General features: G+C 33.7%; 4 protein-coding genes across 4 annotated transcripts; 1 reads left to right on the top strand and 3 right to left on the bottom strand.

Annotated features, from left to right (window-relative positions):
• Positions 1-5,201: 5,201 nt before the first annotated feature.
• LOC100264239 (jasmonate-induced oxygenase 1) lies at positions 5,202-8,517 on the top strand. Its single transcript, XM_002264771.5, has 3 exons — positions 5,202-6,347; positions 7,671-8,001; positions 8,087-8,517. Exons 1-3 carry the CDS (start codon positions 5,842-5,844, stop codon positions 8,333-8,335), a joined length of 1,086 nt encoding a protein of 361 aa, XP_002264807.1. The 5' UTR covers positions 5,202-5,841; the 3' UTR covers positions 8,336-8,517.
• A 27,807-nt stretch (positions 8,518-36,324) lies between these two features.
• Positions 36,325-38,748, bottom strand: LOC100243697 (myb family transcription factor PHL7). The gene is made up of 6 exons (XM_002264083.4): positions 38,089-38,748; positions 37,900-37,976; positions 37,504-37,543; positions 37,271-37,328; positions 37,103-37,172; positions 36,325-37,013 (listed from the first exon to the last, which is right to left on the bottom strand). Exons 1-6 carry the CDS (start codon positions 38,225-38,227, stop codon positions 36,597-36,599), a joined length of 801 nt encoding a protein of 266 aa, XP_002264119.2. The 5' UTR covers positions 38,228-38,748; the 3' UTR covers positions 36,325-36,596.
• A 101-nt stretch (positions 38,749-38,849) lies between these two features.
• On the bottom strand, positions 38,850-47,578 carry LOC100259069 (PHD finger protein ALFIN-LIKE 1). The gene is made up of 5 exons (XM_002265057.3): positions 47,197-47,578; positions 47,072-47,104; positions 46,022-46,244; positions 40,610-40,730; positions 38,850-39,384 (listed from the first exon to the last, which is right to left on the bottom strand). Exons 1-5 carry the CDS (start codon positions 47,294-47,296, stop codon positions 39,130-39,132), a joined length of 732 nt encoding a protein of 243 aa, XP_002265093.1. The 5' UTR covers positions 47,297-47,578; the 3' UTR covers positions 38,850-39,129.
• A 4,255-nt stretch (positions 47,579-51,833) lies between these two features.
• On the bottom strand, positions 51,834-68,218 carry LOC100253930 (uncharacterized). The gene is made up of 3 exons (XM_002265289.4): positions 67,906-68,218; positions 67,388-67,800; positions 51,834-52,508 (listed from the first exon to the last, which is right to left on the bottom strand). Exons 1-3 carry the CDS (start codon positions 68,068-68,070, stop codon positions 52,070-52,072), a joined length of 1,017 nt encoding a protein of 338 aa, XP_002265325.1. The 5' UTR covers positions 68,071-68,218; the 3' UTR covers positions 51,834-52,069.
• Between the last annotated feature and the right edge of the window lie 3,871 nt (positions 68,219-72,089).

Genomic DNA, 72,089 nt, shown 5'->3' with positions numbered 1-72,089 from the left:
ATTTTAAAAATTAAATTTAAATATATATAAAAAACAATATTAGCATTTCACGTGTTTTGCATGTGGATCAAGCAGTTAAAAGAAAAGAAGATTTTTTTTTTTTTTTTTTAAAAAAAGAAAAGATATTTCATCTATTTTTTCAAATATTAAATGATACGGTTAGCTTTCTTATTCTAGTGATACCAAATAAAGAAAGGTAAAATAACTAGCTCCACAAATAAGCAAATATCCTTAATTAGTTATCTGTGGCAAATATTTAATGCACAAAGATTATGAAAATTCTTGATAAGTATGAACATGACACTACAACAAGCCAATTTATGACCTCATTGCTAATGCTATCACTCACTTAATTTTCAGCTAGCAATGAAAATGATAAAGGATAGATGGAATAAAAAAAAAAAAAAAAAAGCTAAATAAATAATCCACCACTATTTTGGGAAAGAAATTGATTGAAAAAATAAATAAATAAATAAATAATGCCCAATGAATCATAACATAAGTTTGACTTAATAATGGATTTCAATTTTTAAATAAGAATAAAAATGTTTGAATAATTCCTTAGTTTTGACCATCATTGCAATTTGGTGATTAACTTAAAGTTAGATTTTAGTACAATAATTTTGATTTAAAATTTCATGAATTTATTGTACAAGTTTGATGTTATGAAATTTTATTCAATATAAAATATTTTTTTTATTCAAATAAAAAGAAAATCCCTCAAAAAATATTATTTTTATTTTTATAAACATCCCTTTGCATGAGGAATAAGAATAATTAGCATATTTAAAATCCTAGAATGGGAATAAGAATTAAAAATTAATTTTAATTTTTCACGTACTAATAAAATTCAAATTCAAATTCAAATTCAAATTCAAATGTTGGGGAGAAAAAAATCTTGTGGAATGGTTATCACGTGGGCTATATACATAGAGGGAAGTGACGCAAAATCTAAAACCCCCAAAGTCTAGTAGTGTGATATTGACGATGGCAATAATGTCGGCCAAAGTTTATCTAGGGACCCCCTATTCCTTTTCATCAACCCTGAGATCGATAGCTGCTTGGTCGCTCCACTTCTTTTCCATTCTTTATTTCGTGTCTCCATTTTCTTGCCATTCAATCATATACAGTTACTAACCACATTTTCAACTTTTTAAATTATTCGCACATCTTACTTTCTTTATCAAAAATAGGGACCATATTCTCAACTTATAAATTATTCATTTGTATTACTTGAGTTTAGAGTTTATAAAAAAATACGACATAACAATAAATTAAGACAACTTAGTATAATAAAGTCTCAAAATTAGGATCTAATACTGTCCAATCTCAAACCTAACGTATTGAACTCGAGCCCAAGTCAACATTATTTTATTTGAAATTTAAATTCAAATTCGAGTTTGAATTTGAGTCGTTTATATGTATATAAACTTCCATTTGAATTTAAATTTCAAATAAAATAATGTTGATTTGGGCTCGAGTTGAATTCGTTAGGTTAAAGATTGGACGGTATCAAAATCTAAATGATAAATGGTATATTATTTCAAAATAATAAGAATAAATAAATCTATTCTTATTTAAAAATATATATATAATAATACATAATATAATTAAATTTTATAATTTTTGTCTTTAAAATTATTTGAAAATATGAATATTTTTATATAATAATATAAATTAATACAATTGCAAGAAAATATTAAATTGGGTAAGAGTTAGACTTGTGACCTTCACCCCTATCTAAACTCCTATTCAAACATTGGATTAGGTTTGGGTTCAATCGGATCAATTTGTCCAAAAATAGAATAGAGATAATAATTGTTGCATCTAATGGCATGAAAATCTTGACTTAATTATAGTCCATTCCAAGATTTACATGATCATGATTATAAAACTCGGGCTCAATTATAATTTATGGGGAGATGATTTGCCACTATCCATGTCACATGCTTTATGATAATTAAGGGCTTGTTTGGTCATGTTTTCTCATACTTGTTTTTAAAAATTGTTTTCAAGTTAAAGGATAAAAAATATTTTTTAAGAATTTTATAAAAATAAGGGTGTTTAGTAACTTATTTTTGAAAAAAAAAAACTTGTTGAATAAGTTGCTTTTAAAAATAATTTTTCTACTTCGATTTTGTAAAAAATTGTAATTTAATTCAAGTCTTATTAAAAATAAAATTATTTTTGTAATTAAAAATAAATTTAAATTAACTAGTTTTTAGTAAAAGATAAATAGTAAATTATAATAAAATTATAAGTCATATGTTTTTAAAAATATTATTTTTAGTATATGTTAAAAAAAATATGGAGATTAATATCTTCGTAAAAACATAATTGATTTTTTAAAATTTAAAACAAATTTTCATAATAATTTAAAAATAATAATTATTAATAATATTTTATCTAAAATGAATAAGGAATAAATTTTAACTTTTTGAACATGCAAATGACATAATTTTTCAATTACATCTACATAATTAGTACTTATTTACAAACAAAGTAGTCTGGAATGTTTTAATTTAATATACTACTAATTGGACTGATTTTTGGAATTCCAAATTATTCTTAAAAATTAAAACATTTCTTAAAAAATTTAAATTATTAATTATGTCTCACTTAATTTAAAATCTATTTACCTAGTAAGAAAATTCAAAAATATAATTATGTACATAAAAGAAATAATAAGGTTATGATTCATAATATGTTAGTTGTTTTTTATTATTTTTTGTAGTATTAGATTAATTTTTTGAGTTCCAACTTATTTAAAAAAAAAAAAAAATTCACTAATAAATTCAATAAAAAAATGTCATTTAATTCAAAGTTCAATGAAAAAATTTATAAAAATATAATTATATGTAAAAAATAATAATAATAATTTCATTATAAACCAATTTTTATATATAAATTTCAGTATTGATAATGATTATGGAAAGAGAAGAAGAACAATATCATGTTCAATTTTATTTAAAGAATGATAGCATGTTTAATATTATTTAACTTTTATGGGTTTTTTAAATTCTTTTTTTTTTCCTTTAAATTTTAAAAATTGGTGAAAAAAACTTCTAAAAATAGTTCTTTATTTATTTTATTTTTTTTAAAAAAAATGGAAACAAATAACAATGGTCAAATAGTCTTATGAATTTTTAAGAACACTTTTCTGTTTTCAAAAATAAAAAATCATTTTTTAATCATACGACTAAACAACCTCTAAGTTCAATTCCAATGATCCATAAATTTAAACTATTAGAGACAAAGGGAAATAATGTGTAAGAAAAAGGGAGAATGTATTTATTAGTTCAAGTACGTTATTAAATTGTTAATTAGTTTAGTAAATTAAACTCGATTACCATATTAAAAAAAAAATGAAGATAAAATCATTCATAAAATGAATGTAATATCCATAGTCTTCCATACAAAATAAGTGAAGGTGCTCAAATATCAAAATGAAAGACTTCTAAAGGATTGGTTGAAGGGGTCACTAGAAGAAAGTTCTTTAAGATGTTAATTAGTTTAGCAAACTATATTATTAATTATTATTATTATCGATAACAACTTTATGTTATAGTAAGTTCTTTATGTTTCCAAAATCTTCGAATTGTATTTATTTTCAAATATAAAACCTCAAAAAGATCACAAGTTAGAAAAATTGGTAGAAACTCTTCATTGTTTGAATTGAAAGACTACTTTAAAAAAAGAATCAGCACCAAATTTTTGGATCCAACTGTAAACCAACATTTGGAAAAACTAAAACCACAAATTTGCATCAACCAAACCTAATCCTTAACTAATATTCCAAAATTGTGGATTGCATTGACCATTTGCATGCGTAATTCACTATTTGAGCAATAATTGTCTAACTCAATAATTAAATTGTGATCATGCATGTGATTATTAGGCATAATGGAAGGTCATTAGAGAAAACGATTGTTGGGTGGAATATTAATTAAGTGCTCTTTTCAAGTAGTTGATGTGAGATGATAGTATTAGTTATGACCGTGATTGTTGAAAAAAAGAAAAAAACAGTAATATTATTTCTAAGGTTTCATCTTATGTAACGTATCGATAGATGAAAAAGTAATTTTTTTTTTTTTTTTTCAACTTACCGGGGCAAAGAAGAAGTAATGTAGAATTATTTAATATCTTACATTTTTTTTTTTTTTTTTTTGTAAATTGTGTTTTCTAACTTTTGACGGCACAAAATATGCACGAATATGGAACAAAAAGTTATATGAAACGACATCAACAGTGTGTTAGATAAAATTTTTAGGAGAATCATCTATAAAATATTTCTTTAAAAAACACTATAAATGATTTTTTTAACATTATAAATGATTTTTTAGATTTGTTAAAAATGTTTCTTAAAATTTGTCAAATACTTAGAGTTCGTTTGACAGTGATTGTAGGAAGTGTTTCTAACATATTTAATACTTGAAGGATGAAATTTTTTAAGTGTTATAAAGGTTAGAATACTTTCTAAAATCATTATTAAACGTATTCTTAGAATGTGTTTGATAGTTATTCTAAGAAGTGTTTATACCATTTTTAATACTTGAAAAATAAAAAAATTTAAATATTAAAAAAATTAGAAATACTTTTCAGAATGTCAAATACACTTTTACAGTGCATTTGATAGTGATTTTGAGAAGTATTTTTGGTCTTTCTAATATTTGAAAAATTTTATTTTTCAAGTTTATAAATATTAAAAACATTTATCTAAATTACTATCAAACATGCTTTTAAAATGTATTTGGTAGTAATTTTAGAAAATGATTCTAGCATTTCTAACACTTAAATTATACAATTTTTAAACTGTTAAAAATTTGAAAACACTTTCTAAAATCACTATCAAATGGGCTTTTAGAATACGTTTGATAGTGATTTTAAGAAGTGTTTTCAATCTTTCTAATACTTGAAAAAAAAATTAAATGTTAGAAAGGTCAAAAATACTTTTTAGAATTAGTAACAAACACACTTTTAAGATCCTTTTAATAGTAATTTTATAAAGCATTTTTTAACCTTTCAAACATTTAAAAATTTTTATCATTCAAGTATTAAGAAAAATAAAATATTTTCTAACATTACCATCAAATACACTCTCTATTTTTATTTTTATTTTTTTAAAAAAGAAAACACTTTTTAAGCTAAAATCCATTCGTAAAATAATTGAGAGGCACAATTATTGAGGAAGGATAATTCTAAGAATAGTTTCCCTTGACATTCATAATGTACAAAAGACCAAAGAGGTCGAAAAAGTATTCTACTTTGGCAAACGCCACCTCACAATACCTAAAGCCAGTCAAACCACCTAAAAGTGGACAAATCATTCACATCATATAAAACAACAAATATAAAAAATGTTTTAAAAAAAGAAAAAAAGCACGTGCCAAAAACTGAAAATACCTTTTCTGCCTCATCTCCAAAACTGAAGTTGGGGGAACCAACACCTTCTCGATTGGGTTCGGCGCACCCAACACTCCCCTCCAAGTTTCTGCTTAATCCTTCTCTTTTTCTCTCTCTTTTTTTTTTTTTTTAATTTCTTCTTCATCCAAAATAAATAAATAAATAAAAATATTTTTTTTTTTAAAAAGGGATAAATAAGAACAAGTTAACTCCTAAGTTCGAAGTCCCCACAAGCTAATAATAAGGCTGTGTAAAGAGGTAAGCTTAAGAAAATCAAATTGGTCACGGCGCCGTTTTGGGTTACTGACAAATCATTATAAGAAGCTGCATCTCCCACAACATACTCCACACTCCACCTCTACTCTCTTCTCTTCTCTTCTCGTCTCTTCTCTTCCACCCTCCCCATTGCTTTGACGTTAATTCCATTTGAGGTTAGGAATGAAAATGATGAACTGTTTGCAGAGCTGGCCAGAGCCAATTGTGCGGGTGCAATCCCTATCTGACAGTGGCATACATGTCCTCCCAGACAGATACATCAGGCACCCATCTGACCGCCCCTCCTTCACCCCCATCTCTACTCACGCCAACATTCCTGTTATTGATCTCCACTCTCTGTTGGCCGCCCGCGATGCACGCCTCCGCCAGGCCACCCTCGACCGCATATCGGGCGCGTGCAGAGAGTGGGGTTTTTTCCAGGTGGTAAACCACGGGGTGAGACCCGAGCTTATGAAAAGCATACGCCAATTGTGGCGTGACTTCTTCCACCTCCCGCTTGAGGCGAAGCAGGTGTACGCCAACTCCCCCGCCACATATGAAGGGTATGGGAGCCGTCTCGGGGTGGAGAAGGGTGCGAAGCTCGACTGGAGCGACTACTTCTTTCTGAACTATCTGCCGGAGTCTGCAAGGGATGAGAACAAGTGGCCTACTACTCCAGAATCCTGCAGGTAATTAAATCTACTTTTGATTGTTTTAAACATTGTATTTGGTATTTGTATTCGTGTTTGTCTGCTATACAAGCCTACAACATGTAGGCCTGGTGCTTGGTGAAGCAGATGAGTTGTGATTCGTGGTTTAAGATCCTCCTATCTCCACCTTTGGGCTCCACTTCTCATATATAGCAGCATCCTACTTGTCCACTCTTCTCCCATTCCCCACCCATTCCACCAAATGTACGGAATGACCTTTTTTGCTTTGGAATTTATACGCATATTATTAAATCTTTTTTTTTTTTTTTATCAAAAAAATGAAAAAAAAGTTTTTATGAAAAAGTCAGTTTAAACATGACCATGGTGTTTTTTTTTGAGTCTTTTAAAATATCTCTACTAAAATTACCAAATAAATTTCTAATAAATAAAAATTTAAAAAGTATTAATTTTCTAATTTAATGAAAATAAGGTGTATTTTTGTTTGATGTATTGTAAGAATGGTGTACTATTTTAAAAGATAAACATTTGATAATAGTAACCAATTTGAGGTCCTCATATTTAAGAAGGTTAACCCAATTGGGAAGACCTTTTTTAAGTTTTGGGTACTGTGTAATCTAATTTGGCCCACAAAATAGAAATAGAAAGTATTTTGAGAAGTGCCTTTTTCAGTTTTAGGTATTCTGTAATCCAATTTGGCCCACAAAATATAAATAGAAAGGGTTTTGAGACTTTTCTTTTTTTAGTTTTCTCTCTCTCTCTTTAATCACCACTTGCAACCTCTAGAGATGATAAGGGCAGAAAAAGGATCTTTCTAGGACAATAACTATTGAATTTTATGTTTGAAAAATATTTTTATTAAAACATTTTCATTACTTTTAAAAAATATGCTTAAATTTTATATAGGAAAGTGTCATACCTAACCCATCCAAATACGGTCAAAATCGACCTTTATTAAAGTTTAAAAGCCTCTCAGAATGAGAGACTAATATGTTTGGTTCCTAAAAAATATTAAGGAAAGAAAAAAATGAAAAGAAAAATAATTTTTTCATGGTTGTACTATGAAAAATATCTAAAAAATAAAATATGATTAAAACTAATTAAAAATTAATATATATTTTTAAATTATTTAATTTTTATATTAATGAGTTAAAATAAATAAAATGAGTTTGAAGTAATAAAAAAAATAATTTATCAATTTTTAATCTATTTTTTTTTATTTTACTTCTACTTCTCCTTTATATTTTCTTTCGAATTTTTTGACAACAAAAATATATAAATATTGAAAATGTAGTAAAGGCAAAAAAAAAAAAAAAAAGGGTTAATGGATGGAAATGAATGCAGGGAACTGGTGCACGAGTACAGCAAAGCTGTGGTTGAGCTATGTGGAATTTTAATGAAGATTTTATCGGTGAACCTTGGACTAGAGGGGGACCATCTCCAAAACGCATTTGGAGGGGATGACGTTGGGGCATGCCTGAGGGTGAATTACTACCCCAAGTGCCCACAACCAGACCTCACCCTCGGCATTTCACCTCACTCCGACCCCGGTGGCATGACCATTCTCCTCCCCGATGATGACGTTTCTGGCCTCCAAGTCCGTAAAGGCGAGCACTGGGTCACTGTTGAGCCTATTCCAGATGCTCTCATTGTCAACCTTGGGGATCAGATTCAGGTACACGTCTCTCTCTCTCTCCCACATCCATGTACACATTTTCCAAAATTCAGATATTAATTATTTTTTATGGTCAATTAATCAGGTGATAAGCAATGCAATTTACAAGAGCGTGGAGCATCGGGTAATCGTGAATTCCATAAAAGAGCGCGTCTCACTAGCCTACTTCTACAACCCTAAGGGCGATTTGCTCATTGAACCGGCTAAGAAGCTTGTGAGCAAGGATCGACCAGCATCATATTCAGCAATGACGTTCGATCAATACAGGCTTTTCATTAGGCAAAGTGGTCTTTGGGGTAAATCACAAGTAGAATCTCTCAAATGTTCACAATAGCCAAATATCATCCATGTAAATTATATTAATGTAATTGCTGAGCCGTGGCAGTTGAAGGGTCAAATCAAATAGCATTTAGTGAAAAAAAATTCCCTCGTAAGTGAACTGCTATTTGACATTTTTGGTTCTGTAACTACTTCCACATGGAACTAATATGATTGGGCTCAAATATTTTGCATAAACAAGACATTGACTTGAATCTTGCTCATTCTATTCATTTGAATTTATTTTTTTCTCCTTTGGGAGTTGGAAGGGAATTTAATCATATCCAACCACCCAACTCTACAATATTTAACGGGAAATAATCGGTTTAACGAAAAGTATGGTGAAGAATGTGACACATAACGGCTGTGATGGCTAAAAGAATTGGCATTGTGCATGTTTGGACAGTGATGAACAGATCATATCGGCAAAGGATGAGATTTGTGGTTGAAAATTTCATTGAAAGACTTATAAAAGTTGTATTTGGTCTGCAAATATTGTTTTTTATATTTAAGAAGCCCTTTTCTCCGCAATTTATAAATCGAAAGTTATAATTTTGTTGTTTATTCGTATAGCAAATAGCGTAAGATCGTGTTTGATTAATTAGATATAATATGTGATAAAGAAAAAAATAATATAACATATATTATCTAATATTTGATTGATCATAAGATAGAATAAGTTATCTTATTATATTTTATATTTAGTCAAACAAAGCATAAGATAAATGGTAAAAATATATTAGCGACCTATTTTTCATATTCTTTTACATGAATTAAAATTATCCTCAATTGTTATTTTGTTATGAAATAACAAGAATGGGTAATAGGAAAAAAATATAATAACACACAAATTCACATGAAAAACCCTATAAGGAAAAAATCATAGGTTGAAAAAAAAAAATCTACAAAGTCAAAAATTTGTACATGAAGGGAGAGTTGTGAGCAGTTACAACAAAAATATAATCATCAAAAACCTTAAAAAAAATATATATATCAACCCTACAGACTTAATCCATTCCTTTTCACCACAAACCCCGAATCTTATAATTTTTTTCACCATATATATCGCACCACGAACTTCTTGGGTAGGCCAAATAGAATTCGGGTCATCAAACTCTAACAGATACAAAATATATCTCATGGATCATGAATTTATTATTCTCATTTATTTCATTTTTTTTGTCAATTTTTTATATCAACCACTTTGTAAAACAATTTTTTTTTTTTTTTAAATTTTAGTTTGAAAAACAAAGAGTTCAAAAAATATATAAGGATAGAAGTGTTTCTCAAATTGAGCATGCTATGGTCAAGATAGTAATATTTAATTAATATTTAATGAGTTGTGATAGAAGTGTTTTTAGATTCTAGTATGCTAAGGTCAAGATAGTAATAGTTGATGTTTAATGAATTGTACCATACATACAGACATATGTGGTGCATAAACTAAGTTGGTAAACTCATGATTCTAGTAAAGACCATTGGGTAGATATGCATAGAGTATTTAGATTTCTTATTGGTACCATGAATCATAGTCTTCGTTTTAATGGTTAAGTATGAAAAGCATATTGTGATGCTAATTGGATTTTCGACAATAATGAATTAGACTCCACTAAAGGCTGTGCATTTATTTTAGATGGTGGGGTTGTATCATACAAATTCGAATATATATATATTAAAGCTCATTATAGAGTTCAGTTCATTGCCATGGACATGACTAGTAGTGGGGTTGATTGACTAAGAAGTTTTAGACTAGACATACTTTTATGAGTTAAACCTAGTACATCGATTGCCCTATAGTGTGGAAATTAGACGCTTATAGATATAACAAAAAAAATAAAAAATAAAATGGAGCATACACCTAAAAATAAGGAATAAAACAATTTCTCAAAGATGGTGTATTGGTTAAAGGACAACTCGGGTGACTCATACCAAGTGGACTAGCTAGAAAGCTAGTAGAAAAGACACTGACAGGAATGAGATTAAAGCTAACTAAATGAGCCATTTGTGATAGTAGCCCGACCTAAGTGAATGGAGATTTCAAAAATTTGGTTCAATGGGTATGAAAAAGTCACTTTAATGGTTGCAAAACACTATTATTTATTCCTTTTCATGATGTGATGGTGTAAGTAGTGTTTACCATGGCATGTAAAGTTGGATTTTGTTCTTAATGGATTTATGGCCCTTATTGGTTAGCGTGTAAAAGTTACATTACACATTTGATAATATCCACTTACACAAGTGCGAAGGTGGAGCTAGGGATGGCAACGGGACAGATTGCCCCCATCCCAATCCCGTCCCGTTTATTTGAAATAATTCTTATCCCCATCCCATTTAAAAAATTAAACGGGACGGGGCGGGCGGGTACCTATATCCCCGTTTAACTTTTTTTTTAAATTACTTTTAAAATTTTTAATTATATTAAAATAAATATATTTTATAAATAATTAAATTATTATATTTTTTATAACTTATTTTATTAAAAATATTTTATTATTATCTATATATTAAAAATAATAAAATAAAAAATAATTTAAATTAATTTTAAATTTTAAATTTAATTTTATATACAATCGGAGTGGGGCAGAACGAGGTGGGACAATACCCGAACCCACTCCAGGGTTTTAAAAAAATTCTCAAACTCGTCCCAAATCCGTTTATTAAAATTAAACCATGTCCTATTAGGGACGGGACAGGGCGAGTACCCGAAAAGACCCGCCCCATTGTCATCCCTAGGTGAAACCTCTTTTCTATTACAATTTTGCAATTTCAGGGCACATAACCTAAATATGTCAAACCAAGTACCCATGTCAAGGTTGAAATTGTTACATGCATGTGGTAAGATTAGTGGTTTACAACAAAAAAAAAAAAAAAAAAAAAAAAAAAAAAAAAAAAATTGGGTTCAAGAAAATGATTTCATCCAAATTCTTCTATACCCTATCTACTTTCACTATATAATGGTTCAACTCCAAAAGACATCAATGATTATACATTTCAATTTTTGTTACTCAATTCACACCAAATTTGAACCATATAGGGTATTGTTGGTTTGATTACATTAAAATATAATATTTTTTTTAAAAATAAATTGTAAACCGTTACAAATATTCAAATTCTCATAATTAATATTTTTTACTTGGCGCATTTACGAGCGTAACTCCTCTTTTTATCTCACATTTAAAAGATTTTCATAAAGGGAAAAAAACAATTGAGTGTTTTCTTAGGTTCTCTCTATTCTTCATTCCTTTTTTTTTTTTCTTCCATTAGAGTGAGTTATCTAAACAAAAGTTCAACTAGGTATTAAGAGTGCACCTAAAAGTATGTTGTTGAATTTTGAAGACCTTGTTGAATGCTACTACCTAAGGGTATCTAATCTTGTTGTTGAATTCAAGTAGGTATAAGATCACTACTACCTAAGGGTAGGTTATCTAATCTTGGAGATTGAATGCTACCACTACACCAACTTGTATACTGAAGGAGGTGAAAGTAGATATAAGGACAACGAACAACTTGTTTGTTTTTCTTATTATTTGTTAACCCGTTATTTTGAATAACAGTGCAATCCAAGTGCTTTTCCAACAGGATATACATACATGACATTTCCCTTTTCTTCTTTTTATTGAAATTTGATGTCCTTGATTCTTGAACTTAATTGGGTTCAAATTTCTTATTAGGCTGATAATTGGATTTAGAGAATTCATTAGGTTTAGACCTAACAAAATGAACCTTCGAGGTGCTTCCTTAGCCTTTTCAATCGAGTCACAGGGTGGTCTCTTGGTTTCCTCAATTTAAATAAGGGCAATCACCATGTGACACAACATTTCCTTTCTTTTACTTATGGAGGTAATTTTTTTTTTTTTTACTTAGAGCTCTAGATTAAAAGCTTTCATCCATAAAAAACTCTTCACTTGATACATCACTTATATGATGATACTCATTTTTTTGAGTAGAAATAGATTTATCATCCATTATATTAAAATCTAAAAAATTATCCACGGCCAATCTTATAGTACCAACAATTCACATCACTAAATATTTTTACCAATCAACATAACATAATATTCATTTGACTAGGTCTAGGACCTTTGGAAATCAATATGACAATGTGTAATTTTAGAACATCTATTTGCTCAATCAATCCAATTTTCAATAGTGATTTTTCTAATATGTTCTTAGACATAAAGATTCATAATCAATCTTCCATACGATGGTAAAACTAAATCCTAAATGTAAAATTAAAAAAATAATTTAATTATTCATAACTTTAAAATAACAAAATTTCCAATTGATATGAAATGGGACTTATGCCAAAATTTTCAATTGGGCTTTTTTTTTTAATATTTATACAACAACATTATTTATCTATTTATATAATATACAATTTTATTTATTTTTTTTTGGAGATGCAAACTTATTACTTAATGTTTTGTAATTAATTTTTATTAAAATATATTTTTTAATAAATAATATAGTTAATCCTTTTTATTTTTTTCCATTTTTGTAACATGGTGTTTCCTAAATAAGATTTTATTTATTCTAATTTTGAAAATTTTCTTTCTACTAAAGGAATATTAATAATAATCTACATCGTAAATAAGATTGATTTTATTAATTTTAGCTTTGAAAAACTTCTTTCCATGAAAGTAACTATTAAAAATTTATTTTTTAAATAAGATTTTATTAATTTTAGTTTTGAAAAACTTCCTTCCACAAAAGTAACTATTAATAATATTTTACAAGCTACATCTATAAAAGAATTTAATTTCTTTATATGATTTAGTATTTCAATTGGATTATTTATTCCTATTTCTAAAATGTCTCTTAAAATGGCTAATTTTGAAAATAATTTTAAACCATCAATAAATCATAGTGTTTATGCATCATTGGAGCACATATTTTGACTATAATTAGGTACTAAATAGCTTGACAATATCAATAATCGGATCATTATTAGAATAATTGTCCTTTAGCTCTCTAGTCATGTGTTTTTGTGCAAGTTGAAGGTCTTTAGAAGCTTACATCCCAATGGTCACATCTAGGGGAATGTCGTCCTCTCCACTTCATCTTCCTTAACATCCTCAAATATTTCATTTTGGAAATTAAAGTCCACATTGCTGTCCTTTTCCTTTGTACTAGATTTTTTGAATTTAGTGTCATGCATAATGTGTGCCCCATTCAAATTCTTAACCTGAAGTTGTATATACCACACAATAATAATAAATGTAAGAAAATAAACAAAAGTTAAAACATTGAAGTATTATAAAATATAAATATAGTAAACTTGTCACTAACTTCTAATAAAAGAAATTACTTACATCAGACTCTACAAAGACTTTTTCGACATTAATAGACCTTGGAGCACTTGCTCTCGAATACACGAGTAACATATTTCAATCCAATAAGTGGAATAACCTCATATGCCCAAACCTAGAAAGCATATGGAAATCCAAAAAAATTATATGCCTTCACTGTAGCTTCTTTATTTGCTTTCTTGTTATCTTGGTATTTGGATACCAGATTCTCCAAAGCCCTTTATAAACCAAAAAGTATCCTTCATAACATATCTCCCCAATGGACAATCGTTAAAAGTCTCCAAATTATCAATAATAGCAATTCATTGCACATCTATTAAAATTTTCCATTCTTTTTAGAAAGAAACATGTTCTACAAAGTATAAAAGCACCAACTTTACCACATTTTCGTTTTTGAATTCATTCATATTTTTCTTCTTTTTCTTCTTTTTTTAGCTTTCATAAAAAAAGGAAAACTTTCTCCAACTCATCATTGCGCACCTTGTTTTCTCCCTTAAAATATGCATCCTTTATTCATGATGATTTTTGGTCACATTTTAGAAGAGGACCAAAACTCAATCCTGTAATCAATACAAACTCATCTTTACTAATCTTAAGCCCTTAAAATTTGCATTAAAAATCTAAGTTCAAGAATGAGTAAAAAGTAATCAAAACATGACTTTCTAAGCATCTCCAACTATAGCTTGGTCAATTTTTTCTTACTATTTTCAATGGCTATCAAGTGAGATAAGCATGCAATTTTTCCAAGAATTACTCCTTTTTAGGTATTTTAGTTATAAAAGATGGTAGAGGATGAATGTCAATTTGCAAGGTAATAAAAATTTGTAGAAATATCAATATAAATTGTGTAACAATATCTTAACAAACTTATCCATTGTAATATTCCCTAAAATAAATTTTCTTTTTATATTTTTTAATGGGAAAAATGTGTTTCCATACACCCATATGAAAAAAAAAACCATAAAATAGAAACTCAAATTTATAAAATACAAATTTCAAGCAACCATTTAAAAATAATTAGCATTTCATGTACCTTTTGGTCAAGGTACTACCTTTGACCATCCATGTACTACCTTTTCTTGATATAGGGACTACTTTTGACTAGTAAGTGTATGAAACTTAAATTATTTTTGGAGAGTTCTTATTTTGTGATTATTTTTATATGAGTGTATAGAAACAACTGATGTAATTGAAGTTATTAACTTTGACTAAGTTGCAACTAGATATAAAAGTTTAGAGAATATTATAATGACCCTTGAAAAAAAACCAAAACAACTTAAACCTAAACTTGTTGATAATGAACTTGATAGTAGTTAAGTTTAGTTTTTTCTTATCATTAAGATATTGTTTTGAACCTTGGACTATGACTTTATAGAGAAAAATTGCAACTGCAATTTCATTTTTTAAGTTTTATTGACTAAATTTCAAGAAATATCATGAAAATCTAAGAAAATAAATATATTTATAAAACATCAAGTATTTAACATGTCTAAATCAAAAGTCTAAAAATTTAGAAAAAATAATTCCATAAAAATTCTATTCAATTACATTATCACTTCATAACCAATAAGTTCATTAAAAAAATTTGAAACAAAACCAAAGAACCTTAAACCTAAACTTGTTGATAGTGAACTTAATGGTAGTTAAGTTATTGATAGTAGTTAATTTCAGTTTTTCCTTATCATTGAGATATTGCTTTAAACCTTGGATTATGACCTTACAAAGAAAAATTACAACTTCAATTCCATAATAAATAAAAAAATCTATTCAATTAAATTATTAATTCATGACAAATAAATTCATAAAAAAATTTAAATCCAAAATTTCAAGTAAAAAAATAATACTTATTGATTCAATTGATTCATTCTCATTTTTTATTGATGATGAAGGATTTTTAAAGCATCATTTTCTCTCACTAGCTTCTTTCGCAAGGATTTTATACCTCTTCGCTTTGGTATTCTTCATCAATGAATCTTTTTTTTCCACCATTTTTATAAACTAAATCAACTCACAATATTAGTAAGATGAAAAGTAGGGTTTAATTTTAAAAAATAAAGAGAACTAAAACATGGCACTAACCGTGATTCTCTATTGTCCAAAAGACTAAGTTTATATATATATATATATCGCAATTCTAACCAAGAAAAACGAGAAAAAAAGTCAGTACGACTTTTATAGTACTCCGAGTATCATCTTCAAGGATTGACCTATGGAAGTTGTCAAACTAGGTTTAAATAATTGTTTTTTTTTGCCTAATTTCTTGAATTGAGAATGTATAAAATTGATTTGAATAAAATTAAATTTACTAAAATAAATCTTTTGCAAAAGAATTATTGATTTCTAGTTCAAATGATTCAAGATTAAAGGTTCTACAATTGAACTTTGGGTTTAAGGCCTCACGCAAAACAAATGTATCAATTTTAGTTAGTCTTAGGGTATTCAAAATGTGGGGTTCAACGAGATCAACCTGAGTTTCATAACTTAGGGTAACATTTATATCCTAATTTTTAATATTTTATTCCATTACTGAAATACCAAATAGATAAATGGGTATGAAAATTGGGTTTAGGTTTAGGATTTAGGTATTTACCACTATTGTTAGGGTCGAGCCAATTGGATTCAGCTCCATCCAGCTTTTTTGGAGTCAGGCGGACTTCTTCCTTGCATAGAAAGATGTTCAGACGGGTGGTTCGGGCACGCCCCTCCGAAGCTTAAGTCAAATGAGGATAGCTCTAACTATATTTGTGAGAGAGAATGAGCGTGTGTACCTTGTTCGTGCTTTTTGAAGGGTTTGATATAGAATTGATGGCACCATCATTATCTTTCTTGTAATGATGATTGCCCGGCGAAAATCGAGCTTTGATAGGACAGTCAACGTCGTCACTACTGTGTGGACTAGGCAATCATATCAAGTAAGGGCGGCTTACTAGTGCCATTTGCTGACTATCATGCCAAAATATCGGACCGTGTAGCTGATTGTCCATTTAGCTTGTCAATGTCTAGGATTACGTGTAACAATTGATTAACATTGACTTTTGAGTGTGAATGACATCTAGTCCACTGCTCAAACGTCAGGCGTTTAAGTCGTCGCTCAGACATCAAGCATCTAGTTCGGAGCTCAAACATCAAGCGTGGTTGACCACACATGTTAGAAATACTGAGAACTTGGCTGGATTGATTTGTCCGTCTGATAGGTCCAATCGGCTTGGTCTATCCATTTCATCTGGCATTGTGAGCCCGCCTAAAAGGTCAGCTAGCTTGGTTTGTCCATTTTATCTGGCATTGTGAAATAATGAAAACTTCTCACTTATGGTGCTAGATGGAGTTTATCTTGGTCCAGACGAGTGATCCCAGACGAGTTATATGTTTGCCCTAATCGACCAAAAGGTTTTGAGTATGGGAATGACACGTGGAGGCCCCCCACAATGCCCCATAATCCATCTGTCTTTATCCGATAAGGTAGTTGTTAGGTGAGGTATGATGGATTATCCATTTTCAAGTTTTTGGGCGCCAATGGGCGCGTGAAACTTCAGCACAGCTTTTGTACAATACTTTGGATATTACTATTGCCCGCATTTTCCATATACAGGACTACACAACTTTTGAGACAATAGAAGTGGTAGGTCATCTTCCCATTTTCTGCTTATTTTACCTTAGTCTCTCATTTTATAACGATTTCTTTGTTGCCCCTTAGGTGGTAGTTGGAGTCTGAAACCTTATGCGGCAACGCACTCACCTTTTCCACCGGCTAGAAGCAATTGAGACCATGAGGGCGTACGTTGCCCATAATGTGGACGAGAATGAGGATCTCCTTGCCAACTTGGAGATTGTGAAGAGCGAGACTGTTGCTGCCCAGGAGTTGGCTAAAGAAGGTGTTGGTCTACTGAGGAAGGCCGAGAAGGAGAAGAATGTGTCTCAGGTTAAAGCTTGCCAATTGGTTGAAGAAAAGACAATCATGGCGGCCGAGAAAGAGAAGGTTGAAGAAGAAGTTGTCCGACTGAGGCATGAACTGCAAGATCCCCGGGCAGGGTTTGATTCTTTGTTTTTCTTTACTTTGTCCAGTTGAAGCCCAGTCTTCCATACTTGTGAATACAACGAATGCTTTTTCTTTTTTGAGATGAATGCACCCATTATTTTAAGTATGTTTGCTTTAGTCGTTTATCTCTGCTATATTATATAAGCAATTTTACTAATAATATAGCTTTAGGGTGGTCATATTTCATGGGCAAAGATGGGTACTCCATCTATAGTCTAAAGGTGGTATGCCCTCGAGTCTCCTGCCTTAGTTACAACATATGGTTGTTCCCAATTAGATTGCAACTTTTCAGTTCCTACTTCAATTGTATTCTCTCTTCCAAGGACTAAGTATCATGACTGAAAAAATCGTGGTCGTGTCTTTTTGTTGTACTAAGCAATTGTCCTTTGATGGCATGAAGCTATTTGAATAGTCGTATCTCTTTACAATCCATCTGCCCAATCCCGATGTTTTATGAGTTCTTCATCATTGTCCATTTGGTCTTGCACGGTTGTTTTGACAGTAGGCATGTCAATCTCAGTTGGAATAATGGCCTCCATTCTATAAGCAAGGGCGAAAGGAGTGGCCCCCGTTGGCCATCTGGATGTTATCTAATAAGCCCGTAAGACTCCAGGTAGCTCGTCTACCCACTTTCCTTTTACCTCTTCCAACATTTTCTTCAATGCATTCAATAGGGTTTTGTTTGTCGCCTCCGCTTATCTGTTGCTTTGTGGATAGCAAGGTGTAGAGTAAAACTTCTTGATGTTTAACTCCAAGTAGAATGTTCGAAAAATAATACTATCAAACTGTGGTCCATTATCTGTCACAATTTCTCATGGAACTTCGAATCGACATACGATGTTTTTTCAGATGAAATTGAAGACATCTTTATCTTTGATGTTGGCATAGGCTTCTACCTTTATCCATTTGTTGAAATAGTCGGTTGCAACAAGTAAAAACTTCTTCTATGTTGCTGCAATGGGCAAGGGCCTAACTATGTCCATCCCCCACTATGCAAACGATTAAGGACTTATGATCGAGTTGAGAGCTTTAGAAGGCACACGGGGAATGGGAGCATGTCTTTGACACCGATCACACCTCTTAACATAACTTTTAGCATCCTGTTTCATGGTGGGCTAGTAGTACCCTTGCGTATAAGCGCGATGTGCCAAAGTTTGTCTGTCTAGGTGATTGCCACATACACTTTCATAGAGTTCGGCCATAACATATTTGGCCTATTTCTCGTTCAAACACTTTAGGTATGGACCTCCAAATGACTGTCTATACAATTGGTCATTAATTAGAGTGAAGTGTGCTGCTTGTATGTGGAGTTTGTGCACTTACTTCTTGTCTCCTAGTACCTCCCCTGTCTAAAGGTATTTCACGATGTTAAGCAACCAACTTGAGTCTATTTGATTGATGTTGCACACTAGCTCGGGTGTGATTGAGGGGGTAGCTTTAAGGTAAACAGGTAGCATCACTGTTTTTTTTAATGGGAAAAGTGGCAGCTATTCTGACTAGTGCACTACCTTCCTATTCTCCTCACGTGGCACCCGTCTAATGACCCACTCATCCAACTTTTCTAGGCGAATTTCCACCATGCTGAGGTAGCAAGCCATGTGTTCATCCTTTGCTTCATACTCTCGTTGAATCTGTCCGACAATTAGTTGAGAGTCACTCTTGATTTCCAACTTGGTTGCTGCTAATACTTAGGCAAGATCTAGCCCGACTAGGACAACTTCATATTCTACTTCATTATTGAAGATAGAAAAGTTGAGACAGATAGCTTACTCCATCAGGTCCCCAATTAGTAATTGTAGGATCAAGCCTACTTTGAATCCAGACACTTTGGACGCTCTGTTATATAAAGGATCCACCACTACTTTCTAGGGCGATCAACCAGATATGCTTGTTTTTTTAGGGAGTTCAGCTATAAAGTCGACCATAACTTGTCTTTTCAATGATAACCTTAGCTAATACTTGATTCCGTACTCGCTCAACTCGATGACCCACTTCAACATTCGTCCGAATAGATTTGGCTTGTACAGGGTAACTCATAGTGACTAGTTTGTGAGTATGGTCACTTAATGAGCCTGGAAATATGGGCGAAGCTTTCAAGTGACATCCTTTAATGCTAGAGCCGTCTGTTCTACCTGGGAATATCGAGTCTTAGCACCTACCATTGCCTTGCTCACGTAGTAGACATGTCTTTACTCTTTGTCTCGTATCTAACGAAACATGATGACCTTGACAATATAGTCAAATACAACTAAGTACATATAGAGTTCTTTTCCAGACTTAGGGTTGCTTAGGATGGGCGGTTCAGTGAGGTAGTGTTTGACTGCTCCAAATGCCTACTCACATTCGTTTGTCCAGCTGAACGTGCTTGTCCCCCTAAGTGTGAGGAAGAAATGTCTCAACTTGTTTATGAAACGAGCTATGAAACATCCTAAAGCTACGAGATGACCTGTGAGGCGTTGTAACTCTTTCTTGTTGTTTGGAACGAGTGTTTCAAGGACAGATTTTACTTAAGCCGGATTAACTTCAATTCCTCTTTGGATTACCATAAACCTTAGAAACTACCCCGCACTGACACCAAAGGTACACTTAGCTGGATTGAGCTTCATGTTGTATGCTCGCATAAAACAAAATGTTTCTTCCATGTGTTGGGCTTGTTCAGCTAGGGTTTCGCTCTTTACAACAATGTTGTCAATGTAGACTTCCATAGTTCAGTTAATCAGGGACTTGAAAATTTTCGTCATTAGCCTCTAGTAGGTAGCACCAACGTTCTTGAGTCTGAACGACATGGCTTTGGAACAATACAACCCTTGCGGTGTAACAAAGGTTATTTTCTCCTCATTCGGCTAGAACATGGGGATTCAATGGTATCCGGAGAAGGCATCTAGAAAGGAAAGATCTCATGCCCGACGGTGGAATCAACTATCTGATTTATTTGGGGTAAGGAAAATCTATCCTTTGGGCAGACGTCATTTAAGTTGGTGTAATCAAGACAAACTCGTCATTTTCCATCATTCTTTGGAACGACTACCACGTTTGCCAACCAGTTCAAATATTTGACTTTTCTGATAAATCCAGCTGCCAACAGTTTGTCAATTTAGGTCTAGATGATTTTCTGTCTATCCGGATGAAAACGTCGGACCTTTTGTCAAACAGGACGTGAGGAGGGCGTGATGTTAAGTTTGTAGGAGGCCATAGATGGATGAATTCCTAGCATATCTGAGTGAGTCCAGGCAAAGATGTCCTTTTTTCATTGAAGCGCACTTTCTAACAGTTCTAGTTCATCCTGTGTAAGCAGAAAGTTATTATAGGTGATTTGATCTATGTCATGTGAGAAGCATAGTGGCTAGAGTGAATTAGTTGCAGATGGATCTTTCTCTGTCGGGATCAATAATTGCTATTGTTTCCTTATATTTGATGATTCTGGATGTGTCTTCTCGCCGATTGGATGTCCGGAATCTAACGCCACTTGATAGCATTGGCACGTAACTAGCAGGCTGCCAAAGAGATCGACTTGTGCTTCCTCTATGAGGTAGCTCACCATTTGATGGTATGTAGAGAGAATGGCTTTCATTCTATGAAGCCATGCATGTCCCATAATGGCATTGTATGGGGACAAATTGTCGACTACTGAGAATTATACATTCAGGGTGACTAGGCCAGCTTGAACGGGCAACACGTCGCCCAGAGAAGTTGTAACTCCATTGAATTCGAATAACAAATGCCCTAGGTTCTTTAAGGCGGATGGTGAGTAACTCATCTGTTTGTGGGCTGACATTTGCAAGAGGTCAGTTGAGCTACTCGAATCAACCAAAACTCTTCTCACGTCGAATCCGCCTACCCCTAGTGTCAGGACTAGGGCATCTTCATGCGGTTGCAATACTCAGTTAGCATCTACTGGAGGAAAGATAACTATGCCATCAATGGGGTGCACACTCCCTTCCGAAAAGTTGCGTTGAATGGAGTTAACCCGCTCTTTTTCAAAGCCTGCATAAAGCAACATTCGCCTTTGCCGCTTAGAACTGTGTCTTTCGTTTACAAGGCCTACATGTTTGTAGTTGATGACAACTTCTAGAGCTGCCAGAGATGCAGGAGTTTGGACGACTGCCTCTTGCGTCGTATCTCTTTGCCCGCCAGTTGTGTTAACATACTATTTTAGGTGCCTGACTTTGATCAATTTCTTCACCAAGTAATGGAGACTCTTATATTGCTCGGTGGTATGGCCATGATCCTTATGATAAGAGCACTCTTTGTTCCGATCCCACCTAGCTTGATTTGTCTTGATCGACTCTAGCTATCTGAAGTCTGACATATCGCGGATCATTGGGAGGAGTCTCTAGTATGAGATACTGAAAAGGGTCAGTCTCACCTGATGCTGGTCGGCCCACCTCTTGCTAGCTTGCCTCGATTGGTTCAAGGACTTAGAACTTTTTGCTTCGTCATCCTTGGTCGGACGATTGGTGACCAAGACATGTTGTGTAGCTGGCTGGACATCGTCTTCAAACATGGAGTATTTGTCTGCTCGCCTGAACAAGTCCTCAATTGTTGTAGGTGGCTTCTTTACGAAATACTAAAAAAATGGCATGCCTAGGCTAATGCTTCGCTTGAAGATCTGTAGGATGACGTTCATACTACAGGACTCCACTTAGAGCACGGCTTGCCCAAATCGCTTCATGAAGTTTTTGAGTGACTCATTCTCCTACAACTTGATGTTCTACAGGATGCTTATGTTATGCTTATGGCAAGTGGAACACAAGTAGTGGCCCATAAAAGCTTCTGATATATCCCGAAAAGTGTTCACGGAATTTTGCAAAAGACAATGAAACCAAGAAAAAGCTTGGTTGTGTAGGCTGGTCGGAAAGACCTTGCACAACAGTGCATCATTCCCTATATCGAGGGTCAGGAGCTGCTTGAAGTGCATGATGTGATCGAACGAATCGTTTGTTCCGTCATACGCTGTGAATTTTGGCACTATGAGCCCCCTAAACGACTCATAGTTAATAATATGAGGATTAAACGACGTGGAGAGCATGTCATCTAACCGCCGGGTAATAGAGCCGAATGGAGCTTAAATTGCTAGGACCTCAGCTTACTACTGTCTTAGCGGTTGAGAGGGTCATCCCGACATAACTACTGCGGCTGGGAGACCTAGACGAGTCTTCAAGGTTTTTAGTATGCATGGTTGCTCCTCCACGCTTGGTGCCTGAGATCCTAATCGAGCTCGCAACGTATCTGACAAATTCGACCTTTTGTCCTGCCTTTTTTTCATTGATGTCTGGGTAAAGTCAATGCCTTCGTCTAGCTGCGTTTGGTGAGCTAGCGAAAGCTCCTCCTCAGACCGTGTCATGTAGCTACTAGAGGAGAACTCTGTGTTCCTAGAGAAAGATGTCTCATCAGTCTGTCTTAAGGCTGTTTGTTGGCTTTGAGGGTGCCAACTTTGAGAGAGGCCCAATGCTAACATTTGTGCCCGCAACTCTTCATTCTCTTGTTTGAGTCGCTTCGTTTGACGGAGCAGAGATTGGATATGTCGATCATTCTCTTGTTGGCATCTCTCCATCATTTCACACCAAGAAAAGTAGTCTTCACCACCCATAGCTGATGATCAACTTCTAGAGAGTGTTGACATCCTTAGTCGTTCCCACAGATGGTGTCAATGTTAAGGTCGAGCCAACTAGATTCAGGTTTGTCCAACTTCTTTAGAGTCAAGCAAACTTCTTCCCTACCCAAAAGAATGTCCAGATGGATGGTCCGGGCACACCTCTCCGAAGCTTAAGTTAGATAAGGATAGCTCTAACTATTTTTGTGGGAGATAATGAGCGTGTGTACCTTATTCGTGCTTTTTAAGGGATTTATATAAAGTTGATTACACCGTCATTATCTTTCTTGTAATGATGATTGCTTGGCAAAAATCGAGCCTTGATAGGACAATCAACGTCGTCACTACTGTGTGGGTTATGCAATCATATCAAGTAAAGGCGGCTGACTGGTGCCATTTGCTGACTGTCGTGCCAAAATTTCAAACTGTGTAGTTGACTGTCCATTTAGCTTGCCAATCTTTGAAATTGTATGTAACAATTGATTGACATTGACTTTTGAGTGTAAATGGCGTATAGTTCGCCACTCAGACGTCAGGTGACTAGGCTGTTGCTCAGACATCAAGCGTTTAGTCCGATGCTCAGACATCGGGCATGTGTGGACCCTCACCCGATCCACCGAACCGACGCGACTCGTTTTTAAAAGAAAAGAAAGAAATGAAAAAGTTGATGTTTTCCAGTTTTGAAAAACCCGCCCTCAGTGAGGAACGGTGTTGTATGGAGTCGCCACTTATTTTTTATTTTTATTTTTAAAATAGGGAAAATTAAGTAAGAACAAAAACCCCTAATGACCCCAGTATGGAAAAAACGGTCTACGAAAACTAGATTCTGGGTCCGGGGATCAGGTTACCCATTGGGTACGTACCTCATGCGAGGTAGCACCCCTCTAGGCCCGGAACTCGGTCTCTACTAATGAATTGGGTATGTGAGAGCATATGGGTCAAAGATCAAATGAAACCTTAAGCCAAATAGATGTCACAAATCACACAATCCTAGTTGGTATTTGGCATGCATATGAATTCAACCAACCAAAATAAAGAGTGCATACCTATGGTCCTTAGCCAAGCGCTTCATAAAAGGTCGATAAACACCTAACAAACATTCAAGATTAAGCACCATGCATACATATGATTCAACAATCAAAACCAACGATGCGTACCTGTAGTCCCTAGCCATGTGCTACAGCGGAGGGTGAGTCAGCCACGCAACATGTATTCAGAATCAAGCATCAAAGTTTGTGCTAAAAAGGAAGAAAGCTGGTTGAAATGAGGTAAGGGACTCCCCAATTGTCATACAAATCAAACTAGACTCATCTAGACCGCACCATCCATAACTTCAAAATTGGCCCATACTAACTGAAATTAAACCTAGACTTAAACCTTCAAGATGGCTCACAAGTGCCCCATTGCAAATGGATACGGGCTCGAAAAATGCCAAATCGAGGGTTACCCAAAGTCCTTTTGCAGAACAGGTTGAACCAATTCTCAACTAGTACAACCTATTGAGAAAAATTCCCAAATTTTTTTAGAAGACTCCTAAATGAGTAAGGAATCAAACAAAAGCAACGTCACTCAATTCTGAGCCCGGCCGAGTGAGAACCAAACAAAGAAAGATCAGGTATTCCTCATGATTGACAGAGTCAGCCAGCCATAGTGCTGAACCGGTTGAACCGGTTCCCAACTGGTTCATTCGGTTGATAAAAAATCCCAAATTTGGCCTGAAAGTTCCTAAATGATTAAGGAAGCAAACAAAAGAAACGGTTCTCAATTCCGAGCCCGGATGAGTGAGAACCAGACAAAGAAAGGCAGGTGTTCCTCATGGCTGACAGAGGCAGCCAGTTATGGTGCTGAACCGGTTGAACTGGTTCCCAACCAGTTCAGCTGGTTGATAAAAAATCCCAAATTTGGTCAGAAAGTTCCTAAGTGATTAAGGAAGCAAACAAAAGAAACGGTTCTCAATTCCGAGCCCGAATGAGTGAGAACCAGACAAAGAAAGGCAGGTGTTCTTCATGGTTGACAGAGGCAACCAGCTATGGCGCTAAACCGGTTAAACCGGTTTCCAACCGGTTCAGTCGGTTAATAAAAAATCTCAAATTCGGTCATAAAGTTCCTAAATGATTAAGGAAGCAAAAAAAAGAAACAGTTCTCAATTCCGAGCTCGGATGAGTGAGAACCGGACAAAGAAAGGCAGGTGTTCCTCATGGCTGACAGAGGCAGCCAGCTATGGCGCTGAACCGGTTGAACCGGTTTCCAACCGGTTCAGTCGGTTGATAAAAAATCCCAAATTCGGTCAAAAAGTTCCTAAGTGATTAAGGAAGCAAACAAAAGAAATGGTTCTCAATTCCGAACTCGGATGAGTGAGAACTGGACAAAGAAAGGCAGGTGTTCCTCATGGCTGATAGAGGCAGCCAGCTATGGTCCTGAACCGGTTGAATCGGTTCCCAACCGGTTCAGCTGGTTGATAAAAATTCTCAAATTCGGTCAGAAAGTTCCTAAACCATTCATAACCAATCAACAACAATCATGTGTGGCCTTTATTATCCACACCCAAGCAATACAATCTTCATATCAAAGGAAAGAAAAGATGATGAGGAAGGAGAAAAAGCATATGAAGACGAGGAAGATAAACTGTAGGTAAAAAAAAAAAATTCAACATGCTTACCTCAGAATCTCTACCAAATATGATCCGTGTATGCCGATGATGACTTCCAAAACTGAGATGTTGTCACTCTTCTCTTAAAAAAAAAACCACAGTGCTGAAGCTTTCCCCCACGCTCTCCACTCAGAAGATGCTACTGACCTTTTGTTTTTCTCACCAGCAAAATTTCCCCTCTCCAAAATGTCTCCTCCCGTCCTTTGCTCTTCTATCCTCTCACCTTTTATACTCATACCCCTCTTAGCATTTGAGCCTCCTGGGTTCTTTCCCCTTCAGCACCGAAATCCCCTTCATCAGCATGGGAACCACATTCCTCATTACTTCTCTTAAACTTACGAGGCCAGCTCACTCCCTTTAATTTTCAGTTTGCTTCACCACCAATAATCCATATGGATTCGTGGTGGGCTGCAAGGAACCAAAACCAAGGCCCAAAATGGACCCACAACATTTCCCAAAATCGATCTAGAGCTTACGGGCCTGAGCCATGTAGGATTTGGGCCCCAAAATTACTAGAATTAGTGTTTTACTGCAATTGATTCAATGAACCGGCTGAACCGGCCGAACCGGATGCCAACTGGTCGAACCGATGGAAATTTTTTTTGAAAATTTGACAGAATGTTCCTAGAAGAGTAAGGAATCCATGAAAAAAACGTTACGTGATTCCGAGTTTGGAAGAGGGAGATATGATCAAAACAATTACCAAAAATCAGTGTTCTACACCGGCTGACTCGATGAACCGGTTGAACTGGCTTCCAACCAGCCGACTGGTTGTAAAAAATTTTGAAAATTTTATAGAATGTTCCTGGAAGAATAAGGAATCTATAAAAAGAAACGGTTCTTGATTCTGAGTTTGGATGAGGAAGATACGATCAAAACAAGCCCAAGTGCTCCAAACCTCAACATGCCCCTATAAACTCCAACTAAGCTAAAACATCGGGATGACCCCACTTCCTTCCTATAGCGTGATGTGAACGACTAGGAAAATGGCCATGGTGACCCTCCAAAATGAACCACATATGCACCATAATGGACCATAGACAAACCCACACGAGGCTCGGACACTGACTAAGCCCAAAAGGGGCCCCAGTGGTGCCATATGTGAACGATGGGTGGATGTGACACCCGAAGGATAAATGCCAGTGTTGAGGGACAAAATTGAGGGTCTACAGCATGGTTGACCACGTATGTCAGAAATCCTAAGGACTTGACTGGATTGATTTGTTCATTTGATAGGTCCAACTAGTTTGGTCTGTCCATTTCGTCCGGCATTGTGGAAGAAATAAAACTTCTCACTTCTGGTGTTAGACGAAGCTTATCTTGGTCCAGACGGAGTAATCCGAAACGGGTTATATGTTTGCCCTAGTCAACCAAAGTGTCTTGAGTCTGGGAATGACGTGGAGGGAATCCCCCCACGACTATGTGTAGATTTGTCTTAGGATAGATAACAATAGCAAAACCTCATATAACTAGGGTTTACCAAGAATCTCTAGTATCAAAGAATTGGTTATTGTACCATTCCCTAATTCAAACTAACATTAAAAGATGTCTTTGATTTCATTTATTATGCATCAACCCTTCATTCATTCCATTTTTAGTGCTATTTTATCTATTGTTTTCTCTTAGTTTTTTAGTCTCTCATGGTGGTGATTTCATTCACACGATCCATAAAAGAAAAATAAAGACTCATTCTTGAATAAAATAAATTAGAAATAATTAATTAAAATAGAGAAAACAAACCAAGAATCTTCAATATCGTTTTTTCTCCCCGAGAAAATCCAAGATCTCCTTAGAGTTTCCAAGAACCCCTAAAAAGGAACTTTAATGCCCTATTTATAAGTTAAAAGTTAAGTTGACACATGACAAGATTCCAGAGATAATGTAAAATATTTTTTTCAAATTAAGGGCTCTCAATCAAAATTGTAAAATTTGAGTCACAGTAGTCTTTAATGAAAATATGTTAATTTCACATGAGGATGCTCCATAGAAGTGGATTGGTAGCATTCCAACATCATTCTAGTGCATTGGGCATGGTCGTACGAAAATTCGCATGTTAATGCCAAAGTGATTCCCATATGTTTATAAGTTGCTACATAATTTTAGCTCTTTGGTTCATTTCGCATGATCATGTGAAACATGTTCATATGAAATTAACACTCCTTTGATTTCTCTTTGCACAATTCTCTTCATTTATCCATATCTTCCTCATTTTAGCTCCAATTTGTGCACCATTTAAAGCATTAGATTCTTAACTTCTCAAGATTTGAAAGGATATATAGCATGCTTAAAAATGAACTTGATAAGTACTCAAAATTTTACCTTAAATTCATAGTACATGTTGCTAGATTTTGAGTTCCAATTTAGAATGTTTGAACTTCAAGTTATATCTTTCAACCTTCTTTCCTGTGTTTGCTTACTCTCCAACTCTTTCCATAACCTTCATTTCTCATTCTCATGCTATGAATTGCTCCATTTTCATTTGTCGAAACTTCCCTTATACTTCACACTCTTGGAGCTCGTTTTAAGCATATTTAGTCTCTTTTCTATCATGACTGAAAAATGATTTCTTCAATTTACATCATTTTCATCCTTTAAACCTAAGATTTAGCTCAAAATATTTATTAGATTCATAGTTAGGGTCTTAGCAATAATTCGAGTTAAGTTGGGTGAGTTGAACCTTTACAATTGCATAATTCATTCCTATATGTGCCATTAGAGCACAATTTGTGACTATAATTTAGGCACTTAGGGTTCATTTTCACTCTAATATGTTGAACTACATGGAAGTTCATTTTCAAAGCTCTGGAGGAACTGAAATGGAAGAAGGACAATGAAACTTACTTTGTGTTTTCCCTTGTGTAGGCTTTTTGCTCTCATGTTGGCTTTCCTATAGTGACCTGCCCTCATAGGGGCTTGCTAGAAGATGGTGAGTGTCACACCCTGAGTTTCAGACTTAACAATTAATACTCAAATACAACATAAGTACTTTCAAAAATTTGGGAATATTATGGAAACCTGTTATAAGGAGGTTTACATCATGTATTAAACTTTGTAACTATTAGTTAACAAAATATGATTTGTTTCACAAAAAAAAAAAAAACTTGTACTACATTACTTTACATATACCAAAACCTCCTGGTTCACTACTGGTAGCCCATACTACAAGTGTACATGAAAAATATACATTACATCATTCCTTAAAAGGATTTAGTCTTTGTATGATACAAAGGCAAAGCCTCAAAACAATTTCAATGTGAGCAAAAAGCATCCAATCAGCAGAAAAGCAATGCTTAAGCATTATTTCCAACATAGGTCTTCTAACCTACATCTAAAGGTGGAAGGGATAGGGTGAGTTCACAACTCAATAGGAAAGTTTATAACCATCCTAAGCATACCCTTAAAACCCTTGAATTAAGCGTATAATAGCACGCATGATAAACATTTTATAACCATTAACAAATATGCAATAAGGTCAAACATGTATGCATGCGTTTGCTGGTTTCATCTCTATTTTTCCTCATCCATCATTTCACAATTGATAAACTGCTAACCCCCACCAATGTACACATCAGATATCAATGTTCCACAAGATACTTGGTCAATATAATAATATGACTATTCTGGGACTATCACCCAAGGGTAAGTCATAACCCGTGTCTTCTAGGACTCATACCCAAGGGTAGGACCAAACTTGTGTCTTTAGGGACTAAATCCCAGGGATAGGACCAACCCCATACACCCACATTGGAGTGTCTTCCTCGAGGGCTTTAGAGACTTTCACCTAAGGACCCAAGGACCCACGATCCCACATAAACAATATATCAAAGGATAGTGTCCAAAGCCTCACATAAACACTTCCCACATATCAATCAATTCTCTGGATATCATCTGTCATTATTCCATATCCTTTTTGCAATGCAACCACACCACGAACCATTTCCATAACACTGAACCATGAATCCTCATACCAATATACGTTCCAATATCGTTGTAATATTTCAATACAATAAATCGAGATGTAATGACACATTAAAACATTTCATGAAATCATAAAAATGACATGAAATTTCAATAAATGTTTCAAGGAAAGAAACCAAGATACACCATGGAACGACATAAAATTTCCTACCTTACACCAACCTCCCCTTTGTGATTCTTCTATGAAGTCGATCTTTACCTATTACAAGGAATTAAAATGAACAACATAATTTAGGTTTCCTAACCATGAAAATTTATACAATTAAAACTTATGACATTTTCTTTTCTTACTAATTTTTAACAACTTACTGTTATTAATTTTTAATTCTCATATTCTCTAATCTACATGCCCACAGGTTTTCAAATCAAATTTGAATTGAATTAAACAATATTTATAGTGCAATTAATATTCCCTAATTAATTACCAAACACTAATTGTTTTGATTTTCCTAAAGTCTAACCCATTAACAAGTCCCAAGTGTCCAAATAACCTAATTAATCACATGTTTTACTAATCTATTTTTCAATCAAATCAAACTAAACAAAGATGTATGGTGATCTTTCCAACAATAAAATACTTAAGTTAAAACACTTTAAACCTTAATTAATTCTGTTTTATAACTAAAACAAGTTTATAACTGATTACACTCAACTTTAACACAAACTTTACCATTAATTTGTTTCAAAATATCATTAGGAACCCAAATATACCAAAATTACTAAATTAATCTACTTTCTTACCTCAAATCTTCTCTTTTTCTCTCTAGATTCTCTTTCTAACCCAGGCTGCTGCAGAGACAAGGCTCCAAAACGAGGTTGTAGGCCCTTATAAAGGGTCCCCAAGCAGCCAAGAAAATAATGGCAGGCCATAAGGCTGCCACCAATCTCAACTTTCCAAAATTGTTGTTTAGTCCTTCAAATTATCCAATATTAAACCTACAACTGCCCATTAGTCCTTTAGGTTTTCATAACTCTAATCAATCCCTAGGAACCTAATAAGCATGCTTAAGTCATTAACTAATCCTTCTTAACCTTAATCAAGGTTTAATTCATAATTAAACAAGATTAATACTAAATTGTTTTTAATATCTAATTAAGCATGTTTAAAGTTAAGTACTAAGATAATCATTATTGCCTATTTAATTCATTACTACTAGCTATTACAATGAGTCCACTCCAAATCAAAATCCAAAGTAGAATCATTATCCTAATAAATATATGGAGCATGAAAAGTATAGAACATAACTCAATGATGTTATTAAAACAATAATTGGATACAATGATAGTGAAAGCAAGGTTTATGAGATAAGTCACATCATAGAGAATAACTAAATTAAACTAAAATAGGTTATCTGCCCCACAAGTCTAATAAGGAAAACACTACAACTATATCTCCTAAGACTGGCTCCCAAAAGATGGTTATATTTCCTTAACAAAAATACAAAAGTGCTCATCTGGAAAGAAAAAAAAAATCATTAAATTTACGAGGTGAACACAAGGTCCAATGAAAAGTCACAATACACAAGTGTTAGGATGCTCAGTCTACATTAAATACAGTTCTATCCTAAGACTGGCTCTTAGAAGATGGTTTTATTTCATTAACAAAAATACAAAAGTGCTCACCTAAAAAAAAAAACATTTAATTTACGAGGTGAACACAAGGTCCAATGAAAAGTCACGATACATAAGTGTTAGGATGCTCAGTCCACATTAAATACAATTTTAAAACATATCTCTAATAACTTTGGTAATTGGAAACTAGTATAGAATAATCATAATAACATTTAAAGACATATGAGATGTAAAACATGTAATCATAGGTTTGGACATATCTTTGGTCAATCGATTGGCTATACACAAGCCTACTACTCATGAACCCTTACATCTACACAATGTTCAGGGTCTCACTACCCTAGATCACTATACAAAAAAACTCATTTCTTTGTCATCTCATTAGGGGCACAACAAAGCATACTTTACTACTTCGGGCTCCACACCCTAGTCCAATATTAGAACCCATAATCTCATATTAAGGCCTCTCACTTGCTACATAAGTGGTGTAGAGTCCCGAAACAAACTGCATGAAACATCTCGTGCTATTATGCCTATTAAATATTAATGTCCACAAAGTCTAACAATTTGTTGTATCATAATTATAAGGTATGTAATTGTTGGGAATCCTAGATTACTCTGTTCCCATGTCCTGGATCTTGTAAGGTGCATACATCTATTTCTAGGGATATTTAGATCTAACACAACAAAAATAATGTCTTAAAAAACCATAGAATAATACAGATCTAGAGATTAAAACTCATACATGCGATTTGGATGTTCCCAAATCAAAATCTACCCAATAAAGAATGTGTCTAAATGCTCTAGAAGTCTCGTACACCCAAAGTCTTCCGCCAGATAACTCAAACCATGTTCATGGCACTCCAAAGAGTGACTTTGGAATAGTAGATGCCTAGACTCTCGTTCTTTTTGGATATGGAAGACAATAGTTGAAAAGCCATTAGGAAAATAAAACCTTATAAAGGGGTATTTATAGGGTTCTTCTACCAAGCTTAAGTGACTTAAGCTCACATGTGCTTGGGTCCCTTAATTTAGTACAAAATTCCTAATTGATTAATTAACCACACAAGTCCATCTAATTAATCAATTACCTCAATCCCTAGACCTTATTCACCATCTCATATGCAATCTTGTGTAATAACCAAAACACATTCATGCACAAGAGTGAACCAAGAGTCAATCCAACCCTCATAAATCTTTTCACATGGTATATGAATTTAGAGTGAGAACCATTGGGACCCATAGGAGTACTAGTTGTCTCATAATCCAATTCTAACGTTGATTCAACATTCCACTATAGAGAATTAACTACACTCCAATATCCTATGTAAATAATAACAAGACAAAGCTTAAGTCTATAACCTACAATCCACCGCATGTAGACCCCCACGAACTGGTGTTCGTAATCTAACAAGGTAGTATTATCACCTATCAAGATTACCTATCAAATCCTTGAGTTACAAATCTTACTTATTATGTGATCAACTCACATACTCTAACTCCAAATGACGTATGTCAAATTCCACTAAAGGAATTATTGAAGCCATGAATTTCATGATCACATGTCCTTTGAATCACTCAAGGGGACACACTATATCAATCCCATGAGATTAGTGCCTCTTTTAAGAATACTTTTTATCAACCAACTTCCATCAACAATAACCCAATCTATAAGGATTTTTTACCACTTTAAGGTATCATCCATAGGTCAAAGCCTCTTGTTGATTTTAATACAAATTCGATATCCTCTCAAAGTTAAGAGTCCATATAGTATAGTAACTTAGTGAATTATGATAACTAATAGTCTTACGTCATAATTCATCATAGGTCATGTCTAGTGTACACCACATACACTAGTGCACTCACCATGACAAACTCATCCTGACAATCAAGATAAATTATCCCTCCAATTAAGAGGTGGTGCATTACAATCTCTACTAGATTGTCCAAATCCATGAACTAACTATGAACAACTTATCTACTTACAAGGAACACATGATTTGTATCATCTATGCAACTCTTAATACAGTCAACTCATGTACAATGTAAGAGATATGAGTTGAATGCTCAAATCAATATCAATACGTAAAAGGGATAGTCAAGTATGACTTTGTTACATCATGTCTTACTTTTAAGAGCTCAATCCTAACAGTAATGTCATTATTTGTGAACATATGCATGGTCACAAATAATTTCTTCAAAGCAAGGGAACATTCATTTTTGCAACTCAACATAAATCCATTTGCATTTTTGACCAAATAAGAATTCAACATATATTTTATGCCTTTGGAGAAATTAAACAAGTGATATAAATATAACATATGCAAGAGATATTTATTTTATGAAAAGCTTAGCAAAACCATGCATATTATAACCACTCCTAAAAATTCTCATAATCAAAAGTACAGCAAAACTCACAGTATGATGGCTCCACAAAGTCAAATTCCTCTCCTAATAAAAGAAAATTTAAGTAGACTTATAGAATTAGAAATTCCATAAAAATGAAAACCATGATTCTTCTAAGTTCTATTAACTCTTTCTTAATTGGATAGCACTGTAACTTAAATATGAAATATTTCTAAAATTGAAAGGCTAGGCAAATGGAGTCTAATTCAAGAGAAACTTGAGCGAAATAGTTTGTTGATGAGTTTACAAACCTTAGAAATTAATTTTTAAGTCAAAAGGTCATCAAAAGATTATCAATTAAGCCTTAACCTAAATTAGTTCTAGATTGCTCAAAGCAAAGCATGTTGTACTGCTCTTCATTTTCTTGATTTTTCTTACCAACCAAACAAGTTCTAAAAGTTATAAAACTTTTAGATCTAATATATGATGAGTATAGAAGATTTTAAAAATATTTTATAAACCTAAAACAAAGTCTAATAATACCAAAACTCTCAAACATAAAAATTGTCTTGGCATACCTTACTGAAAATCCTTTAATATTTCCTTAATTACTTCCTTATTCAAACAAATTCGGAATTGCATGAAATTAGATTATATAGTTTCCTTTAATTAATAATATATAAAAATAATTAAGAATCATGATAATTATTCAAAATATCCCAAAACTTTAAAAAACCTAAGTGGGTCAAAGCTATCTTATTTGAACCACTCTATTTTCTTACCCATTTCTTTAAAATATTTGTACTAGGCTATCAATGTCCAAATGAGGTGAAATTTATAGGTTATATTACCTAGGGAGTCCAATATTATATAAAAACAATTTGGAATAAAATATTCTACAAAAATAATCTTGAAATTTTTTAAAAGCATAATTGATCCAAATTGTCTCTATGAACCTCACTCTTGTATTTCTCAATCTGTCCAGAATTTTCTCATGGGGCTAACATGGTCTAAAAGTAACAAGACTTGAATGGTTGGACTTATTATTGAGTCTATTATTTAGTAAAACTAATTTGGGATTTTAATACTTTACCAAAAATTTACAAAAATTCAAAAATTACCAATTGGTCAGATATATAAAGAAAAAACAAGGTATTCCTCATCCTTGAGAAATCCTTTTTTCTCATAAAATTATCTCCATAAACCTAAATCTATTATATTAAATTGTTTGAGTTTGATTTGGTCCTCCCAATATTGAAAACAAATTAGGGTTCACTCATTATGGGTTGAAAGGTATCATCTAATTCCTCTTGGGTATCAACATCATAAAATATATCATTCTCATCCACTTCTAACCATTTATATGTGAATCAAACTTAAATTACAATATTGTTCCTTCATTTTCTTGGTAACCAAACAATCCAAAAGATTAAAAAATAAAAAATAAAAAATAAAAAAACAAACAAACAAACAAATCTCTAACAACTCTAACCCAAAGAAAAGGTGGAAAAGAAGAAGAAAATAGAAAAAGGAAAAATGCAAGATGAGATTATTTACCTCTAATTACTCCTCAAGTAGAGATGAAAACCTCTAGGGAAAAATGAAGTGAAATGGTTTTTCTTTATATTTTTCCTCTTTTATATTTCCTTTTCAAATATGAGTTGATGTAAATGTCCTTCTCTATGCCATGAGGTATCCAAACTACCCTTAGTTGCTACCAAAATTTCAAGTATACTTCTTTTATCTTATAGTGCACAATTCTTCATATCTTTATGTGGGACATTTTGCAACCCACACATGTGGTACTTTTATTACATTTCCAATAATTTTTCATCTATGTGTGAAATTTGACAACCTTTAATGGTGACATGTGGTGCTTCTAATTTATTTTTAACAATTCTTCATATCTCCATGTGTGACATTTGTAGCCCTTAAGTGTGACATGCAGCAATTCTAATATATTCCTAAATTAATTACACTTATCCTAATACTCCAATTAATATAATTCTTTTCTAGCTTAATTATATAGTTTTGACTCTTTGAGGTTATTTAACTTTCCTGATTATTTTAAGTTTAATTGGATTTTTAACTTTCTATTTTTTCTTCCAAAATCCAAAAAAAAAAAAAAAATCATCTAAAAATCTAGGGATGTTACATGCTTGTTCTCTTGGGATGAATGGAAGCGTCAACTGCGTTTTCTTCCCTCTAGGGTAACGAATTGGGTTAGAGGATAAAGATTAATAGACACGTAAATTAAGGGGTGGGTTAGTGGGAAAATGTTCTAAAGGGGTATTTTTTTGTCTAGAATAGGTTATTTTTTAGGCTATTGAAAGTGGGATATTAAGATTTGCAATTTTATGGTCTTTTTGCCCCTTTTAAAAAATATAGCCACGATGAGTTTGTTGAAAATTTAGCATATTGAAACCATTAAAAAGCTGTAAGAAGCCATGCATGAACTTTATATAATCCGGTGATCACAAAACAATTGATTCATAGAGAAGTGGCGGAGGAATGCATAGCATTCATCAAAATGGATAGATTTTTTTTTCCTTTTAACACACAGTAAGATATGATGTCTCTTTATTTAAAATTACAAGGAGAGCAATACATGTTCCAAGAACCTGGATGAAAAATGATATGTTAATGAGCAGCAAGGCTGGTGCATGTTGGACAATCCACAATCCATATCATCATTCATCCACACGCAATCAGGATGATTAATGTGCTATACTGCTGCGCTATAGATATAGATGGGTTTTATTTAGAAAAATCTTGGAGCTTATTACACAAAAACTATAAAAACCCAGGGACTAGAGGCGATGGGCAGGCAGTGATACTCCATGGAAAGCTGATTTCATGGGCAGGAGGATATGAAAGTTTCACATTATCCTTTGGAAGAAGCATGGTGGTTGGATCGTGGGATCCCGAACTGGGTGATGCATGTTTGAACCTTGGAGGGTAAATGTGATCATCCATTAGTCTAGGCTTCTTCGCTTGAAATCCTTCATATTGCATGTCGGTCTTGTTGGAATCTGAATCAGAATCGGATTCCTTTGCATTTGACTCAGACTCTTCGCAGAGGGAAGGCAGTGATGTGGGGGAGAAGAGGTTGGTGGGTTTCATGATGCTCACCCAGTTGCGTTGTTCTTCTGCAATTCTCTCAAAAAATCTTCCCTGGGCTTCGATTTTCAGCTTCAAGCTCTTCTGAACCTTTGAGAAAACAAAACTAATTAGCCAAAATGCGAGATGTCTTTTTCCTAGATCTAATTATAAGCTTATTTACACAAATGAAGCGGCACCTCAAGTTGATCGCTCAAACGCCTTTCTACTTCCATGTGCATTTGTAATGCTTCCTTAAGCTGAGCACCCCTGCGGAAATCAATGAAAATACGGAATAAGCCTCATCATTATAACACAAAGCAATTTTATCTTAGGCTTTGAAACGATTAAAGGAAGTAATAGCTTACGAAGTTGTACTGAAATTAGGCAACATTTCTGAAATGCTTCTCCTCTCAAACTTGGCTCCTGCAAGAAAGAGAGAATGACGTCTTTGTATTCGATCAGTTTTCAAACGAAAATTTATTTCTGAAAATAATTGACTACTCTTTTAAAAAACTTTCCAGATATTATTTTGGAAAACGTTGGTAAACAAGCACTAAGTTCTTAGCTCAGAAATTTGGTGTAAGCGCTCTGAACTTACTACTGGATGATTCTGGTACAAACTTTGATATTCTGTATTTCTGAGACAATCCAAAACATTCATCAGAAAAGCATTTCCATAGCTAAACCGACAAAGTTTCTGTTTAATAGTTTGAAGCAAGCAGATGATATATAATACAAGTTTCGAGATTTCAGGTTCACAATTTTCCAAAGAAACAAACATGAAATAAACAAATTAAACTAAACCCAATATGCACTGCCTTGAAATCCAGGAAGTAGCTATCCTAAAAAGCTCATTGTTCTGAAACTTCCTATAGGATACCCACACTCAGAACCTCAAGAGCACCAGGCTCCAGCAGCATGGCACTGAAGCCTACATAAAAAATGTGATATCAAGGTCAATTAATGGTTTAGATGTGTAGAGAGAGAGAGACACCTGCAGGTGGCTTTTAACATGGTAAATGGTTAGTCCGGGAACAGCCATAGCCTTTAAGATTCCCTTTGGAGTTGCTCCTGCGTATATGCAAATTAATATATCAAGGAAACCATGCATCAATGACCAAAACATGCAAGAATAAGAATGAACCCATGGGTGCAGTGCACTTTGAATTGAGTTCAAACTTACTATCGGCACCACCAAGCTGATTAACAGCCTCTTCAAACCGATCATGTAGTTCCTGTGTCCAGCGCAAGCGTTCTTTTCCGGAGCCATCAGAACGAGAAGAACCCATATTGGCACTGACCGACCCAAGGCCTCCAGGCATTGCATGAGCAAGCCTGGCAGGGAGGATTATAGTCAAGAGGAACCAAGACAAACAACAGTTGGGGACAGAAAAGTCAAGGTGGCGATGGACTCTAGGGGCTGGAGATGCCAGAGACTGTCTTTAACTGTCGGAATAAACCAAGTAGCAGAGTCCAAACTTTTCAAACTGTAAGCTTCCTTCCCAATTTCAACTCATTTGGCGAAGAAATCTAAGGTTTCGAGCCTCAACCCAACTCAGAATTGGCTTCTTTAGAGGGTAAAGGGTTTGCCTTCTGACTCAAACCACCAAGTTGACAAGCCTCTTTCATCTTTTGCCCTCTTGAGGGCATCTCTGATGTTTTTTATTCATTCATAAATATGACATAGTTTTACCAGTTTGGGCCATCCCGACTTTGATCACATGAGACATCTAATCTGCAAACCCATTTGCAGTTACAATTTTTGGGTTCAGCAGATTTCTTAACCATAAGGAGCACCAAACATACATGTACAGTGACATGAAGGGGGACCTGCCTCTAACATAATCAAAGGTTGGGATGATGCCAAACAGAAACAGAAATATTAATGCACCATTTGAACATAATTCAGTTCTCAGAATCACCCTGCAAACTTAACTAAGCCCATTTGATTAAATAATTTTTACTATTAAGGGAAAAAATCCAAGGCCTTATAAGCAAATAACATCCATGCATTTGTCATAAATAGAAAATGACTAAAATGAAAAATAGAAGCAAACATTCAAGGTGGCAAGGAGAACCTTCCACCCTCTGAGAGCATCTGGGTACTAAATAAAGGTCACAACAACAAAGTCCATGAGAAGCCCCAAAAGGTTCTATTGCTATACTACTTTGTCAGGCACCAAAGCAACACTGTTAATCCCCCTCCACTGGTTTTAGTGGACTACTACTGCCTGCTCCTCTTTAAGCTGCAAGATGGACACTTATATTGCTTAATGCTCTCAGCCTTGGCAGGTGTTATCTTCACACACTTTCCATGGAACCACCTCTCACAGATGTCGCACCCAATCCAGAACTCATCAGCATTGTAGTTCCCACCACAGCTCCCACAGAGGGTTTCACTATGTTCATCTTCCTCCTCCTCAAAGCTCTCATCTGCTGCCAGCTTCGGGGTGCTTTTCACTTGCCCTTCATTCCCCCTCTACAGAGAAAAGGAACTCAGTTAATGGCTATAGAGATAAGTGTCTTGATAAGGAAAGATAATAAATGAAGGATAAAAGTGTTTTTTAAATTTTTAGACTATATTTGATTAGCTAAATAGGTAGGATATACGTATTATAAGATATCATTATTAGGATATGATATCTTTGGATATATATATCCATTGAGATATATTATATTTTACTTATATTTGATTTGTTGAAAAAATAAAAACTAAAATAGAAAACATATTACATTTCAATATTACATATTTTTTTTAAAAATAAAAAATTATATTATATCCCAGGAATTTGCTATTAAAAAAATATAAAATCTCTATTATGATTAGTATTATTTGGAAATCATTATACAATTTATAATTTTGTAAGTAATTTTTTATTGGGTAAATTTTACTCACGTCCTTGATGTTTGGGCTAAATACACTTAACCACTATGAGTTTTTGAAATTTCATCAACTACCTCCCCATTTTGAATCAAAGGAGAGGTGAATGAAAATAATAAATGAGAAAGTTAGAGGAGGTATTTGATGAAATTTCAAACTAATGGTGATTACGTGTATTTAGATCAAACTTCAAAGGAGATGAATGAAATTAACCATTTTTTATTTCTTTTGAATCATATTCATGATTAAAATATTTAAAATTTATAAATAAATAAAAAATTACATTATCTTGTTAAATATATAAAAACATTTTGTATATATAAGATATTATAAATAATACTATATACTAGTATTATTTTACAATTTAGTATACACGTCTTTGCAATTCCTCTTTAGAACTAAAATTTTAAATTTATGTATTTATTTGAAAAATGAATGATATAAAAATCTGAAAAGAAAAAAAAAATGAAGAAAATGGATGAGAAATAAATTTATATTTCATGTCAATTCAGGATTATTATATCCTGATAGAAGGGATATAAAAAAGAGGTTGGATAAGTTCTTTTGTCACTTATCCTATCCATCATCAACCAAATATGGCCTTACAAGAAATTAGTTCTCTAATATTTGCTTACTTCAATAACATTATAATTGTAGCATGCTATCATGGACAAACATCCTTCATTGAATGCTCCACTACACCAATTTGAATTTTATTTTCACCTTAAAAACATTATAGAAAAAAACAAAACAAAAAACAAAAACAAAAACAAACAAACAAACAAAGAATGAGAAACTACATATCAAGTTTGATCCATCTCACCTTTGTGCTGACTCGAGATTTGCTTCCACTATCCACACTAGGCTTGTCTTTTATAGGCTTCCTCTCTGTTACAACTTCAAAGACAGTGGGCAGATCATTGATCATACTAAATAGACGTTTCCTGTGGGGAAAAAAAAAAAGGCAAACTTATATGAATGCAAGCTGTATTTATGATAATGCTAGGCAAAATAAACCTTACAAAAATACAAGCAAAAATAGCTTAAGAACAAGTACATAAGCCAGTACTTGTGCTCTGCGTGCCAAACAATTTCAGGCACTAAATAGGTGGGCCATGTGGATTTTTATTTTTATTTTTTTGTTCTTTGGTGGGATAATACGGCCTTTTGGATCTCCCACTCGCTGGTGCTTGAGGCCTGTAATACAACTTAAGTGGCAACCTTTTTGTAACACTGCATGCTGCCACATGGTGAATTGAACCCAAATCCAGTTTTATGACTTCCAGTCAAGCATTTTATGAGGTTTTAAAGTACTCCATGTGTATATCAGAACATGTAATAAGCATAATACTGCCATAGGCAGGCGACTCATCTATATTGAATTGATGATGTTTACTTTCCCTAAGTCCATCTCACCAACCTAAAAGGCATATGAAGAAAGACAAGGCCTCCAATTGGCACTCCAGAACTATCAATGCCTCAAAAACTCTACAATAATCACAATGACCTTTCCTCAAGATTTAGATAAGGTTCAGTTTCCTGTGTGCATGAAAAATGTTTGCAAAAAGAGAATTTTCCACAAAAACTTCATATTAGAATGAGGGAAATGATAATGACAGCTAGAGATACTTTTAGACATTGTGGTTTGGTTGTAGCAAGAAACAAAGATGGAAAATATCATTAGAATCTTGATGATTTCACCCAAGTAGTGTGCGTGTGTGAGTGTGTGAGGGAGAGAGGGAGAGCAAAAGCTTCTCTATGTAGCTCACGATGAATGCAACTTCAATAGACCATAGTATTGACAAAAGAAATGAATAAAAACATGGTCAAATTTATTTTGGATAAATTTAATTAAAAAAAAATGAATGTGATGAAGCAATAGAGATGTCTATGATTTTTCTGCAATGGTGAGGTTTGGAGGATTTTCCAGCTTGAGAGGATGGGGCACTAAGCCTATGTCCCCTCTGAAGGTGGCCTCCTTTTTTATATTCCTTTTGCTTTTTGTGTGTCAGAATTGACATGGCAAAAGGTATGACACTTGATGAGTTAGGAAGAGTATGATCATTACTAATTGATGTTGCATATGTAAAGCAGACAGGAAGAGTGCAGATAAAATGGTGGTTCAGGAAATGCAATCAATGCTTCTTTCTCCGAGGTTCATTGGGTCCCACCAGAAATAATTTTTTTGATAAATAAGTAAAAGTATTGTATTACGATGAGGTGCTAAAATAGCGACCCAAAGATGTACAGGAAAGAGACCATAGTTTTAAAAGGCTCAAGGCGCACCAAGGCGCAAAGTCCTCTTGGAGCCTAAGGCGCAAGGTACATTAAGGCGAGGGCTTTAGTGAAGTGAGGCGCATCGTATTTTACATATATAATTTTATATAATACAATTAAATTTAATAACTGTCTATTTTACATATATAATTTTATATAATACAATTAAATTTAATAACTGTCTATTTATCCTAAGTGCATATATCATCAAATATTATCTAAAATTTCAATCTAATAAACAAAAAACATAAAACAAATAGTTCTAAGCATAAAAACTATGCATCATGATTGTTTCATTTATCATAATAAATAGATAAATAAATAAAATAAAAATATTACATAATGTATTCATTTCATAACCATAATAAATAGATAATTCATTATCATAAATAAATACATAATTCATCATGAATAAATACATAAATAAATAAATAAAATAAAATAACAATTAGATAAATAAGTAGTTTCCGTCTTTCACAACTTCATTATCAAAATAAATAAATTAATTAAATAAAAATAAAAAATACATAAAATACGAAAATAACAATTAGATAAATAAGTAGTTTCCATGTTTCACGATTTCATTATCATAATAAATAAATAATAGATAAATAAATTAATTAATTATAATAAATAAATAAATAAAATAACAATTAGATAAATAAGTATTTTTAATTTTTCTTTGGCAATTTCATTATCATAATAAATAAATGATAGAAAAATAAAAATATAAAAATACAAATCTAAATGCCCAAAGAGACTTGGTGATGGATCGAAGCTACGCCAACGCCAACCACCAAGTACGCACCTCTCTTCTTCTTCTTTAGTTCTTCTTTATATTCTCTTTTCAATCTCTACTCTCTATTGAGCCTTAATTTTGGGCTTTTTTGTTTTTTTAAAGCTCACTTTGGGCTGTTAAAAAATATGCTTCTTCTTCTTCTTCCCACGATCTCACAATCTACTTCCAGCCCTAATCTGGACATTTTCTTTTGTTTTTATTCCACCAGCAAAACGCAACGTTTTGTTGGTGAAATAAAAACAAAAGAAAAATGCCCAGATTAGGGCTAGAAGTGGATCATGACAGAGGAGAAGAAGAAATAGAGAAGCATGCCTTTTTGGAGCTTTGTGCCTGGCCAAAGGCGCACACCTTTTGTGCCTAGGCAGTCCCTTCTTCAACGGGCTGCACCTTGAGTAAGGCGAGGCGCTGGAGCTCCGCATTGCCCCTAGGCGCACCTTTTAAAACCATGAAAGAGACACTCACCCTCTTACAGCTGAAACAAAAAAGTCCAACAAGATATACAAAAAACAACCCCTCCCTCACTGAGAATCCACCCAATCAATAAAATCTATTAAGGTCAAAGGACCACCTTTTATAAACAATTTGGTCTCCAACCAAAGTAAATACACAAAAGAAGCTTTTAGCCTTTGGATGGACAACACACTATCTTCAAAGGCAATTATATTCCTTGCCTTCCAAGCTGACCAAAACAAACATAACGGACCCAGTTGCCAAACAGCCTTACGCTTTTTACCCACAAAAGATCTGTTCCACCCCAAGAGGGTTTCCCTTACCGAAGAGGGAAACACCTAAGATACTCCAAATAAAGTAAAAAGCAACATCCACACTTCCCTTGTCTTTTTGCAATGGAGAAGAAGATGGTTGATGGACTCCTCATACACTTTTGATAAAGTCCATCCCCTCTTTTGAATTCAGTCCAAAGTTAGAACTTTTCCCCATGATGCCTCCCAAGCAAAGAAGCTTATTTTTTGCTGCACACAAAGTTCCAAGTTGTCTTCCTTGGGAAAGAAACTGATGAATCCGGCTCTAAGGCTTTGTAAAGGGACTTTATTGAGAAATTGTCATCCTTCAGTTTCCAACCACCTCACCCTATCCTCCTCATCCAAATTCACCATCTTCCCACCCAAACATAACAGCAACCTTTCCACCTCATCCATCTCCCAATCATTGAAAGGTCTAGAGAATCAAGGGCTCCAACTTCCCCCTTTTTCCCCGCTTGCTGAAACAATTCAAACATCACTCACCCAAGCCTCTTTGGATGCTACTAGAGCAAATAAAGAAGGGAAAGATTCACACAAAGGTGTAGTTCCACACCACTTATCCTTCCAAAAACTCACCCTCTAACCATCACCCACCACAAAGGCAAGTCTAGAGCTCACGAGGTGCCCTAACTTTCTAATTGCTTTCCACAACCCAACTCCATACCCCTGCCTAGCCTCGCAAGAACTCCACCCTCCTCTTTTCTCCCCATATTTCCCCATAGTCACTTGGTTCCAAAAAGCCTCTCTTTCATTTGCAAAGTACCAACTCCATTTGCCAAGGAGAGCGTTATTGAGTGTCGTAATGCTCTTAACCCCCAACCCTCCTTTTCTTTTATCCAAATAAATGTTCGTCCACCTTACTAAGTGAGGTCTTCACTCAAGAGCCCCACCATCCCACAAAAAATCCCTTTGTATTTGCTCCAATCTCATTTTAACCCCTCTTGGCAACTAAAGAATAGACATGAAATAAATAGGCAGGCTGGACAAAGTACTTTGAATCAAGGTGATTCTCCCCCGCTTAGAGATATATCGTCGCTTCCACATAGTCAATCTCTTGTGGAATCTCTCTTCAATTCTATCCCAAGCAAGTACAGATATAAATGGAGCACCCAGCGGCATTCCTAAGTAAACAACAGCCTTCCCACCTTACAACTGAGCTCTGAAGCCAACTCTTCCACATTCTCCACCCTTCCAACATGGATCAGTTTACTTTTATCCAAATTAACTCTCAACCCAGAGATTGCCTCAAACCACATTAACAGCCAGCACAAAAACATCATTTGCACATAACCGTCCCTCTATTACTTTTCAAGATTGAATCTATGCCTTCATTAGCAATAAGCACTGCATCCATAATTTGTCTACCCTCCACAAACACATTTTGGGCCTTTGAAATCACCTTAGCTAACACCCCCTTTAACCCATTAGCCAGCACCTTGGCCAACCACTTGTACAGCCCTCCCACCAAGTTGATTGGCCTGAAAACTGCCAAAAGTCCTACCAGAAATAATGAAGCTAATGCTGGCCAATTGGGAGGGATGTAGCCTTTTGCATCACTTGGGAACATTGGAAGGAGTGTAATAGAATAACATCTGCAGGCATAAGGTTGATGGGTTGGAAAGCCTAAGGAGAGGGTGCTACATTCTCAATGTGCTTGGATAATGACCAACTGCCTGGAGTCAAGAAGATCTTTCCAGAATTTTGATGTCAATATGGAGGGAGTTGAGGTGTAGGACTGGTAATCTGTTTAATAACATTATAATAAATTATTGGAAAAAGTATGTAATACTATAATAAATTATCCCATCAATCATATGAGCTCAAGGTACACAGGTTTTGGATTCAAATGAGTAACACCAAAACATTTTAAGCTTCAACATGGATTAATGCATCCTCAGTACCATAACGCAGCACTGATTTAGTTGTTTGTCATTTAACTCTGTTGGTGATACCAGATCAATCCTAAGCTTTATATTCTATACCTCCTATATCACATTCCAGGTTTGCACCTCTTCTGAAAAATGAAAATATAACATGTAGTATTCTCACAAATTGTTCCATTAATCAATAAATTGACCATCATAACAGTTACTGCATTAAATGATGGAACTTAAGCAGTATGGTTAAACATTCCATTGAGCTTAATACTTGATGTAGGAAAACCAGGGTCATGCTTGTAAGGCATGTCCAGTCAAGAAAATCAAACAACAACCAACAATTTAACAGGAAAAAAGAATTTAATATTAGTGAGCAAGCTAACATGAGAAAGATCTAAGATTACTTTCTTAAGAATATTCTGCAAAAGAAAATTTACAAATGCATCCAAAGCACATTGAATGCAAACCATCATCCACAATCCACTCCACATGCAAAGCTGCTATAAAGAAAGATAATTTACCTTTCATTGCGGTTAAGGCGAGCACCAAGATAGAAAGCTGCAGAGAGCAACCAAGAATCACTGTGCACAGCAACCAGTGAAAGCCAGTCTTTGCGGTTCATGCCATCTCTCGCAAAATTGATCCCAAGCGCTGGCTCAGGGAGCTCTGGAGGAACTTCCTCTGCTGGAAGAGTTACTTCCCAAGTATCATTTGGATGACCATACAGACACAAATTCTCTTTCTCTAAACAAGGAGAAGGAAGAAGCTATGAGGACAAAAAACCAGAGGAAGGAAAAAGAAATGAAACATTGAAACTATTTACATATTGTCGTTTTAGTTTGCGACGAACAAAAAAGAAGCCAACACATTATGATTATGATAACGAAACACTGCAACGATACATATTTTTGTCGCTTTAGTTCACAAGAAGCACTACATTAATGAAAACAAAGAAAAAAGAAGGAAAACCTTAAGTTTTCTTGCTGCAAGCAAAAAAAAACAAAATTCGGGAGAAATCCATTTGTAACTTTCATTCCCCGCCCTAAGTAAAGGCGCTCAATGTTTCAAAATTCAAAAGAACAAAATAATTTCAAAAAATTATCTATCATTATCAGAACTATATTTGTTGCTTCTGTGCAAATTCAATTCAACCATACACACTGCTATTATCAGAACTAATGCAAATTCAATTCAATCATACACAGTGATTTTACCAAAGCTCTAATTGTGTTGCTTTCATGCATCTCAATACATAAAAATTGAATCTTGAACACTCAACAAACATAAAAATTGTGGAAACAAAATTATAACATTACCCAAAATTAAAAAACAGAAATTGAGTACACCAGCACAAAGCACAGTGCAAGTTCAAATTTCAATTCCTATTTCTTTTCCTCCGAATTCTCAGCAACCAAACAAAGGACAAACTGACTCTCCATTCAACCTTAATCCAAACAAAGCCACGAAATTCAAAACAAAACAATCACAATCACAATCAGAAATTTCAATTTCACCAAACCACAACACCGATCTACAGTTGCAAGTAGAAAAAAAAACGAAATCAACCTCACCTGGATCGCAGAGCTTGTAGAATTCATCAACATCTGAGAGAAACACAAAGAAAACACAACAGGGTGAGACAATTTTCCAAACAGAGAAAGAAGAAAAAGAGAGAGATTGGCGAAGATTCGAGTACCGTAGGTTAAGGCACGCACAACACCAGCTCTACGACCGCTGTAATCCTTGAAGATCTCCTCTACAGTCCTCGGACTCGAAGAAATAGAAGCCATTTCCATGGCGTTCGAGATCGAAACGCAGCGTTTTGATTCGAGAGACTCCAAACACCAACTGAATTTAATAGAGAAGAGAGGATCGAAGAGAGAAGAGGAGATGCATGTAACGTTGAGAAGCCAAGAAAGGAGTGTGAATAACGCTATTGGGTAATCGCTATTGCCCCTCCCCGTTTTACTCCCTCCCTGCAGGACTGTGTTTTATGTGGAGCCGCGGTGAGGGTTTTGTGGAGTGGAGGAAGGAAAAGGAGGTGTGTGAGAAATGCTTTCTGACTCCTTACTTTTTCTTTTCTGGTAGCCCCTCTTTGTTCCTTCTAATTTTTATTTGCCCTCGGATTTACTCCTTTTGTCTTCTTCTGCGTCCCTATATTTTATTCATTGCGTCCAAGAGTCAATTCATAGAGTTTTCAACTAATTTCATTCTTTTTTTCTCCGGCTTAAAATTAAAAATAAATATCTAAGAAAATAAAATTAAATTAATAATGACGGGAAAAGACATTTGCAGTGCATGCAAAAAAGCGTACCTGCCTCGAATTTTTCCTACAAAGAAAATTTATTGGGGGGACCTCTTATCTTTTATAATTTAGAAACTCATCCTTGTATTTTATATATATTTTTTTTTTTCTGAATTACATTACTTCAAAATTTTGTATGAAAGGGAGTACAAAAGAAAATGAATAAATGTTAATTAATAGAATATTTGAGATGTTAGATTTGGCATAATTAATTATGTGTACTTGCCCTTTTTATCATTTAAAAAAATCTAACCTTTTAGGAATGAATTATAAATTTTATAATTTTTATATTTTTATATTTTTAATATAAAAAAATAAGATTTTTATAGTTAAATCCTTTTTATAATAAAATTTAATTTTTTTTTTCAATTAACGTAATGGTTTCCTTTTTTCTCCCTTTCTGACATTTTTCAATAATCCAATATATTTGTTGAGATTTTAACTATATTGACCTAAAGTAATCAATCACTATGAAGGGAGTCAATATGGTGATGCTCACTTTAAAAAAAAAATAAAAGTATACGAATGTAAGTGGTAATTATATTCAATTAATAACAAGTATAATGGCAAACAAATTACATATAAAATTAGTAAGAAAAAGATAATGCAAACTCGAGATTTTTATAGTGATTCCGTATAAACTAGCCTACATTCACTCTCTTCAATCCTCCAAACATTATAATTGGATTGATTGGCGTCAATGGGTACTTACAATTTCTTCAACAGATGTGATCTCATGCTTAGATGTTTCCCTCAAGTGATGCTCCATACTTTAAGTTCACCTCCGAAAGATTACAGGAAATGATTGAGAATTGAACTCACAAAATCCTAATATAAGATTAAGTTTATAAATTAGGATTAAAGTGCACTAAATGGATATGCAATTGTAAAACAACGTGTACTTAAAAACACTCCCCTCATGGTCAAATATATTCAAGAAAGATTTTGGAATGTCAAATTCTTTAGAACAATGAAGTTTAGATTCTTTTTATAAAGGCTTGGAACCTAAACTAATCACAAGGCACAATTTAGGGTGAACAATGGACCAATCGAGTGAACAATTTGCTAGCCATTGCACATTAATTGTAATAGCAAGTAACCATTGGAGTTTAGACTCTCAACTAGTTGAACCTATCCTCAATCGGTCAAGGTTCTACCCCAACCAACTACAACCTAACCACTAGAAGAGAGAGAGGATAAAAACGACCTTTCAATCAGTTAACCCCCTTAATAGATTACATTATGAAGTGCTTAAGTAGTCCAATTTGAGATCTAGAACCCTCAACAACTTGTGTAACCCTTTTTAAATCCATTTTAGGATAAGTTCAAAAAGAATTTAGCTCAAAGTTTAAGGTGGTGTTTGTTTTTTTGGCTTTTTGCTAAAAGCAATTTAGTTTTAGAATTTAGGTTGTTTGTTTTTCTACTTTTTCATAACTTATTATAAACTTTTTACTAAATAGAAAAAGCCAAAATATGTAGCTTTTTCTAAATAGAAAAAATAACATATTGGTTTTTTACTTTTTAATACTTAATAGAAATAAAATACTATAAAAACAAACAATCTAATATTTAATACTATTAAGCATTAAGGTTTAAGTAAGAAAACAAACACCACCTAATTCAATTCATGAAATCATTCAAATATAAAAATAATTTAAAATAATTTAGCGCTTGGAGAATTTCAATTGCTTTAAGTTAAAAGGAAATATAGTTTAAACATAATACACCAACAACCATATAAAAAAAAAATCCTATAGTAGGATTTTGATTGATCCTCCCATTAAGATACTCTTTTTCTTTTTGATTCATTTTTGTAATTCACCACTTTGAAAATCTTTTTATCTAAACACATTTAATATAAAACATGCATTAATTCAAATCTTATTTTATTATTATAAAATACGAGATTAATCAAACTTTGGTTTCACAATACTTTTCATATTTTTCATTAGAGATATTTCTAGGGTAAATTTAAATTATGTTAAATCATAAATATTCATATAATTCATTTATTATTTATGATTAAATCTAATTAATTAAAAATAAAAAATATAGTAATAGAAGTGATGAATCTATGAAAAATATATATTAATTAAAAATTGAACTTCTTTTGAAATATAGTCATTACCATATAAAATAAATTAAAATTAAAAATAATTTTTTTTCAATTAATTTAATTAATTTTATTCTTATAACTAAAATTTTGAAATTAAAACATGGTATTGGACGAGGATTTGAGTTGATACAAGTTCTACTATTAAATGAAGATTTGATTACTTCACTTAAACAATATACTTTTTATCTTCATGGGATATTATATAATGTTAAATTTTCTAAAATATATTATTTTTAAAAATAAATTAATTTCAAACTTTATGGTTTTCATTATCATTAAATTCAACATTTAAACCTAATATAATATTTCTTCTACTAATTTGGGTTTTTCAAACACCACCTACATGAACTACCCAAATGGAGAAAATAAAGTGTTGGTTATTAATATTAACAACCTCAATACATTGTGTAACAAAAAAATTTGTCATTAATAAATGAGGAAATCATTAATAGTAATTAAAAAGAAAAATATAAATGTGGAATGTGAATTTAATAATTAATTATTTATGTCATAAAGATTTAAATAATTATATGAATTAGTTTATTTTGTTGAATATGATACCTTAAAATAGGGTTTTTTTTTTTTTTTTTTGTAATTCTTTTATTCTACCACATATTGTTAATATGATTTTAAGATCAAGAAAATTTTCCTTTCAATTCTCTCGTTTGTTATTCACTACAACAAAAGAAGACTTTTTATTGGTTACCTCCTGAGTCAAATAGAATTGAGAAGATTTATTGTCTACCTTAAATACTTTTACATCAAATTTCACAAAAAGATATGTAACAATTTAATTTTTATTTTAATGAAATTACTATAATTTGTCAGTTTTTTATATTTTACAAAATTATTCAACTTTAATTATTCATAACCTAAAACAACGCAAAAAGACTAATAAATTAATAAATATTAAAATTTATATAGCGAAAAGTTATATAAAAAATTATTTTATTAGAAAAGAATATACATAGCCAAAAGCTATGTAATTATTATTATTATTATTATTTGTAACTATAAGTTACGAAAAATGAAAAAACTAACCTTCTTTGCGTTGGTCAAAGGTTATGTCAAAATTATTAATATATATTTTGACAAAATTTCTTGACATTATATGTATAGACTTATAGCAAACAATATTTACATAAAATAGTGTTGGTCATTAAAGTCTCATTTGAGAGTTTGGCATGGTCTTAAAATTCTAGAAAATCAGTAAGTATTAAATAATTTTAAAATATATAAGTTTTCAATTGATTTTAATTATGTATAGTAATTGAAAATTTTGAGGAAATGAAAATAAAGAGAAGTGAAAAGAAAGAAAAAAATAAATAAATTTAAAATCAATAAATTACGTTTATATATTCCTTCAAATTTATTTTACTATTTGATATAAATACTAAATAATTTAAAAATATATAAATTTAATTTTTTTTAATTCCTTCAAAATTAAAAAATAGAAAAAATAAAAAATAAATTATTTTAAATTTAATAAATTATTTTTATATGTTTCTTACTTATTTCTTTTTATAACAAGATTAAATAATTTTAAAATATATAAATTTCAAATTAATTTTATTTTATATTTGATAATTGATACTGTATTCTAAACATTAAATACTACTTTAAAGCAATCTGGATTCCGAATCTAAGCTAGGGCCTAGGCAAACATCCTCAAACCAGGGGACAATGCGTTCACCTTAAAGACTAGAAAATCTGAAAGTGGTAGCTCCAATAAAGACACTAACAGCATTCGAGCATTCAAGCAGTGGAATTATTAAAGATGTGGCACGCTAGGACGTGTCAATTTCTCTAGAAGCATGAAGTCAACCATCTTGGCTTCTCTTCGGTTAGTTCCAGTCCAGGGGACCACCACCAATAGTTGATGAGTTCAACCCCCTGTTTAAAAAGATACATGTGAGGTTAGGTGTCACTTAAATATTTGTCAGCTGCCACAAGCAGTTTGGTACAAGCAAACGAGGAGGGGGAAGGGGCACAAACATGAAAAACAAATATTCAGCTCCTAAATTACAACTCTGATGAAATCCTCAACTCGGAAATGTATGAATTTCCTTTCCAATGTAACATACAGCAAGAAAAACAAATGAAAGCTTACACAAGCTATGGTAATGAGAGGTGGTACCGCCTGTGTTTTTACGACGATAACAACCTCTTAATGCCAGTTTTCTGCTCCGAAGTAAGCCTGGCGGGGAATTTGATGTTGAACTTAATTCTCAAGTTACCTTTTTTGGAGGGTTCCTTGGGGATGGGCATCCCCTCCCCTTTAACAACTTCCTCATAGGTGGGACTGATGATCGAGTTGATGGGGATCGTCAGAGTCCTCCCATCAAGAGTAGTAACTTGTACTGTGTAACCTGTTAGAGCTTCCACGAGAGATATCTTCTGGGTGAAAATAAGATCATTGCCATCCCTCTTGAATACAAGGTGAGGCTTCTCATCGATTATAAAGATGAGATCTGAGGGTACAATACCACGCTGCTCATTTCCCTTTTCTGGGAAAGTGATTTTTGTCCCCTTCTTCCAACCTGGCTTGATCTCAATAGTAAGGATTTCTTCTGTTGTTGTGGTTCTCCTAGACAAGCAAACAACACACAGCAAGTAATCATAAGAATCAAATGATTATAATAAAGGTTCTTGTATACAAGCAATCACTGAATGACAATAATGAATTATATATGTCCATACGTATAGTTTGCATATAAGGACTTGATTGCCACCCTTTTTTCTTGCCTAAGGTCTCCTGCAGTTTTTCAGAGTAATCCTTTTTTTTTTTTATAGGAAACGACAACGGAATATATTGATAAAAAGAAGGTACAATTAGAAGGATGAGAAATCCTCCCACCAAAGAAAAACAAGACTACAAGTAATCAAATATAAGAAATACAACGAGAGAATAAGCAAACGGTCTATTTACACACCGCTAACCAATCAAGTTGTAACACGTTAAGAGGTATCCCCTTAAAAACCTTAGAACAAAAAGTCAATAGAGAAGCCAAAAAACGAATAGAATCCCAAAGATACCCTGAATTCCTTGCTTTGTCCTAAAAAATCCTTGCATTTCTTTCCCGCCACACCACCCACATTAACGCGATGCACGCGTCTTGCCATAAAACAACCCCTCTCTTAGAAGATCCGAAACCATTAAAATTAGTAAAAAACATGTCAGATATGCTCCTTGGGGAAACCCAATCCATCTTTGCTAACTGAAATAATCTGTGCCACAACCCCTTGGTCAAAGAGCAATGGAGGAAAAGGTGATCTACTGTTTCTCCATGCTTCATGCACAACTTACATATGTCCGGACTAAGTGCTTTGTGGGGTCTTCTCAATTGTAGCAAGTCATTAGTATTAACCTTCTTGTACGCCACCAATCAGACAAAGGACTTGACTTTGAAAGGGACTTGCGAATTCCAGACAAACTTAGTAGGGAACACTGGAGGAGACTCGGAATATTGGGATAAGACTAGAAAGAAAGATTTGACTGTGAAAAGACTTGAAGGAGATAAGGACCAGGATCTCTTATCTGGAACCGAAGGAGATATGTGTAGACGATCAAGAGACCGCATAAGGCTTTCCAAATCTTCTATCTCAGAATCAGTAAGATTTCGGCGAAAATTGAAATTCCAAGAGAAAGGACGGGAATATCCGAGAATTGATGAAATAGGAGCATTTTTATCCGTGTCTACGCTAAGTAATCTTGGATATTGGATTCCCAAAGGTTGATATCCAAGATTACTTAGCGTAGTCATGGATGATTAATCCTATATGTCATATACTCCCAAGAATGATTATATATCATACTCTCAGAATGATCAAGGCAACATCAATCTAATGGAACTTACACAAGGCTCTTGACACAGATTTTCAATAGGAGAAAAGTAAATAAATATTTTATATTTACAAAGGAGCAAAGTAATTTTTTTTTTATTGGAAACGACACAAAGATTTATTGATAGATAAAAAAGTACAAAAGAAGGATGAGGAATCCTCCTACCAAAGAAAGCTAAACTATAGAAAAATACACTGAAAAACAAGCAAACACTCTAAAAAGACCACTCCTTATGGAGTACACACTGCTATCCAATCAAGATGTATCGCATTAAGGGGAGTCCCCTTAAAAACCTTGGAACAATAAGCCCAAAGAGAAGTAAGGAAAACAATAGAGTCCCATAGAGACTCTGAATTCCTTGCTTTATCCTCAAAAATCCTCGCATTTCTTTCCCTCCACACAATCCGGATAAGAGCGATGTTTGCAGCTTGCCACAAGGCTATCCCCCTCTTAGACGAACGAAATCCATTGAATTTGATGTACATCATGTCAAGGATGCTCCTCGGGGGAACCCAATCCATCTTAGCTAACTGAAATAACCTGTGCCATAACCCAATCGTCAAGGAGCAATGAAGAAAAATATGATCAGCTGATTCCCCATGCTTCATGCATAGAATACAAATATCCGGACTAAGGGCTTTGTAGGGTCTTCTCACTTGTAGCATGTCATTAGTATTCACCTTCTTGTGTGCCACTAACCAGATGAAGACAAAGGAGCAAAGTAATTGAAGAGCCACTATTTAAGGAAAATTATTGAAAAAGCCCAATGCAGGGCATGCTTAAATCAATTAACCTGGTTACTCCTTTACATATTGAAACATGCCTTTCTCATCTATCTAACTCAAAGAAGATGTAGCATTTCCATTATCCAGATATTCTAGGCGAAAAACTGAGCTCATCAAGAACTCTAATGTGGTTGCTGCTGTCTCATCTTGTTCACCATCAGCAGGAGAATGTAGACCAGTGAGCTTGTGCTACGTCAGTACCAGCTAGATTGGTTCATCAAAAGTAAACTACTTCAAGGAAGAAGCACAATATCGCCACTAGTGTAACTTTAAATTTCATTTCATGAGGAACTTGCTTAGAAGCCGTTTCAATACTGCCCAACTGGGGCTAATCTAAAGCATCTGGACGGATAGGAATAGGCGAAGCTGGGCAAGACAAATGGGCACACCTCAGAGGTTTTGTACCCTTAAAAATTACATTCCCAATTACCACCACCACCAATTTTTTGGGAAAAAATAATTTTTTGTATTCACAGTAAAGCAATGGACATGCCATATACTCTTTGCTGCAGGGAGGGCAAATGGTGGTTCCTTAGTGGGGGGGTGGACTAACAGAAGCATGCTACCTAGAAATGACCCACATGCTTCCAACACATGCAGAGTGCCAGCACTTCAATCCACATAATTTGATATATCAAACATGTGCTTTGCATTTCCCTCTTCTAGTTGATGGATACAACTGGTCAGTGTTGTGTGCATTTGCCCATTAAGATATAGGAGAAAAATGTGAAGTTGAATATGGTTGATATTTTACATTCATGTTTGGTAAGTTAAATGTTGTTATTTATCAAAAACATTGATACACATGGAGAATACCATAGTATGAAACAGATTTCATGATTCAAATGCTAAAATGCACTATCAACAGTACTACAACATTTTACTGCAAAATCTTAAAAGAAATTAAACAAAACTGAGACCCCTTCTAAGGCATCTTTTTTTTTTTTTTTTTTTCATATATCTATTCATCTATATCTATATATCTATACATATACATACATATATTTATTGTCCAGTTCATGACTTCAGATATATTTTCTCATGGTTGACAATCTCTAATAGAAGAAGGTAAATCCAGCCTAATTAATGTATACTATGACATTGATTTCTTGGATGGGTCAGTATTTTTTTTTCAAAATCTTTCTTCCTTTCTTTTTGAGGAAGAATAAACCAAACCATCTTTAACAGCCAAGCTCAGTCAGAGCTTTTGAATGGATAATGACTCACATGAAATACCAATTATATGCTCCAGGCATGGAGACCTTTCAGAGTATCAGCCTTGACAGATCCTATTTATGCAGGAAAAATGAAGAGACTATTAAAATCATTTGTTCCTCCATTTGTCCCCTCGCATGTGTTATTTCACAGTACATGCTATGACAAGCATTCAGTGGGTGCTCCTAGAGAGATCTCATATACGATGGCTATAGTTTTTCTAGGTCTCAGCAGGAGCACTAGAAGGAAGGTTCTACAGCATTGTGATCTCACAGCCACTCTTTTGGATGTCATTGACTCAAAGGAAAATCTTAAGGGGGGAGGAGGGGGAGAGACAGAGAGGTCTTCCACAGAGTTGTTGGGAGCGGTGCGGGAGCATATTCATTTCCTGGCCTATTTAGGGTCTCCTTGACCAAGAAGTATGCTGTCGCTCCTATTGGTTTGATTCAGCTGGACCCAAGAGCAGTCTTCAGATCTGCTCCTTGAATACCATCTCTTGGTGTCAAGTTATTTGCTTTCTGCGAGTCTATTCGGGATTTTAGTTTTCTGCGGATGATATCTGATCCTTCTTTCACTATATCTATATCTCTCTTTTTATAAATGTAATACTAGAAGTCTGACTTCCTAAATGGTATCCCATGTACAACTCCAAAATGTTTTATGTCAAAATATGGAGCGGATTCAAAAAATGGGTCAGAATTACACTATCATGATTTAGCAAATTTTCTATACACAGGACAAGTTCCTATACTGACCAATACAAATTAGGAGGACCAGATACTCATCATCCCCAACTGACCCTTCCAGCTTTCTACTTTCTGAATACTGGCATACTAGTATGTCTGTTCCCCCAGGCTAAAAGACTGAGGTTATGCAATACACATGCCTGAAGTATAGGAGCTCCATTAGATAATTGCTACCACATCATATTACTATTTGAAAAAGCATTTCTACAGATCATCCTTAGCATCCTTCAACTCTAATTCAGTATGTGGACTCATCTACCACTCTGTAACAGTTTCTGTATTGAGTACTAACTAGTTATGAAATTACAAAGCATTGAGGTCTACCTACGTATAAAATTATCATCTAACACTGCATCCTATCCTTCCCCTTTCCCAACATCTAAAACAACTACAAACCTAAACCAAGGATGTCATTGACCATTTACAACATAAAAACTAGTTCCACATTTTTGCAAATTTGTCCTGAAATGTGTAATCCTAATAACATCTAAGTAGTCGTTTTCTAAGGACACTGCAGCCCTATAATTTGTAATCATTGAATATCAGGGGAGTTTCAAACAGGCAAAAAGAAAAAAAAAAAAAAATTACGTGTTTAAGATATATTTTTTTGATAAGTAAACAAGATATTCATTAGAAAAGGCTAAACGCCATAAAGCATACAGGGAGTATACAAAACGGCTAAAGCCTCAAAAGAAACTACCTCAAAAAAAGGAAAAGGACCAAAAAGAAACTATCTCCCCTTAAGTGGAAGCAATCCACTCCAAAAAGCCTATGAGGGAGAAAGACTCCTCACCTAAATACACTTTGGCCCAATTCCACAAGTTACAGACAAAAGAATTCTTTAATTTCTGAATATTCAACTCACCCCCCCTAAAGGCTAACCTATTCCTCTCCTTCCAAACCGTCCAAAAAATACATAACGGAATGGATTTCCAAATCCTTTTCCTTTTCTTCCCTACAAATGAGCCCCTCCAGGATATTAAAGCCTCCTTTACAGTTTCTGGGTGGACCCACTTAACATCTATCAACCCAAAAATAATTTCCCATAGGGCTCTAGTCACTATACAGTGTAAAAGTATATGATGTACATTCTCTTCTTCGCAACCACACAAATAGCAGCAATTAGGGAGTTGCACCCCTCTTAACTGGAGTCTATCCAGGGTAAGCACCTTCCCCCACGTAGCCTCCCAAGCAAAAAAACAGACTTTTGTTGGCACCCTATCCACCCATATTTTCCTTGCGGGAAAAACTGTGGCATTAGACTTGTCTAGCAGCCTGTAGGCTTCTTTGATTTTGAAAATACCATTTCTTCCCTGCCTCCACACAACTGAGTCATCCTCCAGAGAGGGCCTTTGACCCCTCAAAGTATGAAGCAGCTCCCCAACCATATCCATCTCCCAATCATTGAAGTCCCTCACAAAAACAAGCTTCCAATCTCCTTGGCCCGCATCATGATCCCACATCTCCTCAATCGTAGCATCCCTATGCACGGCAAGGACAAAGAGTTGATTGAAGCATTGGGACAACGGAGTGTCTGTGCACCAACAATCTTTCCAAAACTTGATTTTGGAACCCTTCCCAACCCTAAATGCCAAATTATCCCAACACCAATCGTCTTCCTTCATGATCTCCTTCCAGACCCCTACTCCAGCCGGCCCATGGACCTTCTTTGGCCTCCAACCATAATCCTCTTGCCCATATTTTGTAGTGATCACTTGATTCCAAAAGTTATTCTTTTCACAAGCAAACCTCCAAATCCACTTGCCCAGCAAGGCTCTATTCAAAGTGGCTATTCTCCTTAATCCCAGCCCTCCCTTGTGTTTTTCTGTACAGACCGCATCCCATTTGACTAGGTGAACTTTTCCTTCCAAGTTTCCTCCCCCCCAAAGGAAATCTCTTTGTGTTTTTTCCACTCTTTTGGCAACAGACTTGGGCATCCGGAAAATAGACATTTGGTAAGTTGGCAAACTAGCCAAGGTGCTTTTTATGAGAGTGATCCTCCCCCCTTTGGATATGTACTGTCTCTTCCAAAGCGCAAGTCTCCTCCTGATCCTTTCTTCCACTCCATCCCACATAGATGTAGCCCTGTTGGGGACCCCTAAGGGAAGGCCCAAATAATGAGAGGGCAAAGACCCCACCCTGCACCCTAATTCAGCTGCCAACTCAAGAGAATCCTCCACTTCTCCAATTGGGATGATTTCACTTTTGGCTAGATTAATCCGAAGACCCGAAGCCGCTTCAAACCAAAAGAGAATCCAACTTAGGTGGGAAACTTGCTCTTTGCTCGCCTCACAAAACACAATTGTGTCATCAGCGAAAAATAGGTGGGAGATATTCAAGGATGTTCTACTACCGCCCCGAATATTGCACCCTGAAAGATAGCCCCCCTCCACCGCTCTCCTGATAAGGACGTCCAGAACCTCCATGCCCATAACAAAGAGGTAAGGGGAAAGGGGGTCCCCTTGACGAAGCCCTCTAGTACTAGGGAAGAAACCAGCTGGCACTCCATTAACAAGAATGGAAAATTTAGCAGAGGAGACACAACTCCACATCCATCTCATCCATTTGGTCCCAAAGCCCATTTTTTTAAGGACCTTCATTAAGAAATTCCAATTGATGCTATCATAAGCTTTTTCTATGTCCAATTTGCAAACAAGGCCCTTTTCTTTCTTCTTCTGCCACGAGTCTATCACCTCATTCGCAATTAAAGACGCATCCAGGATTTGTCTTCCCATAACAAAGGCATTCTGAGCATAAGACACCACCTTACCAATCACTTTTTTGAGCCTATTAGCTAAGACTTTAGCCAAAAGTTTATAGAGCCCCCCCACCAGGCTGATAGGTCTAAAGTCTCCAAGATTCTCCGCCCCGCTTTTCTTAGGAATCAACACCAAGAAGGTATGTGTTTAAGATATATGTTACACCAAAGAAGAACAATGTTTCCATAGAAGAAAACCTCAAGAAGCCCAAGAAAAAGACGCTTCTTATAACAGAGAAAATCACCTTTAACGCTTCACAATGATATGTAACAAATCATCAGCATCAAACTAGTAATGTTTTTCCTTCTCTATACAATGATCTCAACAAATACTTCATATACTATCATCTTAACGGTACAAAAGAAAGATTTACTTCTGTGGGTGATGGGTGTTGAACTAAGTTTCAGTACAACTGATGTGGTGATTCTCCATACAAGGTTCAATTTTCAGATCTTTTCTACATAGGTTCAAAAGAGATGAACGATGGTGGATTATTGGTAATTAAAAGTGGTCGAGGACATTAGGATCCAAGGTTTATCAGAAGGTCTCATGATTGAGATTTTGCATTGATGGAAAAGTGTGGCTGTGCATGTAAATACAGAGAATAAGATATTTCAACAGATGAAAGATTCTAAGTAAGATCATCTATAACGCTCCAAACTTGAACTGTAGAATCTCTTTAACCACAAGAAGGATTTACGGGTCTCTTGTACAACAAAAGGATTTCCATTTTTCTTTTTTCTTTTTTCCTTTTGAAGCAGTTTAAGAGAAGATTCTTCCTTGCAAACAACTTAAGATTATTTACCTTTTTTTCTTGGAAAGCAGGGAATTCACCTTGATAGTGAGACATTGATCCCAACTTCCGGCTAAGCAATCCCCAAGTGATATGCATCCACACCTCTATCCACCTATTTAAATACTAAGGGGCCCTGAACTTGAGATTTCTGGTTCATTGCCAAAGATACTACCGTTGAGCTACACCCCAGGCAGCAATTAGCTAACCACTTACTTATCACTGTGAGATAACAAGGAGTTTGACTTCTTTTCATTCTTAATTTTTAGTATTTTAAAGGTGCTTCTGTAGTCAATTATGGATATATAAGTATTCAAAAGGAAGAATTGCCAAAAAAAAAAAAAAATACAGCTTCACCTTGCTTATTTTGGTGTAGTTAACTTTTTATGGTCTGGACAGGAATAAACTGTGGTAATGATTTTTATTTTATTTTATTTATTTATTTTTTGAGCCAACAAATAATTCAATAGGAAATGGAAAATTTTCTTTTCTAGATTTTTGTGAATGTCCTAAGTGGAATTTAAGGTGTAAGGAATCTTTTTCTTTTTTTACCTATCAAAAAAAAGTTCCTGATACAAGGGTTGCACCCCCTTTTTGTTTCTTATTTTATAGTATCTTATTAAACTAAAATTTATAAACATTTTATACTATCTGATGGTATCTTATAAAAAAACTAAAATTTATTTCAATAAATATCTCAAGTACTAAACATCAAACAAACAAAAATATACTTGCTCTCATCCACATTTACAGATGTATATCCAACAAAGAAAAGGCAAGGGATGCATTCCTAATTCATTTGGAAATTCTCTGACACTTTAATCCATTGCTCTAGTACATGTATACCTAAAACTGAATGAAGTAATTGCGCCTAACATACTGGCTTATATAGAAACTTAGTACCATTCATCCTAAAGATGTAAAATCAATGTTACCTACGCATACACCCTGCACATGAACTGCATAATTGAGGGACCAAGGCTGTGTAACGTGAAGTAAACAGATTATATAAGACAATCACAACAAATCATCCCTTGATTCCATGGATGTTTATGTGTAAAATCATACATGAAAAAAAAAAAATACATCACTCAAATACCTAGGATATGGTAGATGTTTTATTTCATGCCTTTATATTTGTCATTTGTCCTAATTAACATGATAACAAAATCAAAACAATAATCTAGAGTCTTGATGCAAAAAAGAAACATATCAGAGAAGATAACATTTAATAATTCTATGCAAAGGGAAAGCACTATCTATTGTAAAATCTCCAACTTCCACCCAAACTCCACTTTAATCATAGGCCAGCAAGATCATTATACAACCTTTTATAAATAAGTTAAATGTTAACAATAAGTTTCCTCTCAGAACACCAAATGAATAAAATGAATCGACTGAAATTGTAAGTCAACAATATTATAGATGATAAAAGAGAAAAAAAAAAAATCTCTGAACACCAAAGGCAAACACTACACTTTTCTCTGGAAGTCACAAAAAGTGGAAGAAGGATACTTAAATGCTATCTGGTGGCATCTAACATGGATTCATTCAGACGTGAAAGAAATAGATTCTACAAATTCATGAAGTAGGCTAAAAAATTATATAACAATTAAAACAGATGCAAAAATCTCAAATTCATTCAATTTTAGGAAAAAGAAAAAGCCAATCAAATAAATTGCAAAGTAAGGCTACAAACAACAACCACAAATGCCTAAGAAATGGGGTATGCCCCTACACCACTATCCATGGTAACATGTTGAAATCACTTCTAAATTGATTAGGTTAACACCCACTCTTAACAGAAGTTACATTGATATCCACTCCTAATGAGATTTACATTGACAAGGTAAACCAACAACACCCAAGAGGGTAATATCTACACAAGACCACTACGGGGAAGCCCAACCCACCACAAAGGGGTACCCAATTAAGGGGAAACCATTGTTCCACTAAGAGGTGATAGGTGAAATTCCATCAAAATCCACTATAATGCTTGCATTTGAAATCTTAATCCAACATTATAATGCCCCCCTTATCTGTAACTAACAGCATCCTCTTCAAATTTGAATGTGACATTTAAAAAAATTCAACTATCTTGAATTAAAATCATAATTGCCAATTCATAACCTCCCAAAACATTTTACACATTAATTTTGGAGAATTGAAAGACCATGCTTATTGTTTTGGTCTTGCACCTTCTTATAACTAACCATGGAAAAGCAAGAAAGAGAGAGATGCATTGCAAGAGGGAATAGAATGCGTTTCTTTGAAGGAGCTTAGCCTTCTCCTCTGCATGGTCTTTGAACTAATCATCTCTCCCTCTTTATATCCATTTTATTATTTAAATTTGCCAACATACATATGTTTGCACTAACTTTAATTGTTTTCCTCACAATTCATGGCATGAACTCATTTCCATGTTAGCCTAAAAATACCACTTCAATGCGTTTTCCCACAATCTCCAATGAAATGCTTAGTTATGTGGTTAAGTGCACATAAACAAAACTATATAGACTTTAATATGTAGACTTTATGTGCATGGACATAGAGATATTTAGTCTCTTCCTATAATTCTCATAAAGAAAAAAGCATAGAAAACCATTTCCTTCACATGCATATCAAAATATTTTTGGTTGAGATATTTAATATAAATTGTTTACTTTAAACCTGAATAAAAATAAAAAGATAATTCTGATTAAGAAAAAAATATGCATACATGTGTGCATGCATAAAGGTCATATGATGGATTCATGCTGATTCCAAGACTGCCATAGAATAACAAACTCCAGTAAATAACAAAATTCAAGCAACAAGAACAACATATACCTTCAGATTCAAAAAACCCTAAACCCCTCAAGAAAGACCACGATGTTGAGTGACATCTAGACATGGAGTGGGTAAAAGGTGATTGTTTAACCCAAAGGAGATTGGATTACTAATTATTAGATTATGGACCTAGACCTGATTTGCTACATCAAAATAAATGTTTTCTGAGTTGTCTAATTTACCTTTTAAAACCATAAATAGAAAAAAAAAAAAATTGTCCTACTTGGAAAATTTTATAATCCTATGTGTGGACCTGTGTGTATTTCAAAAAAATTAAAAACACCAACACAGTTTCTAAAAGGCTTTTAAATATTAGCATTACATGAAACTAGAAGAGCAAGATGTCTATAAACTGTTGGGCCCTTGAGGCCTGGCTCAAGTGGTAAAGGGTTGGGGAGGGTTTGTGAAAGGTTCCAAGTTCAAGTCCCGATAGATGTCTACAAACCGTTGGGCTTTGCTGCTCACTCTTTTAAACTTCAAGAATCATTCAAGAGCACGACTCATGAAGAATGGATCATAGATTTGAAAGGAGATGCCTGTTGCAATTTCAGTCTGTTATCATATTGTAGCCTTATTTTTCTGATAAAAAAATATTGTATTCATATTTCGATTGCTGCCACTATATATTGTAACTTAGAATTTTCATGTCTCCATTTATATGAGGTCATTTTGAGATTTGAGGAGTTACTAAAATTTTTTAAGTTGACATTTATATGGTTAAGAGTTAATATATGAAGCCTAACATGTTTGTATTGGGGTTCAAATAATGTATAATTAAGATGCACTACCTTTAATAGCATAATCATGAATTACAAAATTCTATTGAATGAGATTTTTTTTTCCCCCTTTTTTGATAGGCAAAGATCAATTCTATTAAAAAAGAAAAAAAAAAAAAAAAAAGGTTAGCAAAAGAGGGCATAAAAGTATACACAGCATATACAAAGATGGCAAAAGGCCTAAAGTGGAGAGAGACACAAAAAACAATATACTCTCCTTACTTAGAGCTCAACCAATTAATGAAGTCCAACATAGGCATTGCATAATCACCTACGTACACTCTTGCCCACCCCAAGAAATTATACATAAATAAGACTCTCGACTGAGATATTATATGACCTCTTAAATAAGACTCTGGAGAATGTACCAACAATTTTCACAAATTTTGGAGACAATCCCTTTCTCTTCGAATATTTTCAGAGGTTGGGCACTGTCATCAGTTTGGTTTACATAACAAACATCTTAGCTTTTTCAGAAATTTGCATGGTTAACACTTTGCAATTGTTTTGTGATTAAACCTGGATCTCCTATACTGTCCCCTAAACATAGAAATACATCCAACAAGTATCAAAGATCACACAGTATTTCACTGAATTTATTTTTATAATTTTTTTTTTTATAAATGAGCGCAAATATATTAAAGGGCGGAACGCCACAAAGCATACAGGAAGTATACACAGCAGCCTAGAAGCAAGAACACTGAATTTATTTTTATAATTGTCAACACTAATTTAAAGAGTCCCAAATATTAGGTTGAATTCTCTCCAGCTAAAAAACATTTTTATCAAATCTGACTTTCAAATTTTTTATTCTTTTCTTGGTCTTTGAGTAAATTCTTTCCAATAAAACTAAATTAAATTTAAATGTATAAAAAATATTCTCCACTAGCCTATGAAAAATAGAACCAAAATTTACAAAATCTTAACAATCTGTTAATCAGGCTAAATGATAAACAATCTAAGGCCGGTATTTTCCTGAGCAATTTTCATACAACATGAACCTAGTTAAGTTTAAAAGCTAGACTCAATAGGGGCAAAAACAAGAAAGTAATCAATTTTCCTTCTTTATGCAATCCATCTTTTGAAAGAAAAAAAAAATCTCTTTTTTCAATGTTGGCAATGGATTTTCTAATGGATCACAAATTGAACCATGGGTCCTGGGTAGGAAGGCAATTTTCCCAGATTTCCAGGTGACCCACACTGCTTGAATTGACTCTAATGGTCCATATTTCAGCAAATTTTAAACAAGAAGGGAGAGGATTGGGAATGATTCAGAAAATACAGCTATACCCCAAAGCTGGGATCAGACATTGTCCAGTCCTGCCCTGCTTTGCTTCTATTATCTTTGATTTTACTAAATAATCCTCTGTTTTACATATCTATGAAACCACAATTATATTGAGTTCCTATCATTTCCTTTTCAACCCTAACTTCTTCAATGCTCCTCCCTCATTCCCTCTTGAGTTTGCTTGATTCAGTTCTTCTTTATCTACCACATCATGCTCACTACTTCATTGCAGCAAGGATCACTGCTGTAATGCTTACCATTGGAATCTACATCTACCTCTCTCACCTTCATCTTCTCAAACTGGTAGTAATTTTTCTTTTCTATTTTCTCAAAAATCAGGGTTCTTTTTTTTTTTTTTTTGTCATTTTTCTTTTTGTTTCCTCAACAAACAGATTGTTTGAAACCAAACTTTATGTTTTATATCTGACTTCTAGTATTTAAACATTTTCTTGGAAACAGAACCCCACTTTTAGGGTTTTTGAATTTTTATTCCTTCCATTTTTTTCCATTTACTTAACAATTAAACATTTTAAATCAGTTTTTTATATTCTTTTTTGCATTTTTTAACCTATGAATGGATCAGTCAAATTGAAGAGGTAGGTGTTGTTTTTTTGGAAGTTGAAAAGACTCATGCTTCATTTCCAAAGGAGTTGTAAGCCAACTGTGAGTTAATGAGCAGATAAACCACTGGGCCAATTTATCCTTGCCCCACCTGAGCATGGGGCTTGTGGTGCCACCCCAGCCCAAGTATGGGACAGGATGGGATTGACAACTTTCTATAGGGGCAAGGTTGGGGAGAAGAGAACCCCATCCCAAACTCACCCCACTTACCTCCCTCATCATGGATCCAGTTCTATATATTAAGAAATTGGGATCCACCATGAAAGCATTCATATTATGTGGGCATCCATGTAGTCTAAGCATCAAATATCCAGGGGCTTTTCTTAACTGTTAGGCACCTATGGTAAATATTGATTTCATATTAGCATGGGGTAAATTGGAGATATCAAAGTTTTTAAAGGTGAAAGCATAAGGCAAAGTATTTTTGTGCCCATGAGGTAAGGCATAAGCCTCAAAGAATTGAAGTGTAAGCCTTTTAGGACCAAAATTTTTATCATTAATAAAAATTTAAAATATATAAAAATAAAATAGAATAAGTGAAAAACCTCGAAACAAATTAATTCAAGTCATAAAAGCCCATAGTAATAGTTCAACACTTACATAAAACACCATAAATAACAAAAATAAGTCAAAACACATAAAACTATTTGGCAATTTTCTACATTAAAAAAAAAAAAAAAAAAAAAAAAAAAAAAAAAAAAAGAGGTTGTGCCTCGTAGAAAGGAATTTGTTTAAAAAAAATAGAAGAGATGATGGATCACTTAGAAATATTTTTTAAAAAACAGGCACAACAAATAACACAAAACTTTCAAAAAGCTAAAAAAATTAAAAAATGTTCTCTTAAAGCACGTCTTTAAGAAAATAAAAACATAGAAGGGTAAAAAATGACCAAGAGAAAGAAAAGGAGAATAGAGGGAGGAGAACATACATGGCACAGGAGACAATGATGGAAAGGAGAGAAGAGGTCGACACCAGAGTGAGAAGTTGCTGACGGTTTTGAGAAGGGCTCGAGGTGGTGGTGATGGTGGCATCGGCGTTAGTGAGGTATGGGTGATGACAAAACACTAGATCAAATCAATTGCCACATGGCAACAAATTGTAAGCAATTTAATGACAAATTCAAAAAATCACATTGCGCGCATGGAATTACTGGATGCTTTATGTGGGGGTTCAAAATTGGAGTCAACACACTCTAATTCCACTTAGTCTTGGGTTAGCAAGGTCATCAGAAAACATTTTTAAAAGAAATTAAATGATCGACAAAAAGTTTCCTTCTCAAAAGACCAAAATAAATACATCAAATCAAATCCTAAGTCAACAATAAAATGATGAGAAAAGAGACATTGAAGCACATCCAAACACCAAAACTCTGACAGTGCACTTTCCTCTAAAAGCTAGAAAGCAGAAGAGATATATTTAAATACTAGTACATACCAAATTGGACAGTGCATTCAAAACTAAAAATGGACTTGAGAAACAAATCCACCACAAAATTAACCAAAATGTGTAAAAAAAATGATAAACAACTATAACCGAGTCCTTCAAATTTAAAATAAACAGATTCCACAAGTTCATAAGGGTGTTAAAGTTTCATAACACATCATATTAAATACAATAGCCGCAAACTTATCAAATTCAATTTTAGAGAAGAGAAAACTCAGAAACCCGTTATGCACCCAAGTAATCAAATCACACTGTATAGCGAAAAATAACATTAAAGGCAGCAATTCATCACAATCAATTCTGCATTTCAAAGGCAATTAAAGCCCCTTCCTTGACACTGAAATTCAACAGAATCAGAGAAACTTACCCAAAGTGATCAATAACATCCCTCGAAATCTTCATCTTCTTACTAGTTCCCTTATATAAATCGTCCAAGCTACACGGTAATGCCCGCTCTATCGGCGCCCCTTTCCGCGGCATAGTCGCCGAGGAAGCCTCCCCGGCACCGCCCCTGAACGAAGAAAAGAAATCTTCACTGAACATGCCTCTCGGAAATCCCGACCCGCCGGCTCGCGACCCGCCCATGTCTCCGAACGGACTCGAAAACCCGAAAAACTCTGAAAATATATCGTCGGCACTCCTCGGATTGAACCGGAACATCGTTGGACCTCCATCCGACCCGCCGGAAAACCCACCGGCACCCGGAGGCGGCACCTGGCCCTTGAGCCCCTCCTCTCCGTATTGATCATACACCGCCCTCTTCTGTGGATCACTCAAAACCTAACCAAGAAAACAGCAATTCAGCATTTCTTTTAATCGAATAATCCATTTAATCATGAAACAAACATACATTGTAAAAAAAATAGAAAAGTAGGAGATTGGTACGTCATAGGCCTCGGAGATTTGCTTGAATTTGGCCTCGGCCTCTTTCTTGTTGTTAGGGTTTTTGTCAGGATGCCATTTCATAGCGAGTTTTCGATAAGCTTTCTTTAAGTCATCGTCTTTGGCGCTTCTATCTACTTGAAGAATCTTGTAGTAGTCCACCCCCATCCCCTTCTTCTTTCTCTCTCTCTTCTCCCTTTCTTTCTTCTGCGTTTTGCTCACCTCAGATTCCAGGTGGTTTTGTAGCAGCTTTGGCTACGGCGGATGGAGTTGAGTGGGCCTCCGTTTTCTGTTCCGGCCCATAATGACGTCACAGCCGCATTTGTAGCCTAGGATTTTTTGTTAAAATAATCCTTATTATTGGATGTGATAATACTATAATAGCCCTAAAAAGTCCGCATATTTTCATAATTATTGTGGAAAGGTTGAGTAAATTTTTAAATTACTCTCAAGGAATAAAAGAAAATGCCCAAAATATCCTTAATAGAATTCCGAAAAAAATACACATAAAGATAGCCAGATATTATAATCATTTAATGTCAAAAATGTCAAAATATGTCAAACTCCGGATTATGGTTTATAATTTTAAACTCAAAATCCCTGAAATCTCGAAACATTAAAATTTAAAATAATTTTTTTTTTACTATTGAAGATTTTAAAATTTTTTAATATTAAAGTTTCCTTTAAATATCATTTTTTTTATTTTAAAAATAGAAAGTAATAATAATTTTGATAACTTAAAAAAAAAATCATCTGTAAAAATTATTTTCAAAAATTTATAAATGTAAAAAAAAAAAATTGATACCTCATTTTTTTAAATATTTTTTAAAATTATTATCAAGCCTATAAAAGTTATTATTATTTTCGTTTTTCAAATTAAATATTTTAAATTTTCTATTTATTTTCAAATTAAATTAACTTTAACTTTATCTTCTTTTTTTCTTAACAAAAAAATTGAAGACTGTTCTATAATTATATAAACATGTAAAATATTTAAAAATAAACTACTTAATATAAAAGTTATTTTTAAAATATATTTAAAAATATTAAAAATGAGTTAAAAATATTTTAAATTTTCAAATAAATTTTTGTTTTACAAAACATAATTTTTTTCAAAAGCTATTTTCAAAAATTATTTTTTAAAACTATATTTGAAAAAAGTGATGAAACAAGCCCAATATCTCTTCAAATTTTTCCGTAGCAAGGTGACAACATATTGATTTTCGTTTATGGGCATTTTATGCTATTTTAATTTTCTAATGGAATGTAAGTATGTTTTATGATTTGATAATTTAGTAAGAACATGACAAAAATATAATATATTTTTTGTACGAATAAAAAAATATATTTTTGTATGATTGCGTTTGTTGGCCATAATTGAGCTTCTATTATGCTTATGGTAACTATTAATAATGTATTCAAATCTGAAATTCTGGTCACATACAAATTTATGAATCTTAAGGGTCTCCAAAAAGCCCGTGGCCCGCGGCCCACTTTAGGCCCGGCCCAGCCCAAGCCCGTTGGGTCCGAGCTCGTTTCTGGGTGGGCCGGGCCGCGGGCCTAATTTGAGGCCCGGCCTGTAGGCCCGCCCCTTTAAAAAAAAAAAACTACAAAAAGCCCGCCGGGCCGCCGGGCCGCGAGCCAAGCATTTTAGCATGGCCCCGCCCGTTGACCAGTCAACGGACCCATTGGCCCGGCCCGAGCTGGGCCGCGGGCCTCCTATTTACGGCCTGGCCCGGCCCGGCCCGACCCGGCCGTTGGAGACCATTATTTATGATTGTGACATGAGATGTAGACACATCATGATTAAGTCGCTCTTAGTGGTGCAATTTCTAGTCCACTTTTCAAAAATTTATGATGTTTTACTTTTCAATTCATTGCATGTTTATTCAACGTAAATCATCATTTTTGAAAATAATATGGTAGCATGTTTAGTGGTAGAGCCAGAAAATGACCATATGAGCTATAAAGAGAATCATTTCAAGGGATAAAATTAAACTAAAAAAATTACTTAACTTAATCGTTCTTTTACCTTAAAACACTCGAAAAAAATTATTTTACATAGTAGGTGTTTGGTAAACTAACTTAATTACTTCAAGTGAGTTAATACATTAATTTAAATTATTAAGCAAATTAATAGTGTGTTTGACAGTGATGTTAAGAAATGTTTATAGTATTTCTAATATTTTAAAAATTAAAATTTTCAAATATTAAAAAGATTAAAAATACTTTCCAGAATCAATGTCAAATGTGCTTTAAGTATATTTGATAAAATAACTTAATTATATGATTTAAAGTAGAAAATAATTTTAAGTAATAAATAAAAATAATTAACTTACTTTTAAATTCATATCTTTATTTTACTTTTTTACCCTCTATTTACCATAGTTTTCTCCATGATCTCTTTTATTATTTTACGATTTCCATCGTTACTTGACTTATTTTGTTCTAATTATAATTTATGAGGATAAAAATATCAATTTAATGATTTATAATAAATTTTAAATTAATTTTATTAAACAATCTTAATACTTAAAGTAAGAATTAAATAATAAGTCTTAAGTCAACAACTTGAAAATAATTTAACTTAAAATTAACTTAAGCCATTAAATAATAATTATTAAATTTTACTAAATTTTAGTGGTCCTTTGTTTTACACTTAAATACAACTTAATGATTTAAAGTGACTTAATAACTTAATTTAAATTATTAAGTAAATTAAAAATATTTGATAAAATAATTTAATATTACAACTTATAGTTAAAAATGACTTTGAATATTAAATTAAAATAATTAACTTATTCTTAATTCAATTTTTTTTGTTTTATTTTCTTATATTTAATGATAATATATTTAACAACCATAACTCCACGTTCGTAACTCATTTTTTATTGTAAATATTTTAAGATTATTTTATAAATCTATAATGCTAGATGTTTGATAAACAAATTTATTATTTAAGATTAATGAAAATAAATATTTGTTAAAATTTTTAATAAAAAATATCGATTACAACTAATAAGGGTAAATATGTCAATTTGATAACTTAAAATAAATTTTAAAATAATTTTATCGAGCAACTTTAATATTTAAAGTAAAAACTAAGTAATAAGTTTTAAGTTAAATAATTTAACTTAAAGTCAACTTAACTTATTAAGTAATAAGTATTAAGCTTTATCAAATATCCATTTAATAATTTGAAATAATTTTTTAATTGTTGCGATAAAATCTAAATCATTAAATAATAATAGAAATAAATAAGATCAGGTATAATAATAGAAGATGATAAAACATGATACTATTTAATTGATGATGTGTATTGGATACAACTTGAAGTTCATTTTTCAATATTATAACACGGCCAAAACATGTGTTAGAGACTTAGAGTTGTATCCCTTCGTAATTGATTGAGCGAAAATTTAAACCACTAACAAATTATCCTCATTTATGAATGCCCTTTTTGAAATGGAACAAAAATCTCTGAGGTGGATATATGATACGGATGCTAAAAGCTCAATGAGAAAGCCAAAAGAAAGTTTGAAAGCCAAATTTGAATGGGTAGCTTTAAGATAAGTACTAATCAACAAGGTGGAATAATAATAATGATAAAAATGGCCAAGGCACAAGGAACCCTTTGAATTTTGAATTGACATCCAATGGTCCCATAGATGGTTTCATCAGAGAGAGAGAGAGAGAGAGAGAGAGAGAGAGAGAGAGAGAGAGAGAGAGAGAGAGAGAGAGAGAGAGAGAGAGAGAGAGAGAGAGAGAGAGAGAGAGAGAGAGAGAGAGAGAGAGAGAGAGAGAGAGAGAGAGAGAGAGAGAGAGCGGTTTTCGAAAATAGTTTTGAAAATAATTTTGTGATATTTTGTAAAATAAAAGTCTGTTTAAGAATCTGAAATGTTTTTAACTCATTTTTAATATTTGTAAATATGTTTTAAAAATAATTTTTGTATTTAATGTTTCATTTTTAATCATTTTAAATGCTTATATAATTATTTTCTAAAATAATCCTTAAAAAATAAATGAAAACAATAAAAAAAATTAAAAGATATTTTCTAAAAATATTATATTTTTTATTCTTAAGAATATAAAATAGAAAACAATTTCTAATTATCAAATATATATTATTATTTTTATTTTAAAGAAACAACTATTAAATAATCATTTTGAAAAGAATTTTTGACAAT

This window comes from Vitis vinifera, chromosome 8 (assembly GCF_030704535.1).
Source record: "Vitis vinifera cultivar Pinot Noir 40024 chromosome 8, ASM3070453v1".
Taxonomy (NCBI): Eukaryota; Viridiplantae; Streptophyta; class Magnoliopsida; order Vitales; family Vitaceae; genus Vitis; species Vitis vinifera.
The sequence above is the reverse complement of the archived record's forward strand: the minus strand, read 5'-3'. Positions and strand labels throughout refer to the sequence as shown.

Excerpts from the sequence above, each read along its gene's own strand:
- LOC100253930 (XM_002265289.4), bottom strand. The coding sequence starts at position 68,070 with ATGGGGGTGGACTACTACAAGATTCTTCAAGTAGATAGAAGCGCCAAA. Across the intron at positions 67,801-67,905 it reads AAATCTCCGAGGCCTATGAC|GTTTTGAGTGATCCACAGAA; the intron begins GTACCAATCTCC and ends TTTCTTGGTTAG. Across the intron at positions 52,509-67,387 it reads GATGTTATTGATCACTTTGG|GAGAACCACAACAACAGAAG; the intron begins GTAAGTTTCTCT and ends TTGCTTGTCTAG.
- LOC100243697 (XM_002264083.4), bottom strand. The coding sequence starts at position 38,227 with ATGCCTGGAGGCCTTGGGTCGGTCAGTGCCAATATGGGTTCTTCTCGT. Across the intron at positions 37,329-37,503 it reads TGTACCAGAATCATCCAGTA|GAGCCAAGTTTGAGAGGAGA; the intron begins GTAAGTTCAGAG and ends TCTTTCTTGCAG. Across the intron at positions 37,173-37,270 it reads CCTAATTTCAGTACAACTTC|GGGTGCTCAGCTTAAGGAAG; the intron begins GTAAGCTATTAC and ends TGATTTCCGCAG.
- LOC100264239 (XM_002264771.5), top strand. The coding sequence starts at position 5,842 with ATGAAAATGATGAACTGTTTGCAGAGCTGGCCAGAGCCAATTGTGCGG. Across the intron at positions 6,348-7,670 it reads ACTACTCCAGAATCCTGCAG|GGAACTGGTGCACGAGTACA; the intron begins GTAATTAAATCT and ends AAATGAATGCAG. Across the intron at positions 8,002-8,086 it reads ACCTTGGGGATCAGATTCAG|GTGATAAGCAATGCAATTTA; the intron begins GTACACGTCTCT and ends TCAATTAATCAG.
- LOC100259069 (XM_002265057.3), bottom strand. The coding sequence starts at position 47,296 with ATGGAAATGGCTTCTATTTCTTCGAGTCCGAGGACTGTAGAGGAGATC. Across the intron at positions 47,105-47,196 it reads TGTGCGTGCCTTAACCTACG|ATGTTGATGAATTCTACAAG; the intron begins GTACTCGAATCT and ends TGTTTCTCTCAG. Across the intron at positions 39,385-40,609 it reads AATCTCGAGTCAGCACAAAG|AGGGGGAATGAAGGGCAAGT; the intron begins GTGAGATGGATC and ends TTTTCTCTGTAG.